Source organism: Ceratotherium simum, chromosome 16, assembly GCF_057802395.1.
Source record: "Ceratotherium simum simum isolate JZ-2026a chromosome 16, ASM5780239v1, whole genome shotgun sequence".
Classification (NCBI taxonomy): Eukaryota; Metazoa; Chordata; class Mammalia; order Perissodactyla; family Rhinocerotidae; genus Ceratotherium; species Ceratotherium simum.
In genome coordinates this window covers 40,384,990-40,457,078 of record NC_141915.1, presented here as the reverse complement: position 1 = coordinate 40,457,078, position 72,089 = coordinate 40,384,990, and the positions used below count along the sequence as shown (strand labels likewise).

Here is a 72,089-nt window from a genome sequence, read left to right as displayed (position 1 = left end):
ATTAGGATCCAGAGTATTATGTTAAGGTGTAGTAGGGGCTAAAGCACAGAGACTACACACTTCTGTGCTCTGAAGAAGATGCTGTTTTCTCAAATTGTAGCAGTGTGAGGCATTGTTCCAACGCTCATACAGAGGAGCAGTGCCAGAGAAAAGGAAGATAGAAATCATATCCACTAGGACATCATCAGAATGTTGGATGTAAAAGTATAGGATATTAATAATTTAAGGGACCATAGGCACAGGCTAGTCAAACTCTCCCATTTTACAGACAAATAAACTGAGGCCCAGAGCAATACAGGCATTTACCCTCTCACTCACTGGATTGTTGAGGCTGGATTTAGATCCGGCTCTCTTGGCTCCATTAACAGTTGTTAAACTAAAAGTGGTGTGATTTAGTTCCATTGTCATCTGACACATTGGCAATGCACTGGATATTTTTTGGCTCTGCGTTTTAATGCTCTCTTGGAAAGGACTGCTTTTGATATTTTCTGAATGGGGCATCTGTTAAAACTGGATTAGTCTTCCCTTTAAGGCAATAATTGGTGTTTCTGATTCTTAATGCCCAAAGAATAGAAAACTAACCCTTAACAATATGAAATTAGGCAAAAGGAACCCAAGATAATATCATCATTGCAAAAATGTGTTATTGGTTTAATTAAAACACATTAATTCTCTGGGGTAAAATTATAAATTTATCTTTACTGTGTGATTACTTCAAAGAATCTCAGAAATAACCAATATACTAACATCTTCAATGAGTTTTCTTTGTGCAATATTTATCTGTGGGAACTTCCGATGTTTTGAGGGGTGAAAATGGATCCATATTAGACTTCAATAGTTCTCTTTTTGTATTTCATTTTACTATGGGAACTTCTTTATGTAATAGGGTACTATAGTCTCAAAGCAGACCTAAAAATGAAATTGTTCTCTATTTTATCACAATTCAATCTGCTATTTTAGACATTATTATTTCTTTCTTGAAATCTAGAAATTATGCATAAATTTATACATATTTTCTCAAGGTGAAGTTTGAGCATTGCTAGCAAAATCTTTTGAAGAAAATTCAAAAAGAATGTGAAAAGCTGAAGGGAAAGTTATAATACTAGACCCAGAAAATAATCACTAACATTCCACTTACCATCATAGTTTATATATGATTTTGTAATAGTAAATCGTAACATATGGATAATTTTTTATTCAAGGAGCTAAAACATCCTTAGGGTCTTACTAATTTTCACTGTATCAATCACGGTGACCAACTCATCCCAGTTTGCCCAGGAAACCCCTCAGTCCCAGGCAAGCCAGGGTGGTTGGTCACTCTATCAATAAAGAACTGCTCTTGTCTTAGTCCGTTCAGGCTGCTGTGACAGAATACCACAGACTGGGTGGCTGATAAACAACAGAAACTTATTTCTCACGGTGCTGGAGACTGGGAAGCCCAAGATGAAGACACCAGCACAGTAGCGTTCTGGTGAAGGCCCACTTCCTGGCTCACAGCCTGTGTCCTCGCATGAGGCATGACAGAAGGGGCTTGGGAGCTCTGTGGGGTCTCTTTCACAAGAGCACTAATCCCGTTCATGAGGGCTCCACCCAAATGACTAAGCACCTCCCACAAGCCTCACCTCCTAAAGCCATCACCTTTGGGGGTTAGGATTTCAACATATGAATTTTTCAGATCCGTAGCATCTCTATTTCACTAAGGAGAGACGAGTAGAGAGAAATTAAACCATTTGCCTGAATAAAGAGACAACTGTATGAGCTTAGGCTCTAGGCAACATAGAATAACCTCTCTCCCACATCTAAATCAAAAATCTTTCAAAATACCCCTTCTAAATCAATTAGTGCCTATAGGTTCAGATGAATTACCAACCAAAGTTTTCATTTGTATTCGGTTTTGACCAACACACACCCAACCCACATAAAGGAGTGGGTAATAAATTCTATTGTTTTCATTACAGAAACACTTTGAGTAAATAGCACTTATTCCATTACTCAAAACCCAATTAAACAAATAGTTGGCTAATCCAGAGAGGTATAAAGTATTACTCAAATTTAATATTTATGTCAACATATTTTCCAACAGTATCATAACATAGTTGACTGGATAGATCCATTTAATATGTTTAAATCCAATCAAACACATGCCTTTACTAAATGTTCATTTTTCCGTTAATGTTTTTACACACCTACCCTATTAACAATGTGTGAAATTGGGAAGTAAACTTCTTAAAAATTCATTATTAAAGAATGTAGCAATTGTCTGTTGGGGGTAGAGGTCATAAAGCTGAGACGGGAGCAAGGACTCGAATTATGGTAGGAAAAGGTAAGAAAGAGAGATTCCAGAAAGTTCCTTTAGCACAGGGGTTCTCAAACTTGGTTGCCCCTCAGGATCACCTGGGTAGATTTAAAAATTCTAACGCTCAGGCCACATTACAGATCAATTAAATCAAGGATTTCGAAGGTTGGGACCCTGTCATCAACATATTTTAAGATTCCCAAGTAGTTACAACGTACAGCCAAGTTTGAGAACCTACTGCTTTAGTAGCTTCAGGTGAGTGCTTTTGTATTTGTTTGTATGCTCCCCATATGATTAATTTTTTAATACCCCCATAAGAGTTAATGATGACTAATAGAAAAATAAGGACCTCCTTCATGTCACTCCCAAATGTTTGTGAATAGAGTTTCATTTTACAGAATTGTAGAGAACTGCTTCCAGAAAGGACAGCTGAATAAAAACTAAGTAAGATAAATACTAAAAAGTATTTCACAAAAGTCTGCAAACTTACTTCCACCTAAGTCTAGTAAAATCTCTTTCAGGTGCTTAATCAAATATTTTCCAGAAGTGTTAGGCTCCTGTAATGAGTTTCTATGATGAAAATTTGCCATATTATTTTAGTCTCTTCATTTCCTTTACCTTTTAGATCTTTTTCACAGCAAAGTAAAATAGTAACATATGCAGATACGAGTCTCCTAGGGAAAACAGCTTTAAGCCAAGTGACTAAAAAATTTAATTGTGGAAACAACTAAGTAAATTTTTCCTTAAACAAGTATCAGAGTATTTTAGTATTTCCCAAATGCACATTTTATATTCCTCTAATAGTTAATCAGGCATCACATGTTAAGTTCAAATAAAAAAATATTAGCATTAGAAGAAAACATAGCAATCAACTTATTGAACCCTCTTGTTTAAGAGATGAGGAAGCTAAAGTCTAGAAACGTGAGCCAAGCCCTCCTGGGGCTCAGATCTCATACCCACTTATATGTAGCATCTCTGACACATGGAAACATCAGAACTGAAGAAAGAATCACATAATTTTTAAAACTCATAGCAAATTAAAAATAACAATTCTAAATGTATGAACTATTGAAAAGCCAAAATAATTAATGTATGAGCTCTTAAGCTGGAACCAATTTGTAAAAATGCCAATAATTGCCCGAAAAACGTAAGCCTGAGACAGGTACTAGCGGTTGAATATTTTTGTTTTTTTACAGATGGTTTTAAATAAATCACTTAACACAGACTATATGTAGCATGGAGATTTTAAAAAGTTTACACTGTGTCAAATAACATAACATACTATTTCTTTGGGATAAAAATAACATAAATCCAAAAATACATTTTATGGACATTAAGCAATATTGTACCATAGTACATATACACCTGTCTAGCCTTTCACAATTGCAAATGGATACTAGATAATAGTATTATTTTCTGAGTATGCAGTAGATATTGGTGGCCCCAATGAATCCCTACCACCAGGACCCATGTCTTTCTGTAGTCTCTCTCACATTTCCTCTGGGCCTCGCCATGTGACTTGATTGGGCCAATGAAACATCAGCATGACACAAATTGGGGTTTAATAAATGCTTACACATTGGGGCTTATCCTCCTGGAGTTCTCCCTCTAGGAAGCCAGCCACCACGTAAGAAGTTCATTTACCCTGAGACTACCGTGCTATGAGGACATCTAGCTGGCCTCATGGAAGACCACATGAAGGAAAACTCAGGCACCTGGCCAACAGCCCTAGCTGAAGCTCCAGACATATGACTCTGGTCAAGCCATTCCAGATAGTTCCCTGCCATTCAAGCCAACCCAGCTGAGGCCCCAGACATCATGGAGTGGAGATAAGCCATCCCCAGTATTCTGAATCTGAAATTCTGACCCACAGAATTATGAACAAATAAAATTGTTGTTGTTTAAGCCAGTAAGTTTTGGGGTAGTTTTTCATGTGGTGATGGATAAGCAAAACAGAGTATTTAAAATAGAAGTGTCTATTATTGGCTCAGTGGCAACAACTGATTTAAGGCTAGTCCATTAGGATCTCACCAAACCTTGACCAGAATTTTAGTCATTTTAACACTGAAATGGATCTCTACAGAAGTCCTGGTCCAATAACCACAGATGAGGCACCAAAGCTTCCAAAGGAAAAGCCCTCTTCCCTCTTCAGAGACGGCAGAGAGTAAAGCCACTGCCCACATATGTTCACAGCTCCTCTCTCTGCCTCTTCACAAATGGGGACCAAGCAATGTAACTCCAACCCGGAGGGGAAAACCATCTCCTGCTCTTCACTAGAGTATGCTGGGATGCCCAGGTAAATTCTTCCTACCTTTGAGTTTCAATTCCTTTTGACTCTGTCTTTAAGTTCCTCATTCCAGCGACATTAACAACTTCTGTATAAACATTTACGGTTACAATAAGCATCACACAGATCAAGAGTTTCACTGAAAGGTGATCAGTTTTCAACGCAGGTAAGCAATGTTCTCCTTCACCAAGGAACTATAAGGCCTTTACAATGATGGCCTCTAAGATGGTCATGATTATCAGGTAGCTCTTAGTTATAATGTTTACGTTTTTAAGTCATTAAGACCCTTGAATATATTGTCCATTCATTCTAGACATGTTTCTTCACAATGCCATACATTAAATGCTATACTCTTATATGGCCTTTAATCAATAAATACTTTTAAGATTTTTGGTGTTTATATATATCCCCTGAAGTGTCTTGTTGGATATTTGTGTATCACAACAATGTTGGTTTCTCCGACTTACTACATGCCTGAGATCATTCTCATATGTGTGACTCACTCCCCATCTCATTTATTCTATTACAACATCCGCATGTCACCATCTTTCTGAAGAGGATTAGAGCGTTTCTAAAATATATTTGCAGCGAAGTCATGCAAAAAGGAAAAGGAGACAGTGTCTCTGACATCCTTCACGATCTGATGACCTACCCATACTTAGGAGTTTTACTGAAGACCTCTGTGCATGCGTATGTGTGTGTGTTAGTCATACCAGTACACAGACTGTCCTACTCACCAAAACTTCTCTTTGAAATTTAAATTAGAAGCCATCTAATAAAATTATGAGTCATCTAATAAAAACTACAAGTCAATGTATGCTGATTTTTAAAATATGCATACACCTCATAACACTTATGCATGTGACATACATACACACACATACTAGAAGAAACTTTAACAACAGCTATTCCTGACTGAGCTTTGCATTCATAATCTCATCTAACACTTGTCACAACCCTTCAAGGCATTATTATCCTCATTTTACAGTTGAGGAAACTGGGGCTCAAATGGAGTGAATTAATTGACCTGTGGTCATATATATAGCTAAAAATGGTGGATCCACAATTTGTGGCCAATCTACTTGCTCTTCCTACTGTGTCACAAAAGTCAAAAATGGTTGCTAAAGAGTTATGTAAAATCTAAATACAGGCAACACATTCTGATGAACTCTTGCTGGTGTTTTTTATCTAAGGTGAGAGTCCAGAGATAAGAAATCTGAATGTACAAGGACTTAGAATAATACGCAAGAGTCAGACATATACACGCAGGACTAGGGAGGGACAGACTTTTACCTCTAAGAGCTACCTTCCCATTACCCAAACCTCAAAGCATTCAATCCTCTGTGCACAGAGGTGTTTTCTTAACTTGCCACTCCCTTAGCCTAAAACTCTACCAGTCAACACCAGGGAAGAGCTTAGCAAGTTCCAAAACCAGAGGACCTCACCCCTGAGTCTGTCCAGTTAGACCTCACACTCCCCGCTAGTTTCTATCAAAATTACCTCTCCCCATGCACTCAGAGAACAAGAAAGGAAGAGAAGATGGTAATGGATAGTGATGATGGATGGGCCACAGTTACACAAAATATGTTCAAGAGTCATCAGTTGAAAATATTTTATCCAGAGTTTCAACACAAAAACATATTATGAAGATTTCCATTTATCATTTCCAACATACTACTACTAGGAAGCAGTAATTTGGGGTCAATATCTAATATATATATATTATAATATATAATATACATATACTAGTGCTTCTCAAATTTTAATGTGCATACATATAACTTGGGGATCTTGTTAAAAACACAGATACTGGGTTTCTAGTAGGTCTGGGGTGGGGGCCCAAGATTCTGCATTTCTAAAAAGCTCCCAGATGTTGCTGAGGCTGTTGATCCATGGACCACACTTCAAGTAGCAGGATTATAGATGAGTTCAATCCATCAACCATTTAATATATCCCCTACACTAAATGTCTTATCTATAAGGCAGTCTCAACAGATTTAATACAGATTGAACTGGATGAAAAATACAGCAGGAAAGGTAACATCCTTAGAATCCCATTAGCACTATCTTGCTCAAAGCAAGTGAAGCGAGAGCGCTGATTAAGTAAGGCATTGAAAGAAAGTGTTTCTTGGTTCTGGTCAAAAGTGGAAAACAGAATGAAGCCTGGAAATTAAGGAAATCAGTCACCCTGTCCCAAATCATTCATTCCTGCCTCAATGCATTACATTAGTACAAGCCATGAAAAGTTCACCACTAATCAGACTCATTGGAAAGGATGAAAAATGCCCGTCCAATGTTGTCTATTATGTTAGCTAACACAGCACTAAAGTGTATGCCACTATTTACACACGAGTATTCACTTATAAAATTCTTCCTAAATTCTCTTCAAGGACCGTTTCTGTACTCAGTGAGCCAAACAATGGCTGAAGTTTTAAGAAAAATAACAATAACTCTGTGAAATTATATCCTATTCCACACTAAACTAAACCAGCTTGGACTGATTGCTTTCACTATTGTTACTGATGTTATCATTCTTTGTTTCCAAGAAATTCACATATGAGTTGGAATTAAGAATCCATGAAGAAGTATTTATTAAGCTCCCAACATTTGCCTACTATGAAGCCAGTCTCCATTAGGAAGACAAAGTGAGGAAGTTTGTGAAGTCAGAACTTCAGAGAAGGAAATTAAAATACACAAAACAGTCCCTTTGCCCAACTGCAGTTCCTGCCACCCATAATCATGGTAAGTAGTCATAATAATTATTATCTTTGGTGGTATTATGATAAGGAAATTGATTTGAGCCAAGAGACAAAAAAGAAGCATGTCTCTTCCGTAAAGTTCTTTCCCCCCTCTTAAAATTTTCTCCCACACTCAACAAAAACTTCATAAAGCCATCCGTGACGCTTTTGCCCAGTTCCACCAAGTCAGCCTCTATGACTGGCCTCACACCCTTCCCAAGCATCCAGGCATTACCACATGGCCTCCCCTAGTGAGGCCCCAGCTTGTTTTTCCAGAGGGCGGCAGTCATTACCTGAATGGCCGGTTTGCGGTTTGCGATGCAAGCTGCCTTAATGTGGGGCTTTGTAGACATCACGCCTGGGCTGTCATTAATGTCCTCTGAAAATAATAATCAGCTGGCTGACCAAAAAAGGGCATTCCAAGAAAACTCACTCATTCAAATGTTTGGGGAAGCCATGGAAAATCTAAATTTATTTACCTTTTAGTTATTCAAAGAAAGGTCTAACATACACACAAGGATAAGTCATCTACTAGAAGTTGATGAACTACACTTCTCACTCTGTCCCTTCTTCCCTCTACAGTGTTAAGTGGTTGGAAGGTTCTGGAAGAGATCTCTCTACAGAAGACAAAGAATCATCTGTCTTCCTCCTCTGCCCCTACCTCTGGTGTGAATGCACCTAAAGCCGATATGGCCCAAGGGAGAAGATGACAGCGCTCGTCTTCTCCCTTCCACCCCACTCACACTGTCCCTCAGCCAACCAGAGGTCAGAGTGACCAGAACCTGGCTCTGTGTCAGACCACACGGGGGCTGCCTTGGAATAGCAGGTGTCCAGAGTCAGTTCCCTTCCCCACCACAGGAAGCAGAAGGAAGAAACAGGCCTCAGACCCCCACCCAGGGACAAGCACAGGCCTGCTACCTATGTCTAGAGCAGGCAAAGGGTTAAAACCAGAGCCTCCAGAGAGGCGCCTATGGAGTCTTCAGACAGCTGGCAGAAGGAGGCTGGGAGCCTGCCCCTCTGGGCAAGCTGGCGACCCATCTAGGGGTCCAGACAGTGGGTGAGAGGGACCCACAGACACCCGAAGTGGGGGAACAATGGAGGGTGGAGCCCGGGGCTGGGAGCTCAGGGCTTTGATACACTAATATGCTTTTCCAGTATCTTCCTGGTAGTTCTTGGAATCGGATCTGCCCCACCAGGAGCATGTAAGGGGGAGAACTCAGAGCTGACTCCCATCCTTCTTTAGAAGTGAAACCGTCTGAGTGGTCTCGGCTACGCTTAAGGATCCGAATGAGGTCTGGAAGGCGCTCTTGTGCTTGTTTGAGTCCCACAGCAGGGGAGGCCGCGGAGCCTCTCGGATATTCGCTTCCTGCCCCCCACCTTTGTTTTGGTGCCTCCAAATAACCTCCGACATTTATATATTTATATAAAATTGTCTCGATATAAAAGCACCCCCAGTGCTTCTCCTTCTCTTGGTCACTTCCTCTCCTCTGTGGTCAGCCCCCGCTCAATGTTTCTTTGAGGGGAGGGAAAGGGGCATGTAACCTCTTGCTGTCAGAAGTGGCGAGAGGAAGGGGATGTTAAGAGGATGTGAAGAGGGACTAAAACCGCAGGCAGCAATCGTGTTACCTCAGTTTCCCCCAAACCCACTCAAACCTGGAAGAAACAGAATCCACTCACATAAAATGTGCATAAACGGGTTTAGGTCAGGCAGTAGACAAAACAGTTCCAGTTTACAATGTTCCCTGCTCTACCTGCTGGCTCCCTGCACAAGACAACTTGTCAGAGTCTATTTCCATACTGGCGTCTGTGTCTTCAAGGCATCCAAGTATATAGTGTATCTTTCAACAGATCAAAAGGCAAAAAGAAAAATGTTCTTGGATCAACTCCTAGAAAAACCTTGAACCAGATTTTCCTGGGCTGTTTCAGGCCTGTCGGTGCCTGTTACTTTGTACCGGGACATCTTTCTTTTAAAATATGGATTAAGCAATGTGATGAATGAAAAGATTAAAAGTTCACAATTCCAGCAGCACTGGTTTCTAAATTGCTGTGTTATCTACTTAAAAACTTCCGTGGACTCGTATCATCTTCTCTGCTCTCCGGGGCCGCTGGCTTTCTTACAAGGAAAACAGAGAACCTCAGCTTTCCAAGCAGAGGGCACTGACGCTTTCAGGAATGTTCTAAGGGGCACCAGGCGTCAATGCCAGATAGGAGTGGAACCAGACGGAGATTCGGATTTGATTATTTTCTTATTAATTGAAAAAGAGTTTGGGTTTATAAAGAATATAAAATAACAGATACATGGAAGATATTAACTGGGTTTTTAATATCTATAGATGCCTATAGGTTGGCCAAATTACACAGAAAGTTTCATTAGGACACAGCCACACCCACTTGTTTACATTTTTTCTGCTTTGGGTGACAACAGCAAGGGTGAGGAGCTACAACAGAGTCTCTCTGGCCCACAAAGCCTAAAATATTTACCATCTGGCCCTTACAGAAAAAATTTGCCAACCCCCTCTATAGATATTAGAGCAGGAGAAAGTGAGTTGAAACTACACAGGAACGGCCAGGCCCATCTATGTCAACATCTCTGCCAGGGAACAGGAACAGAATGTTAAAACTTCGCTAGAGCTGAGAGCACTTGCCCTTCGCACACTACTAAACATGAACATGGCTAATTTGAAGAACATCTGGATAGTCTGGGGCTGGTGTAATAATTTAAAAGATTGAAAAGTATCCGCTTCTCTCCCCTTCTCCCCCTGTAATTCATGCGTATGGTAAAAATAAGATAAAGGACAATTTTGGATAAAGGACAAAAGGATAACTTTTGCTTTTTACTTTTAAAATTGTAGTTTCCCAAATGCTTTTGAAGATCATCGGTCAACTGTTGCTCACCGAGAAGTAATGCTGTTCTTGGCAAAATGCCATACTCCCGGAACAGAGTAGGAAGGATGGTGGTGGTGACTCACAGACGGGTTTCCCCAAAGCCGCGTGGGGAGTGTGCTTTAAGCCTTCACTACATATGAAGGGCAAGTGCGCCCCCTGCTGACCAGAGAGGTAAAAAGGCCTGAACTCATCCCTTTTCCTGACCCCGGGCTCTCAGGTTGGACAAGGATCAATATTCCCTCGTGAGGGAATAAAGGAACACCAAACAGTCACAATTCATACCCAAGGCGTGGTGGCAGCTCTAAATCTCAGGAGTTTGTATAGCACGTGCAGTAACAAAGAACAACCACCCAAACGGAACCACCGGGTTCTCACCTCTCTCCCTAAGCCTCCCTGTCCGCTAAAAATAAAAATAAAACTACAGCCTTCTACAACAGCTCATTGAATACAAATTCCTTTAATAATTAACAAAGAACTTAATTCCTCATTTGAAATAGAATACTGGCCAACGATTTGGTTCGAAATAGATCGAACTATATGAAATTGCCGACATCCTACCTGTTTGGCTGACAAAAACGGCAATTTCATATGGTTCAACCTAAATAATTTTTGAGTCCATTGACGATTGACACAGAAATACAAGAGAGCCTGGAGGTGCGAAGTTAAGGGCAGGCTTCCCTTCTTGACTGACGGACACAGTGATTGGAGGCTGGGATACAGGATGTAAACCCTCTGGCCTCATGATTTTCCCCAGGACAGCCTCAAAATTCCTCTGACCAATGAAAGTAGAGGCTGAGATTTTAAAGTATATTCCTGTCATTTAGGCAACTCTGCTTCACGTGATATATAAACATTTTTTTTTTTTTACGATCATCAACGGCAGATGGCAGTTGTATAAAACAACACCAAGAGCCAGCTTCACGCTCAGGAGACAACGCTGCGCCTCCTCCTCGTGGTTTCGGGTGCTCTATACGTTCAGAGAAACCTCTCTAGTAACAAACTATAGAAATGATCCCTGAAAGTATAGTCTTTATAAACATTTTTTAAATTAGTTTTTTCTTTTTAACACAAGCATCCTAATAAAGGAGCTTGAGGGAAGAAGAGATTTAAAAATCATGATCTCACCATTGCCTCTCTGTCTGAGGTTCTACAGAAAAGGAAGATTTGCTAATTGGTGGAGTAGAACCCCCACTGACTAACTGTGAGACTGCAGGGGTGACTGCGCTACAGGGACCAGTGGCAGTGGAGGACTGGGTCCAGGATAGACACAGACAGTGTCAAAGACCAAGTGTTAAGAGTGCAGGGACTTCTGATTTGAAAATGGGAGAATCTGGGAAGCAAAACATTTAAAAGAGCTGAATACTAAGCAAATTAACATGTAGACTCGTTGATGCATCTGAGTTTTGCAGTAAAATCGATGTGAATCTAGATTTCATGATCACAGAGGCCTAGATAATAAGCACTCCTATGGGCCTGTTTTTCAGGAGTGTCAGCTACAAGAGTCACAAAAACCCTGAGTTATAGGAGGACTTTGAAGTAAAATAACAACGAGAAAAGAAGGGCAGGACAACAACTCAGTCACACAACAGTCTTAAAAGAACTTGGCAGGACCTTGAAGGAAAATTCAAAGTAGACTTATTTGAAGGGTCAAGTCAAGAGAGCGTATGGGTGCCCATACCCTGAGTTCGTCCAATACTTTGATACATTCCTTAAAATGTCCATGATGATTTAAGGCAAGAGTCTCTAGGTTAAAAACACAAAGAATCATGGCTTCTGATTTCTTGGATTTGAAAACACTGTGGGCAAACGCAGTCCTCCAGGCCATAAACATTGAATATAGTAAAAGCCTGAATTCTATCCTTAGCCTAGAACACCAAACACCCTAGGAGATTCCAATGTGCAACTTAACGATGGGGACCACTGGGTGAAGAGTTTCTCCTGTGTCTAATTATAATTCAAGGTAAGTTTGGGGATTTTAAATACAAAAAAGTATCCTACAGTTATACAATATATTCATTACAAGAACAAAGCAGAAAGCCAATCATCCAGCAGAGGGAGCAACAGGTAAATGAATATTTTTTTTACGTTATAACATGAAATCTTAAGACTTTAGAGCCCAAATGATTCATTTTATCTTCAATGATATTATTTCCTGAAGGGTAAAGAAACTTGGTCACGGTAACACAGAGAGTAAAACACGACATCTCTTGACTCTAGGTCCATGTTCTTTCCCAGGACGAAGCTGATATGGAATGACTCTTTTATATTCATTTACCTACAGAAACACGCGTTCAGATTCCTTATTTAGATTAAGAAATATGGCAAAATACACTTTAATTGGTAATAGACAGCATGAAGACAGGAAGGACTTTTAAGGAAATTACAAAGACATTTTTTCCTCTTTAAAATAGATAAATTGGACCTCTTATTTTCATTCATTCATTCACTCACTTATTAACTGCCAACTGTGTACTTACTATGTGAGACACTGTATCCAGACCTCACCTAACTTCACTGTATAGCCCTGTGTTGATATGGCCTCTTCTTCAGACAGCCCATTTCGTGGGATACAATACTGGGTATTATTGTGCTGTGTTCCCTTATGTGGCTGTCGGTGTACACTTGTACTTAGAGTGGGTAAGATGGACAGAATATTTCCGGATGAGCCTTCCAGAGTCACTGCACTTTATACTCTTACTTATTCAACACATATGTGTTGGCAAAGGTCCCGTCCTCAAACTTTAGGGTTCAGAAATTTGATTTTACCAGTCCACTCAGGGTTGATCAGGAGCTAAGGGAAAGGAATCATACAAACCTCATTAACAACTCTATTCGTTTACAATGGAAGTGTCATTGTTGCTGTTGTTTTACCGTTGTCTGGTGCACCTTTGTCTCACGATCAATTTGCCCACAAACTAAATTAGATATCAGAACATTGTTTGGTGATCCTGGAATAAAGGCAGAGGCTGTGAATAGGCTTGAAAGGTGTTTGTCTAAGGAATGTGAAAGCGGCTTCGCCACCAAATAGCAATCTGTTGTGATGAGAATACCGTCTCTGCCAGATGGCGTCTGTTGCACAACATTCTGTTGTCTGTTCCAGACCCCACCTATTTCCCTACGTTCACCAGGTGCTCCCATGGACACCCACCTACCAGCCCGAAGCTAGCCTCCCTGCCTAGACTGTGACTCCTCGGGGGGAGAACAGTCTTCCTCGTATTTGTACCTGAACAACGCTAGGCTCGCAGAACTTCTAACGATCAGATGGGTGGATGGAAGGATCGATGGACGGGTAGATGCATGAATGCAAAGCAACTCCAGTTTCCCAGACTCTGCCTGGGTGACCAGGGGCCTAAGCTTTGGACCCCATTTGGGAGGTCTTAGGGGTCTCACTCCGAATCATCACTAATTTGTTCTTTAGCTTTATTTTAATTTCTTTGCGTTCAAAACCATGTGTGTGTGTGTGTGTGTGTGATCACTGATACTACTTTCCCCTGTCAAATAATGATTGTAAAGAAAAAAGATGCATTTGAAAAAGTGGTATATTATTGATTCTGTTAATTTAACATCAGTATTTATAAAGCATGGTCTATCTGTATCTTTTTAAAGATATGAGGAACTACTCCATGGACAAAGTTCAATGGCTTCCCATATTACACAGAGTAAACCATTGCTATTTATCTTGGACCTCCTTTCCTATCACTCTCCCCTCCATCCCTCAGCAACAGCTCTGGGGCCCCTCTGGACCTTTGTACCTGGAAGGTGCCCCGCCCCACCACTTCTACACGGCTCTTCCCTGTCCCTCCAACTTCCAGTTTTCGTTGAAATATCACTCTCACAGTGAGGCCAATCCTAATTACTCTAGATACAAGTGCACCCTCCTCAACCCCAACCCCAACCCCAGGCCTCTTCATTTGTCTCCACAGCACGGATCATCCTCTGACATACTCTCCTCACCGCCAGTCTTCTCCCCGACTCTAAATTCCTCAAGGGCGTAAATTTTGGTGTTTTTTTCACTGCTGTATCCTCCATGCCTACAACAGGGTCTGGCACACATTTACAATATTTATAAATACTTGTGAATGAATGAATGAGTGAACGAATGAATGGAACATCAAATAGTCTACAAGGCTCACACTAAACAATACCAGTCCCTGGTCTCCCCACTCCTGAATCTTCCTCTCCAAAATCTTTTAACTATTTCTGGTATTAACCTGCATATTTCTAAAGAACATGTTTATACTGCTATTTCTTGATTATTCAATTTGTGACATTAAAGATCTAAATTCCTATTGTGGAAGATGACGATATGGGATTCTTATACCTCCTCATACCTCCAGTTCCCGTTTCTCCACCTTTCTAGTATAATTATATCACATTATTTTATAATTTACTTATATCTTGTTTTGTCTGTATCCCTCTGCAAGAATGAAGCTCCACAAACAGAAATTTTGTTTGGTTTGCTCACTGAAGTCTCCTCATGGCCTAGAACAGCGTTACACACATAGTACACGTGATATCGGCTCAGTACAAGCTAGACATAAGAGAAGCCATATTGGAGAAAAGAAACCATATTTTAACTTTGAATGACTTCTGATTCTTACTATCTTTAAACTAAATCAGGGTATAGGGCGTTGCTCCAGTCTCTGCATATCCAGTAAAAAAAAAATCAGGAACTAAGACCAGATGTCTGCCCCACCCGGAGACCAGATATGTGCCCCACCTGAAGACCAGATGCCTCCCCCACCCGGAGACCAGCTCCCTACATAACTGGCCTGTAGTCTTTGTTCGATAGGATGGTTCTTTTGGACATTAGTCAGCCATCTTCCCCCTTCCTAGCAAGCTGTAATAACACCCTTTCTCTCCTACCACCTTGCCTCTCAACTATTGGCATGTCTTACAACAGGCAGATGACCCCCTTGGGCAGTAACAGGCACTGAATAAGTATTTGTGGGTGAATGAATTCTCATATTTATAGTATGTGACTTACCCATGAGTCATTCATTATTGCATTCTCAGGATGCATTGGCCATCCCCCATGTCCCTTCTTGTGGTGGCCTGGCTGGTCTACTCTCCCCTGAATGCTGCACTGGTGTGTGACCACCTCCAGGCAACCTTCAACGACTCCCTTTCATCCAGTTTTACTCGGAAATCTCTCCTCTATATCCCCAAACTTTTCATTAACATTTACACTGATTCATAATTACTGATTTATTAATCAGCTTCTCCAACTAGGCTGCAGCCTCCTGGGCATCATGGAGTGTCTTGTTCGTCTCTGAACCACATCATCTATCACAGCATCAGACCTATTGTAATAGAGTCTCAAGAAGGTCTGAATGAAGAACAAGTGGCCCTGCTTGCCACTTTGAGAAATGACTCCTTCCTGTCCCACGTGAGCCCTCACGACAAGGCACTCTCACTATTTACAGAAATAAAGTAGGAATCAACTGTTTTTCCTTTCACTTTTCACTTCCCTGGGTAAATTAATTGCAGATTATTTCATTCACTTTATTTTTTCAACCATTTAGTTCTTTCTATCCACTTCCCTTGTTCACATCTCCCTCAAAAATAAAAATAAATTTCCACTGACAGAGTTAAATGTCAGAGCATCATGGCTTCTTTGAAAGTTAGAATTGTGGCCTTATGAAACATCTGATTTAATATTGCTTGACAAAATAAAGTGTTCAAAACTAAAACATACAACCAGTCGAAACATTTTCCTACATCACTACTACCATTACTTTCTAGCAGTGGTTCTCGAACTTTGCTGGGCATCAGAATCTCTGGAAGATTTAAGACACAGATTGCTGGGCTCCCATCCCTAGGGTCTCTGATTCAGAGGATCAGGGGCGGGGCCTGAGAACATGTATTTGTAACAAGTTCCCAGGTGATGCTGATGCTGCCCGCCTGGGGACCACTCTTTGAGGACCCTTGCTTCCCCATCACTCTCCAGGAGGTCTCAGGCACTAAGTTGATGCACCTGTGAATGGGTTAAGCTTCCCACTCCACAACCACCAGCCAAGCTAACCAGCTGTTGAGTGCATGATTACAGCACTTCTCAAACTTTAATAGGCACCTAAATCACCTGAGGATCTTTTGAAAATGCATATTCTTATTCAGCAGGTCTGAGATAGGCCCGAGATGTACATTTCTAACCAGCTCCCAGGCAATGTTGATGTTGTTGGTCCACGGACCAACCTTTGAGTTTAAGGCATTACAAATTGTACTAGGTAGATTAGTATAAAATTAAATGACTTTCTTAGGTCTCAAAGCTTTGAGTTGGTTCAAAGCATTTGATTTCGGTGCTGAGAACTAAAACTACCAATATACATTTACACTTTATTAAAAATTTTGACAAAATAGAAGCAGGTTAACACTTTAAGTTTCACCCATATAACACTTCCAATGTATGGGCCCAGCCGACTCACTGGCCTGCCCAGACGTACGGGGGCTCTGTTCAAACAGTGCAGATAATGATGAACTTGGTGGAGATGGTTGGGTGGGTGGGGCTGTCTATACAAGGCGATTTAGTAACTTGCTCTTTTTTTTTTTTTTTAATTTTTTGTTTATTGCAGTAACATTGGTTTACAACTTTACCCTGTGGTGAATGGTGTTTTGTTACATAGTTACAGCATTTAGCCTTCTTGGACATCTGGTTTAGAACACCATTATCTCATGCATTATTAAGTCCAATTCCCTAGAAGGTCCACATTATCTTTTTATTTCCCGGGCTATAAAAAGACTGTGGTGATGGGGAAGTGAAAGAAAACTCCTCCCAAAACCTACCTAATCCACGTACTTTCTCCTAGCTACAGTAAATATTAAGTTCACAGTGAGGAGAGCGCAGGGCCAGCTACAAAATTCGCAGGGCCCAGTGCCAAATGAAAATGCCGGACCCCTTGTTCAAAGATTACTAAGGATTTCGACACTGCAACAGCAGAGCATTAAACCAAGGGCCAGGCCTTTCTGAGGTCACATGCCCGTGAAGTCAACCCCAGGGGAGAGACTCTGACATAATGAAAAACTCACATATTAGGAAACTAACCAGACCCCCTTACACTCTTCCCTTCTTTCTCCTTCTCAAAACATATGGCAGAAAAGAACAGCTATAATGAGAACGGTAGTGTCATTCATTACGGCATCGAATGAAAACTGTCCCTGTCTCATCTTTGGCCTGCCTTTTCTTCATTTTTTGCTAAATATCTCAACCTTCTGGTTAAGAAAAACCTAACTAGATGCCACTGGTTCCAACAAGGACTAAATTGAACTCTACACCTTTGGTCTGATGATGATAATATAGTTTACCTAATCTATAACAAGGAAACATATAGCACAAATATGATTAGAGGCGACGGTGTATAATCTCAAATAACAAGCTTTCCAAGTCATCAGGCAGCACATCTCAAACTTAATGATTCACCAAAGACCTTGTTAAAATGCAGACTCTGATTCAGGAGGTGGGTACGAGACCCGGGAGTCATCTATATTTCGAAGCCAAGGACCACACTTTGAGTAGCTGAGCTCTAGAATTGCCCTATGCGTTAACGTAGCCACTAACCGCATGGGTTTCCTGAGCACTTGAATGTGGCTTGTCCAAATGGAGATGTGCTGTGAGTATAAAATGCACACCACATTATAAAGATGGTCCAAAAAAAAAAGTAAAATATCTAATTTATAATTTTATATTGATTATATGTTTTGGATATATTGGCTTTTATAAAATATATTAGAGTTAATTTCACCTGTTTCTTTTTACTTTTTTAATGTGGCTCCTAGAAAATTTGAACCTACATATGTGACCGACTGTGGGACAGCACTGTTCTAGGAGCTTAGTGGGAGCTTCGCTCACCATCCTCTCCATTTGATTATAAACTCCTCGGGGTGGGAGCGTGGGACCAGCCCTGGACATCACCCAGAGAGGGAACAACTTGATGTCTGAATTCATCTCTCAAGGTCTCACCATTCAAAGTTTACTTCTCTGGTTCCCTCCACCCCAACATACACACACACTCGCACACACACATTCGCACACAGACACACGTGGGAATGGGGTAGACTTGAGGACAGGACCTTGTCTTACGCATCATTATTCCTCAGTGTCCAGCACAGTCTATTACCTAAGTAACCCATGAGTATCTGATGTGCTCTATGTAAATCATTCATAGCTCCTCCCATTTATAATACCTCTGGGTCACAGTATATATTTCAAAGTTATCACGTGCTTTCTCAATTATAGTTTATGCAGAAGGTTGTCCTTCAGCTTATCTAGTGCTAGCTACATGGGCTCAATCAACATCAATGACACAATGCTACTAGCCTAGGGCATATTGAATGGCAAATGTCAGGGACCCTTTCCTCGTCACCATCACCAAGATTACAATTACTGCACCTCTATGATCACTGCTGCTACTAGTAGCTACAACTCACCGAATGCTTCCTCCACATCAAGTGTTGTGCTAAGCACTTCAAATATGTCACTTCATTTAACCCTTACCACAATGCTATGCTGGGCGTCATTACCATCCTCCACTTTATATATGAGGAAAGTGAGGCTCAGAGAGCTTAAGAACCTTGCCCACATTCACACAGCAAGCAAGTGGCAGAGACAGGATTCAAATCTAGATCTCCAAAGTCTGTGTTTTCAATCCTTGGTGTCTATAATACTAGCAGCGTGTTCAGGATCGTCAGTGCAGCAAAGAGGCAAAAGTGATGTCGGATGGTTTTGAACAGTGCTTTTTAATATCCACACCAAGACAAAGACATTCTTTAATTCTTTTTCTGAGTCTATTTTTTAAATGTATATATATCTCAATAAATAAGAAAATAGAAAAATGTCATCAATCTTTTTTCCTCCAAATCAGGGAACATGTAAATCCGACATTTCTTTTATACCAGAATGTTGTGAACACATGTGTATACACATCTACATGGGTTGTATACAAATATATGTATATACACATACACTGCATTTCAATTATTAACATGGGGCATATGGAGTAACACGGGCAAATAGGCTTATAAGAAAAAAATGGAAGAATAACTAAAAATCAATTACCAATGAACTGTTTATGATTAAAGCACAAATTTTGGAATGATCTTTGAAAGATGGATTTAAATATTTTGAGTCAGTTTCCGTTTTGAAGTCATTTTTTTCTAATGACTTTATTCTTTCTTATCAAAAGAGCTGGTTCATCCAAAAAGGAAGATTTTATGTTGGCAATTTTACTTTGGGGATTATCACCTGTGTATATAAATATCTTAATATAACATTAAAACACAAAGCTTTGAAATAATATGCAAGCTACTTGCTAAATCCATTTTGCTAGAACTGTGAAAAGGACAAAGTCTTAAAAGATTTTTCATGGTACTACCAAAAGAGATTTCATTCAAGTTTCCACATTAAAAATGTTGCATAAAATTCCTGGAATGCTAAGATGCAAAATGATGGAGACAAAATGGTCGTAATCATTGTGACAAAGCCGATTAAGGATCATGGTTTTAACACGAGAATGTGACAGTCCAGAATAATTGGTTTCCATTTTTACTCTTCAACTAATTAATCATTGCTGCTAGGGTCAATTTTTCTGTATAGATTTTCCATTTTGACAGTGCTCAGGCACTATGTCGGTGTAATCTAGGGGGAAAAAAGGATCTGAATTAGAGATTAAAAACCTGAACTCTAGTTGACTGTCATACTTATTCTGCTCAAAAAACATAACTGTTGACTGAACACACACCACAGTAAATACTGTGCTTTTAAAAAGCCACCAGGTAAATCTTTAACAAAGTCTCAAATGACTCAGGAACAAGATGAGTACTGCAGTAGGAAACAAAATGAATTATTGGTACAGATCAAATTGCTCAGGAACACCATGAGTCAACGTTAATGTCAGTTCCTCGGAACGAAGATTTTGCTCCTTAATTACTCCAGGCTTCCAAAACCTGTCGTCCTCCTGACAGCTCATTTCACAGAGATGCATTTCTCTTGAAAAAGGGTGTGTAGCTACCAGCCTGTCCACTCTATCAGTGTTAAGACTCAGCCATGAAATCCTGTTATATTTTGCCCTGGGCAGCAAGTATAAAGTATCCCTCAATGTACGTGTCAAACACAAAAGAAATTGTTCCAGGCTTTTCCTACCTTTTCATTGCCTAAAAAAGCAGAAAAGTGGGGCCAGCCCCGTGGCTTGGCTGTTAAGTGCGCACGCTCCACTACAGGCGGCCCGGGTTCGGATTCTGGGCCCGCACCGACGCACCGCTTCTCCGGCCATGCTGAGGCGGCGTCCCACACACAGCAACTAGAAGGATGTGCAACTATGACACACAGCTATCTAGTCGGGCTTTGGGGAAAAAAAGGGAAAAAAAAAGGGGGAGGATTGGCAATAGAGGTTAGCTCAGGGCCAGTCTTCCTCAGCAAAAAAAAAAAGAGGAGGATTGGCATGGATGTTAGCTCAGGGCTGATCTTCCTGACAAAAAAAAAAAGCAGAAAACCCCAAACAAAGAAGGCTTTGTGGAACACGAGGCATCAAAAATATTAGTTGCGTTGTGAGAGTCTAATGGTAGCAACTCATTCTTAAAAAAAATATTAATAAACCAAGTCTCCATTGATACCTCGTAAGTCCTCAGAAAGGTGTACAGCCCCTGGTGATGAGGCTAGGAAACACATCACAGGAACACAACACAAAACCGAAAAAAGCTCTACTATCTGCAGTCGTTATTGTCACTAGTGAGTCTTGTTGATGACAGTGCTTCTCTGCCTTCACTTTTCTAAATCAGGTTAAATGGGGCTCCTTATGGTGGGGTTGTTTCCTCCTGACTCTCTGAAGCCCAAGCTTCATTATCTAATCATTCTAATAATTATTATTCTAGTAAAATATTCTAATTATTACCTTATTATATGCTAGCATCCCAACTCTACAATTAACACATAACCTGGACCCCAGAGCCTACAGACTGACCACTCATCCAATGCTACCTTCAGGGTCCCTTGGGTCTCAGTGTTCTGCTCTCACCTCCCACACTTCCTCATCTTTCTCATCCACCCACAGTAAAATCCATGTCAGTATTTCCTCTGCCAGACCACAAGCTCCTTGAGAGCAGTGTCTGACCACCCAGTAAGCATTCAACAAATACTTGTTGAAGAATAAATGATTTGATTAATTTACCTGGTTATTTTTCTATTTTTAAAAGCCAGTTGTCAAAACTTCATTTCATGCTTTGCCAACTGCCTGGTTCAGAAAATGTTGATCTTTATAGGCAGTTGTCCTAAAACCTGTTCACAACTCCTCCTTCCAAAATTAGACATTAGGAAAAGCTTATCCTCTCTCAGTCTCTCTCTCTTGCCCTCTCTCTCTTTCTCTCTCCCTCGCCCTCATTTCAAGTTCTATCCTGCACCCTGCAACAAATTTTCAATATAAGCATCTGGAGCTTCTCTTTTAATCAATAGTCTGCTTTGTACAGTTTAACTTAAATGTGTGCACATTAAAAAGTAATGACATAACACCCAACCGAGCTGAAATGTGAACACCTCTGTCGTTTGTGTTCTGAAAGACTAATTAATAATACATCTCTTCATCTAGTTTGATGTATCTATATACACCATGCCTTGCTCTAAGAATATTCTGGGGCCAGTGATTACTGCCACACCGTAGAGCATCTATTTCAATTTTGTGCTATTAGGACCAAATGAAAGAAGATAGTGAAAGAATAGGTCTTTAGCCCTAGGGTGGAAACTAGAATGTGTGGGGCATATACCTTATATTAGCCTTTTAAGCAGTAATTTATTGGTGAGAGTTCTGTTTATAAAAACAGGGTGGTGTTTACGAGACAGCTTTCCTGGGTCAGGCAAACCTACTGAAAATCAATTTAGAGAGCAAACGTTATGTTGATTAACCTGAACTTTCCATATTTGCATTGTCGCTATAAGGAAGTCGTTTAATCTGTGAACACCTCAGCTTTCTTGTTTGTCAAATGAGCAAGGTGGCTGACGTGATTTTCAAGATCTCTCCCAGATATGAGAGCTTACAGTTCTTTGAGTTTAAAAATAAGCATCATGAAAAATAAGAAGACACGGTGAGTAACTGCCACTTGCTTGCTCTTTTTCAAAAATACTAAGTTTGGGTTGTTCAAGTAACATAAAAATACATCATAAAACTGAATCGCTGATTATTTCTTCCCTTAAAATATAGTCCAAAAAGTTCAATGTTAATTGGTTATTACCATTTAGTTAGCTACGTCTAGGCAAGATTTTCTAGATCCTTCACAAATTGCACTCAAGCACCATAAATACTACAGTTTATTTTTTTAAAGAATTATTTCTTGTTTTTTTTTTTTATTTTATTTATTTATTTATTTTTTCCCCCAAAGCCCCAGTAGATAGTTGTATGTCATGGCTGCACATCCTCCTAGTTGCTGTATGTGGGACACGGCCTCAGCATGGCCGGAGAAGCGGTGCGTCAGTGTGCGCCCGGGATCCGAACCCAGGCCGCCAGCAGCGGAGCACACGCACTTAACCACTAAGCCACGGGGCCGGCCCAATACTACAGTTTTAGGTTAACACAATAAATGAAATACTCAATTATATGGTAATGCAGCAGCACAGCAGTCTAGAGAAAGAGAAAACCTCTAGGCAGCATGAGGTCCATGCGAGGTGGCACCTCTCCCAGTCCCTGTGGTCTGTCCCTGCAGAGGTCTGACTCTGGAGTTTTGAAAGACAGAGTGAACTGGAATTATGGTGGTCATTTATATATAAGAGATAATGTGAGAGCCAACGAGGACAGAGGAAACCTTTCCTGCCTACCTGTTATACACCCCCAGCCCAGTTCTCTCCACATCATTCAACAGTCATCTTCACACAGACCTTCACTTGGGTCTAATGCAGGCACTGCAAACTTGGCACGTCCACAAATGAACACGTCATGTGCCCCTTTGCAACCCCTCCCCAGACCCTCTCCCAGCCCTGTCCCAGTGCCCCCTCAGTAAAATGCACCACCATCACTACCCAGTCACCCAAGTCAGAACCCTGGGAGCTATCCTTATCTCATCCTATTCCTCACACCCACACCCATTCATTCAACAAAGGGGTCACGGCCAAAGAGTGTACACACGCCGTACCCAAGAGACAGAAGTGCACAGGAGAGATGAACAGGGTGACCAACTGCTCCAGTTTGCCTGGGACTGTCCCAATTTTAACACTCATAGTCTCATGTCATGGAAAACTTCTCAGTCTCAGACAAACCAAGACAGTTGGTCACCCTGGAAAGGAGGGAATTTGGGAGCACAGGGACAGCTTTCTGGAAGAAATGACACCCAGAAGAAGAGAAGGGGACAGTGTGTGCAAGGGCATGGAATGGAGGAATATCAGTGGCACATGTTACCCAAGTGTAGAGTTTGAGGCATGGAGGGGTGAGAAGGGGACTCCGGAAGGTTAGGCAGGGGCTAGATCTTAGAGAGCTGTGTGCTGGACTTGACCACATAAGTGTCAGGAGAGGTGAGGTGAGATAGATTTGCATTTGTGGGGAGATGTTTTGAGACTGGACCTCAAGATTTATGAACATTGATGGCTAGAAGCAGGAGCTAAGCTGTTATTTTTAAGTTGTCAATAATTTCTTAACCGTGATTTTAAGGAAAGAAGCTAGAATTTGTCTTGGAGACAAATCATTCCCCTGTTTTGGGAGGAATTTGGTTGGACTCTCTCTTAGTCAAGCTGATATAAAATAAGTACCCACTTGTTGTCCTTGGTGAAACCTCAAACTTACGTGAAATAATCCAGACACAGGGCCAATCACAGGGGTGAGGAGGGACACTGTGCCTGTCAGGCTGCCCAGACAGAGACTTTGGATGTCACATTCAGAAGTGGTAGTATCTGGTTTCAGTGATCCTTTCTAGGATTGAAAGAAGATATTCATCCCATCCGTCAAAACCGCATCCCAGCACTGGACCACACAGCCTATAGTGCACTAAAACATGTTAGTATTTTTTATAAATCTTGTGATTGGTACAAATATATTGTATTATGATATTTTTGTGTTGAAAATGGTAATGTGTAGGAAATAAAAACACTTTAAACATGATAATTCTGGTTGCCCCATTTTGGATTTTTTTCATTTAATATATCAGGAGCCTAGAAAAATGGAAATGGTCTAGATGCCCCTCAAACTCTGAGAGAACTTGCAGTCAGATGTGCTTACAGTGTGAATCTGTGACCATTGTTTGCAATCTACCACACTATCTGTATGTATATCTCTTAATCATATATTATGTCGTTTTGCCTGTTTTTGTACTTTGTATCAATTGAATTGCCCTGGATACACTCTTTGGTGTCTTGTCTCTTTCACCTGACATAATTCTTTTTAAGATTCATCCATGTCAAGAAAGTAGTTTATCCATTTTTAACTGCTGCATGGCATTCCATTGTATGAATATATGTTGCCGTATTTATTCATTCTACTGTTGATGAACATTTGGGTTGTTTCCAGTGTGTGTACATGTATGTGTTTTAGTATTATGAACAATTCTTCTATGAATATTCTTGTACATGTCTTCAGGTAAATATGTGAAAGAGTTTCTCTGGGATATATACCTAGGAATGGAACTACTGGATGATAGGAATGTACATGTTCACCTTTTTGAGATAATGTCAAACTGTTTTCCAAAGTAATTGTACATATTTACACAGCCACTATCAGTGGATGAGAATTCCTCTAGACAACAATTGGTATTGTTCCACTTTTTAATTTATTCCAGTTGGTAGGTCTGAAATGAGCTATTCAGCTTACCTCTTCTGTGCAAATCTATTCACATTTTTGCCCACTTTCTCACTGGGTTATTTTTCTTTTTCTTATTGATTTGTAGGCATTCTTTTCATATTCTGGAAAGTAACTCCTTGTCAGTTACATGTATTATAAATATCTGCTCCCTGTGTGGGGCATTTTCTGTTATAATTATAGTATCATTTAATAAAAAAAATTGTTAAATTAGTATCAATTTTGTACGTCATTGTTTGCACTTTTTGTGTCTTTTTAAAGAAATACTCCTTTACCCTGATTCCTGGAGATATTATGCTGTATTTTCTTCTAAACATTGTATACTTTTTACCTTTTACATTTACATCTTCAATGAATCTGAAATTTATTTTTGTATGTTATATGTATATCTCACCTGAGCTGGGAATACAATTTCCATTTTTTAAATATGGAAACACTCCATTACCTTCCACACTGATTCATAATGCCAAACCAGTTGAAAATTAAGTTTCCACAAACAGTAGATCTGTTTCTGAGCTCTCTGTGCTGATTCATTGGTTTATTTGTAGATCAGTGTAGAAGCCATTACTCATCATGTGAAGGGCAAAACTGCAAAGTTAGAAAGTGTAATATGCATTTCAACTTGTCAATGTCTAAAGTTAATCTTTATCTTTACCCTTTTCCTGAAGAGTCAAGGACCTTAGAACAATTTAATACCTCTCACCCCCTTCCAGCTCTCATCTACTTTAATTCTATGTTGTTTTTCCTTCACAATACATATATTATTTTATAGCCAATATTCATTTAGATTTGTCACATATTTAGTGGTTTATTTGTTCATCATTCTTTTTTCATCTCAGATCTTTCATCTGGGATCATCTTCCTCCTGCTTAAAATACATTCTTTCAGATTACTTTTAGTGAAAGTCTGCTGACAGCAAACTCAGTTTTTCTTGCCCTAAAATGTCTTTATACCCTCATTCTTCGAAGATAATGTCACTGAGTAGGAAAATTCCAGAATGGCAGCGATTTTCTCTCAGCCCATTGAAGATATTGTTCCATTTCCAGTGTCCATTGTTGCTGTAGAGGAGTCAGCCATCGGTCTAATCACCATTCCTTTGTTGCTTGTCTTTCTTTTCTCTCTACCTGCTTGTAAGATCTTCTCTTTATTATTTAGTTTTCTGCTCTGATGTGTACAGATGTGATTTATTTCTATTCATTTTGCCTGGAATTCATTAAGTTCCCTTAATCTAAAGACTTGTTTCTTTAAACAATTCTGGAAAACTTCACTTGTTATCTCATTGAATGTTGTCTTTTCTCATTCTCCCTTGTCTCCTTCTGGAACTCCGATTGGAAATATTTAGACCTCCTTACTCCAGCCCTCATGTCTCTTGATTCCTCTGTGTCACTTAGCTGCCTTCTGGATAATGTCTTCAGAGCTATCTTTTGTTCAATAATTTTCCCTTTAGCCTTGCTTAACCCATTGTTGGACCCATCCAGTGAACTTTTAATTTTAGTTATAGTATTCATTTCTTCTGCATTATTTTTCAAATCTTCTTGGTAAGTTTTTATAATCTCTTAGTACTTGCTCCAATTTTCAATTTTATCTTTTATTAGTAAAACACTTTAATATGAGTATATTATATTTTCCTTCCAATAATTCAACAGCTAAAGTCCTTGTAGGTCTAATCCCACCGTTTGTTGGTGTGTTCACATTACATACAACTTTATCTGTAGGCATTCTTTGAGCCTAGATTGAAGTTGCATTATTTTAGAGAGGATTTGAGCTTCCTGTGCCAGCTGGCTGAGGGCATCACTGATCAGAAACCACTCTAAATTAAATTCTACACTTAAGATTTTCAGATTACACACAGACACAGGTAAATACAGACAACAAATTTGTGTCAGGCCAGCTGTGGTTATAAATTCTCAGGGAAGTTTTATTTTTCCTCTGCACCAAGCACCAAAGTTGAGACAGAATTTTTTCCTTACTGTACCCTTCTGCATGATAGCTTTATTTACCATGTACCCTTACTCTGAAGGCACAGTTCTTTGAGATACTAGGTTTATGTGAATGTTCCCTGTTAGTTTTCCCACTTTAGTCAGACCCTAAACTCTATATCTTATCTCCTGTGCCCTTACAGACATCATAAGAGAAGCTCAAGATTCTCCATGATTAAAACCCACAGAGTACAAGACAGCCTTCTCACTTACTTGTCTCTTACGGGTCCTGTTTTCATTTCCTTTTTGATCTCTGAGAAATCTTTCCTTTCATAATAGGTCTGCAATAAGTTTGAAAAGATAGATAGATAGATAGACAGATAGATAGATAGATAGATAGATAGATAGATAGATAGATAGATAGATAGATAGATAAAGGAAGGACAGGAGGGAGAGAGGGGGGAAGGCAGGGAGGCAGGAGAGCAGGGAGGCAGGAAGGCAGGAAGGTGGGAAGAAAGGCAGGAAGGAAAGAAGGAAGGAAATAGACAACAATGCACTTTAGTTGTTTCCCTTGGAAACATTTGGGATAGGGACATTAGGGGCATCTAGTCTGCCATACTCCATGAAATTGAACTCCTGGGTTGCAACTCTTTTACTTCTTAACATGACTAGCAGAAACAGCAGTCAATGGGCATGAAGAAACTCCCCACACTGGCAAATGCTTCTTCTCTCCTTGAAGTTGGGCCTCACACTTTTATTTATTCACTCATTCATCACTAATATGGCAAGTCAATAGTGAGTGCCTACTATGTTTGAGCCACTATGAGACAACAAATCTGCCAACTTATTGAAGCACAGCAGGGCGTAATTACCAAATAAATACAAAGCAAAACCTAAATACGCCAGATTGTGAAAATAGAATAATGTAAGTTTACTACATCAGCATCTTAAAACGTTTCATTATATAAATTTTCAAACAAATACTAGAGTAGTTAAAATAGTATAATGAATCCCCACAAACCCAGTGCCCAGCTTCAACAAATAACTCATGGCTGATCTTCCCTTATCTATATTCCCACCCTCCTTCTCCACCTCATATTATTTTGAAGCAAATTGAAGACATCATATCATTTCACTTGTAACTATTTGAGTAAGTACACTAATTTTTAAAGCACAGAGGCCATGATTTTTTCTGACTTAACTTTGTGTGGTATCTAGAACCACAATGCCTACAAATAACCACAGTTCCTATATGCCATCCTTCTCAACCAATGGAAGCAACATATCCTAACTGAGATGCCTGGGGAAGACAACCCCCCCAGAGACTGTAGATTCCATATGTATCATATCTGGGCTGCAATAGCTTGTCCTTAATGGGAAAAAAAAGTTGAAAGTCCTCTGAAAACTATAGTGTTTATGACAACTCTCCAAATTACTGGCCATGCTTAATACTAATCATTAATGCCCTCAGCAGAGTCTGCCTTGGAGGTCAAAATGCACCTCCTAGTAGCCACAAGGAAGTTGAGATCTAATAAATATTTATTTACAGATGCAATCATCCAACAGCCTGGAATATCAAGGGCTCTAAATTTATGACTTGTGCACGAACAAGAGTCAATAGGATCTGTATCTAATCCTCAGGTGTAATTCAGAAAAATTAATTGCTATGAAATACTAGCCTCATTTCTCGTGGTCACATTATAAGATATAATAATCTACCTAAGCGTAAAACTCAGTGTGACAGAGGAGCCAGCAAATTCTCCTGCCCTTACATAAGCATGTGGAAGTGTTCACAGTAAAAATTTTCCTACTCCAACAAATGAGTAGTTTGGATGACTGAACCCTACCATGATAGCCCTACTGTATTATATTTTACTTTAAATTTGGAATCTCAAAAAGCTACAAATACTAGCCAAAAAATGGTGTAATAACACATAGTTATTTCTCCAAAAAATTTCTCCAAAAAAAAGTTATTTCTCCAAAAATATTAAAAATGATTTTAATCATTTTTTTTCTTTTTGGTGAGGAAGATTGGCTCTGAGCTAACATCTGTGCCCATCTTCCTCTATTTTGTATGTGGGATGCTGCCACAGCATGGCTTGATGAGTGGTGCATCGGTCTGTGCCCAGGATTCAAACCTGCAAACCCTGGGTGCTAACTTAACCACTACGCCACCAGGCCAGCCTCCTGATTTTAATCATTTTAATGAGAGTTTAACTCTGTCACTTAAGTGTCATTGGGTTCAGCCATAAGGAAGAACTGTGCTAAACAGAACAAAAATTATCATGCTTAGTAACTACACTTATATTCCTTTCTAGTTATAAAGCTAATTCTTGATTTAAATAATGCTTCTACACACTGTGGTCATATGTGTTAGTGTATGAAATTCTTAGCTGAAACTAACTCACTGTAAAACTTGTGTAATTTAAACAATACAATTTTCCAATGACTTTAATCAAACAACCTGCTTCTCCTCCACTAAATGACAACAAAAAATACATTAATTTTGTAAATACACACATATAGAATAACACAGTTCATGGGCTTGTAAAAAGCTCTTCACTGCAGATTTTAGCTGTTACATCTATTTGCAAAGTAATTTACAGCTCTGTGACAAATGGCAAGATCTGCTAATGACATGTTCAGTCACTGGTGGTGTGGGCTGATGCATATAGGAGTGGATAAAAATATAAGTAAGAGCTGTCCACACATATACCACACAGTGCGTGAAGTAGGATTAACGCTCTCTGGCAATTTTTTCTTTCGTAATATAACTGAAGCAAAGTCTAATACAAAGTATTATTTAAAAGCATACTATTTATAAGAGGGAAATAATATAGTCTTACCTTATTTTAGAAGAGGGATATTGGGGGAAAAAAAGAAAAAAAAAACAACTCAGTCAAAAGTAAAAAAGCCATTGGTTTCCAGTGGAAGAAAAACGACGACGACAAAAATAGGCCACGAAATCAAGTAAATTGCCAGTTCTTCAGAATGTGTAGGGAGTTTGGATATGCCTTTTTTAGGTTTTTTGTTTTATTTTCCTTTTTTGTCTTTTTGTTTGCTTGCTTGCTTTAATCATATACAAACCTCAATTGAATTAAAGTATCAGGATGAGAATTAGTGAGATGTTTTCTGTGCCTTTCCCAATCCCTTCCATTTAACTTGATTAAGGAAACAATTTAAATGTTTCAGGGGAGGTGTAAAATTTTGGGCCAGGGAGTTTGAATGAGGGGGAGCAAATGAAAAAATTCTATTCAGCTGAACAGTGTTCATCAGATGCCCACTGGTGAGATCACACCCAGAGCTCAGCAAGTATCCGGAGGTTGACACACTTGCAGGGGCTTCAGTCCAACCATGGAGGCTGGATGGAGCCCCAAGGTACTGCACACTCCCACTGCCCATGGAACTGCTCTGCTCACGCTGTGAGTGTGGGGACCTGTGGGGAAGATCAGGCTACAGTGGAAGCTTCTGCCAGTGAAATCCATTGGGGATTCTAGTGGGGAGCAGCTATAGCTTCAGGATGGATGGAGCAGGGTCCGTCTCACGGTGGGTGTTGAGCTGACCTTATACAGAGGGGAGAGACTCCCCCACACACCAGGTCAGGTGCAAATCACTATGCTATTTATTCTAAGTTTCTAGAGAATGAGACCTAATGCCAGGCAGTGACTGAGAAGTTAAATGCATTATCTAATCTTAGAACATTCGAACTAGGAAAAATCTTCAAAATCATCTATCCACCACTCACCTAAATTCACTTAATTCACTTCCCCAAACTAAGTCTCCAAATGTATAAATGTTTCATTCCTGTTTTACATATTCAAGGTTTTATGCTTATACAAAATATTTTTATAGTCTTATAAAATATAATCTCTAAACAGGGATAAACTTAAAAGCCAAAAAAAAAAGCATAAAACAGAGATTCAGAAGAGTGATTTATCAATACATATAAACCCTTGTTCTTATGCAAATCAAAACCACAATGTGATATCATCTCACAACTTTTAGGATGGCTATCATGAAAAAGACAAGAGATAATAAATGCTGGTGAGGATGTGGAGAAAAGGGAACCCTGGTGCACTGTTGATGGGAATGTAAGTTGGTGCAGCCACTCTCCAAAACAGTATGGAGGATCCTCAAAAAATTAAAAATAGAACTACCACGGCCAGCCCCATGGCCTAGTGGTTAAGATTGGTGCACTCCACTTTGGCGCCCAGGTTCGGTTCCCAGGCACAGACCTACACCACTCATTGGTAGCCATGCTGTGGCGGCAACCCACATACAAAATAGAGGAAGATTGGCACAGATGTTAGCTCAAGGTGAATCTTCCTCAGCAAAAAAAAAAAAGAAAAAAAAAATAGAATTACCACATGATTCAGCAATCCCACTTCTGGGTATATATCTAAAGGACAAGAAATCATTATCTCAAAGTGATATCTGCACTCCTATGTTCACTGCAGCATTATTCACAAGAGCCAAGGTAGGGAAACAACCTAAGTGTCCATCAATGGATGGATGGATAAAGAAGATGTTTTATATACAATCATGTCCCACGTAATGACATTTCAGTCATCGACGGACCACATAGACAAGGATTAGTACCATATAGCCTAGGTGTATAGTAGGCCATACTATGGCCTACTATAGGTTTGTGTAAGTACACTCTATCATGTTTGCACAATGATGAAATCGCCTAATGACACATTTCTCAGAACATATCCGTGTTAAGTGACACATGACTGTATTGCATATATAATGAAACATTATTCAGTCATAAAAAAAGAAGGAAATGCTGCCATTTGCAACAACATAAATGGACCTTTAGGGCATTTTGCTAAGTGAAATAAGCCAGACAGAAAAAGACAAATACTGCATGGTATGACTTATATGTGGAATCTTAAGAAAAAGTCAAGCTCATAGAAACAGTGGTTTCCAGGGGCTGGGGGTGGGGAAAATAGGGAGAGGTTGGTAAAAGGATACAAACTTTCAGCTGTAAGATGAATAAGGTCTGAGAATCTAATTTAAACATGGTGACTAATAGCCAAGACTTAGAAGCAACCTGGGTGCCCATCAAGGGAAGAATGGATAAAGAAGATGTGGTACATATACACAATGGAATACTACTTACCCATTAAAAAGGATGAAACCTTGCCATTTTCGACCACAGAGATGGACCTTGAGGGCATTATGCCAAGCGAAACAAGTCAGAGGAAGAAAGTCAAATACCGTATAAACTCACTCATAAATAGAAGATAAAAACAACAACAAACAAACACATCGAGACAGAGATTGGATTGGTGGTTACCGGAGGGGAAGGGGGGAGGGAGGAGGGCAAAAGGGGTGATTAGGGACATGTGTATGGTGATGGATTGTGATTAGTCTTTGGGTGGTGAACATGATGTAATCTACACAGAAATTGAAATGTAATTATGTACACTTGAAATTTATATAACGTTATAAACCAATGTTACCTCAATAAAAAACAAAAAAGAAGGATCTGAGTAGCCACAGTAAACAAGCAGAACAGAATTCCTCAGAATACTTTTTCATGTGATGTTCAGGGAACACTTCCAAGAATGCAGTTCTAGTCACAACAGGTGGAAGACTAGATCCAGCAGGAATTATGCAGAGAACTGGGGCTGTTTCACCTAAAAAAGGGAAAAGTGGAGCAACCTCAGTCCTCAAGCCTATGACAGATTATTGTAAATAAGATGGAAACCGGGTGGTTTCTATACACACTAATAAAACAAGAAGAAAACGACTACACTAAAAAAACAATAAAAATAAACATGGTGACTATAGTCGAAAATATTGTATTGTATAATCGAAATTTACTAAGAGAACAGAACTTAAATGTTCTCACCAAAAAAAGAAAGATAAAAAACAAATTTTTTTTAAACGTTCTTTATTGCCAGTGTGACTTACTACTTTGCACCCACATCTGTCTTTTTAGGTACCTAAATTATTCATAAAGATTGCAAATATTCATTATGTGTATATTAGGATAAAAAAAATCTGCCAAGGCAGGTGCACAGGCTAAAAGAATACACCTTCCTGTTTCCTTTTTTTACCTCTGTTTAAAAAAAGAAATCACCCCTGAGCAAAGCTTCTAAGAAATGCCTCTAGTGGTAATTTCTGGAATGGAATTAAACAGATCGCTGTATAAAGGGGAAAAAAAAGAGCAAAGTAAGATGGACTGTGATGTCAACCCTAAGGTGAAAGGTCAACGGAGGAGGAGTTTCTTTCCTGTGAACTCTATAAAAGGTCAGCTCATCCACTGCAGAGAGACAGACCCGGCTCCATCCATCCTGAGGCTACAGCTTCTCCCTCCTAGAATCCCCAATGGAATTCAGCGCCAAAAGCTTCCAAAGAAGCCTGAGTTCCTCCTCGCAGGGCCCTGCACTCAGCATAAGGAGCTCCATGTATAGGAGGGGGGGCACACAGCACCTCGGGGTTGCACCCAGTGTCTATGGGGGAGCTGGAGGCCATGGCACCCGCATCTCGACCTCCAAAGGCACAGTGAGCTATGGGAGCGACCTCTCCCGAGGGGACCCATTTTTTGGCAATGAGAAGATGGCCATGCAGAACCTAAATGACCGGCTAGCAAGCTACCTAGAACAAGTGCGGTCCCTGGAGCAGTCCAACTTCAACCTTGAAAGGCAGATCAAGCAGTGGTATGAAACAAACGCGCCTACAACCAGTCGGGACTACAGTGCGTATTACAAACAAATCGAAGACCTGCAAAATCAGGTGAGAGAGGATGCCTGTGTTGTCTACTCCACTGTTTAGGTGCGTAATATATCAAGAGGGCATATACGTTAGGTGGTCCAAATGGACGTTGTAAATCAAATTGGGCTGAAATGCTACATCTATAAAAGTGGTATATTCTATCATCTACCCTTAGTGCTGGAGTACCTGACTACACAGTGGGATGACTTGTAAATCATACTGTCTTAAAATTTTTTAAATCTAATTACATAGGAAATATGAAAATTTTATCCTCCAATCTTATAATCTCTATTTTTTTCGCAGTTTACCAGCTCAGGGCTAAGTGGATAGTAAATATTTTTTCTGAAAAGAGCTAAAATTTTTTGTATGTGATAATGTCTTTTTAAATTTTTTCACCTAGTTCCAAAGAACTTTTGAAACCCCAGCCAATTTAGAGATTTTCCTCCTTTTATTTATGTAAATGTCGTAGTACAAGTATTAGAATACTGTGTCGTATTCCACGATAAAGTGATTCAGGGAGGAAATGGGGGGAAGGGGTTTAGGTCCTAACGATACCCAGATCTTTAAATGTCCTGTTTAATAACCTGATCATCACCACCAAGCAGTTGGGAAACCACTTCTACAGTAATAAAATGTTCAATTACCCCAATTCAAATTTATTGCAATCATATCAGAACCTGCTCCCATGTCATCCAAGAAAGGTGGAGTTCTCTGTTTTATCACTTATCTGGAATAAAAGAAGAAGACTTTGTTCCTCATTGAGGATTTCAGATATGACACTGAGCACATGCTCTGCTTTAAAATTCTTATCTAATCAAGAAAAAGTGTCCCTTTCATTTTCATTTCTATTTTAACATTCGTATTCCTTTAGAGCAAAGGCCACTCACTTACCAGCAAGTCTCTTTTTCTGGCATTGTAATGGACATCAGTATGATTTCATTCAGATTCTACAGGAAGTTACTTTGGGGTTTCAGGCACTTACAGATGTGTGAGGCAAAGGTGTTTAAATCGCCCTTTCTGCCAACAGGTCCTTCTTCTCAGACTCCCACTAAAAACATTCAGAATCAGCCAACCATTCTCCCCCACCTATCTCATGATTCACGTTTCTGCAGCTACTTTGGATCACCCCAAACACATAGGCACAGCCATCCGTTCCATTTAGCTGGGCAGATCCAGTATATGAAGGAAGGCAACCCTCTCCAGAACCGGATCTGCTGAAAGAGATACGTCATTGTAACATGTTCTACAAGCAGACTTCTGATCCACATGCATCTTAGAGAATTCACCCAGTTGAAAACCACTTCTTAAGATCAGGGGCTTATCCATCCTGATAGCCTCAGTGCCCAGCACAACTCCCACCACATAGCCAGTTCCCATTCATTCAGCCAATATTTAGCAGACACTAACTAGGTATTGGCACCACGCTGGCACTGGAGCATATGGTGGTGGACATAATATGATTTAGGGGGAAACAGGCATGGACAAAGGCAACATTTATCCCACACAGAGGGAAAATGCTAGCATGGAGGGCTGTGTGGGGCAATGAGAGCACAGGCAGTTATGTTTTGAGGAAACCAGTGACGGCTTCCTCAAGGCAATGATGTCTAAGCTGAGACATGGAGGAGGAGGGGGAGGAGGAGGAGGGGGAGGAGGAGGAGGGGGAGGAGGAGGAGGGGGAGGACGAGGAGGGGGAGGACGAGGAGGGGAGGAGGAGGACTTCACCAGGTGAGAGGGGCTCAGAGGAATGGTCTAAGCAGGAACAACATCAAAGGCAGGGCACTCAGTAAGGTTGATGGCTCAAGTTGAATTAAATTCTCCTTTTGTAAAATCACAAGAAAGCTGACCAACCCTGGGGACTAGAGTTGCATTTTACGACTCTATTGTGCTAAATACCCATATCATTATTTCTCCTTTCTACTCTCATGTGGAAATTCTTGAACACCATCTTTCATATAATAGTGGTTGGAGCTGAGGATAAACTCAATCATTTTAAGCTCTATCCAGTTGAAACTGTCGTTTTTTTCTCATGTATTTTCCAGATTAAAGATGCTCGACTGCAAAATGCTCAACGTGTCCTGCAAATTGATAATGCTAAACTGGCCGCCGAAGACTTCAGGCTGAAGTAGGTTCTTTAATATCATGGTAGAACTTCCTGAAAAGGAACTCTTTTTAGTAGTCCTTCATGACACTCAGCTTTCCATATTATTGTTGGTAAAGGAGCTACCATTAAATATTTTCAGAATCTTGGAATTTAAAGGTGTTAGAAGATATCTGGTCTAACCCAGCACTCAGGGCTGGACTTCTCTCTCCCACAATCCTAAAATCCGGTCACCCTGCATGTAACTGAACACCAGTAACTACTACTGTTTTCCTTGATTAGGTCTGGTTGCTAGAACTTTCTTTTTTAGTAACCTGGCATCTACCTTTTCACTCACTGAAGCTAACTCTGCCCTTTGAAGTAATAACAAAGCAGTTTACAACTCCCCGTCTGCATAAGTGCCCTTCTACTACCTAAAGGAGCCATCTCTCTACCCTTAGTGATTCTCCAAGTGAGCCATCCATGTTCCTTCGAGTGCCTACAAGTGCATGACCCAAGTTCCAGGGATGCTTTCGAGTTTGCCAGAGTTTTACAGTACACTCTAACTGATCAAAGAACTAGGACTAGGATCAAAGCAGTTCAAAATGCGTTCACTCTCTTGTAGTCATTTCACACTACCTGTGACCAGAGCTGTTCCTCATAAAGTGCTTCTACACTAGGGCTTCCTCATCCTGAATTTGTACAATGCATCAGCACTAAAAAGTCTGTTGTGATTTAGAAGCTTAGCATTTTAATGCTACAAGGAATCAAAAAGAAGGAAATGGGAAAGGAGATCTGAAGATTAAAGCAATAAATGTTCATTAATTTCAATTTTGCTAAGTCAGCATCTGAGTGTTCCATTGCATTATCATTTTTTTAAAGTGTGCTACTATAATAAAAATGGGAGTTTATGAGATTATAGAGGAGAATGTGTGAATTTTTAAGATAATTCACTTTGGATGCATCTGTTTACAAAATACTAAAAATAAATTGATCATGTACCTTCATTAAGTAGATCTAACTAGCCATTACTTAATATCAATAATGAAAACCCTTTGATAACACAGTAATTAAAGGAAAAAATTTTTTTATTTCTTTTAAAATATATTCTAGAATTTAGGAACTTTTAGAAGTTATTTCAGGTTGCTTTTTTGCCAATCACTCCAAATCACAGAGATTACATTATGGAGCAAATTATCAGATTCCCAGGTTCTCATGAATATTTTTGGAATGTATAAAGGGGGACACAATAATGTAATGAAATTGATCTCCTTGTATACCACATAAAACTCTATCTCATTATATTAATATTATCACTTCCCTAATGGCTTCAGAAGAACTCAATGATCTCTGCATACTTATTAATTCACAGGTATGAGACTGAGAGAGCGATTCGCCTAACAGTGGAGGCTGATCTCCAAGGCCTGAATAAGGTCGTGGATGATCTAACCCTACGAAAAACAGACTTGGAGATTCAAATTGAAGAATTAACTAAGGAACTGATTCTCCTCAAAAAAGAACATCAGGAGGTGAGGAAATATTCAGAAGTGGTATTGGGAATGATAGAATGGCTCTAATAATAGAAAGGAGGAGAAGGAGGAGGAAGAGTTGGTGGTGGTGGTGATGGTGAAGACGATGACAACAATAATGACATAAGCCCTAACTTCTTTTCCTAAGGTTGCTGTCAGGGTTAATGACTTAGGGCAGTACCTGGACTACAACAAGCCCTACCTAAGTTATTATTTTCTTTCTTTTTGACTCATTCCCAATCAAAGAAGCCATAAAACTTATTGTGTCTTTTCTGCTCAGCCTTATCTGAGAATGTGCTTCAGACTACAACCAATCAGGATTTTTCTGTCTCGTAGGAAGTGGACAGCCTACGCAGACAGCTGGGCAATACTGTCAGTGTAGAGGTGGATGCTGCTCCAGGCCTGAACCTCGGCACCATCATGAATGAAATGAGGCAGAAATATGAAGCCATGGCCCAGGAGAACCTTCGGAAGGCCAAAGAACAGTTTGACGTACAGGTAATAGCATAATTCTAAAGGGTAAGTAAGTGTGTAGAAGCCATCCTACAAAAAGAGATAACTCATTTTCTTTCTTTCTTCATTCCTTGCTTCCTTTTTTCCCTTCCTTATCTAATTTTTCATTTTTGGAACGTGTCTAGATTGAAACTCTGCAGCAACAAGTCACAGTGAGCACTGAAGAGTTAAAAGGAACTGAGGTTCAAACAAAGGAGCTGAGACGCACCTACCAGAACCTGGAGATAGACCTCCAGTCCCATCTCAGGATGGTAAAGCACATCTAACTTCCCACTCTCAATGTAGTGTGTGTTTACTAAGTGCCTGTGTTAGGAACTCTGGAAATGCAAAGACCTATAAGAAATAACCCCCATTTTGCAGAGCTGGCAGGGAAACAGGCCAAACAATAGATTATAATTAAAAGACAAAAAGAAATCAAGGAAAAGGGCAATGTACTGCAAGGATGCAGAGGAAAAAGTAGATCTAGAAGACTTCACAGGGAAAGGGGGATTTAAACTAGATCTGAAAACTTGAGATGAATTTTTAAGCTGGAGAATAGGGGTAAAGACATTCCAGGCTAAGCGAATCAGTCAGCTCACGATAAATTATGCTGTGGTAACAACCACAAAATCACAATGGCTTACAACACTACATCCAACATGGGTTGGCTACAGCTCTGCTCCACGACATTTCTGCTCCATGGGGTAAGCCTAAAGGAGTAGATGCTAGCTGGGACATGCCAGTGTTGCAGCAGAAAGCAAAGAGCTATGGCCAGACCATGCGATAGCTCTTAAAGCTTCTCCTCCGAAAAGGCACTTGTCAGTTTCACCTGCATTTCATTAGCTAAAGAAAGTCACATGACCAAGCCTGGTGTCAAGGGGATGAGGAAATCTAATCCTCCATGTGGAGGGGAACCGCAAAGGGCAGGAAGGGGAAGCAATAATACAGAAAAATAATACAGTGCCACAGTAAGAGAACAGTGAGCCCAGTGCTAAAAACAAATACAGAAAAACCCCAAGAGCTAGTGATCCTAGCTGGCTGGCTGAGGTTGCCAAGATGGAAAGAGTGGGCGATAAAGCTAGAAATATATGTGATGCACACAATAACCAGCCGCAGAAAATCTTCCCAAAAGACATTAAAATTGAGTCACCTCTTAAATCAAGTCCTCAAACAAGAAATATCCATTTTTTCTTGTGCTCATAGAAAGAATCTTTGGAGCATACACTAGAGGAGACCAAAGCCCGTTATGGTGACCAGTTGGCCGCCATCCAGGCACTGCTAAGCTCCCTAGAGTTCCAGCTGATGCAGATTCGGACTGATGCAGAACGCCAGAACAATGAGTACAATATTCTCCTTGACATAAAGACCCGGCTTGAGCAGGAAATTGCTACTTACCGCCGCCTTCTGGAGGGAGAAGATGTAAAGTAAGGCTCTTAGAATCAAGGGATATGTGTCAATGTCTCTATGCTGTGCTATTTTAACGTTTACACATTAAACTCTGTCACTCATTCCCCAGCATCAATGCAATCCCTAGCACAAAAGCAACTACACACACACATACCCCAACAACAACAAAACAAAAATATACCACAAAGTATACACACCCCAAAAATACCAAGTATAGCCTTTGTACTTGAGGTTGTGTCATAGGACTGAGTTAGAAAATGGTTATACAGATAACACAGATTATGCTTATGGTAATTTTTATGATTAATACACAATTGAAAACACAATAACTTTTTAAAATTCTCATTGAGAGGTCATGAATTCAACAGGCCACAGAGGTCTGTAGGAACCAGTCTGAGAATCGTCAGTGTTGCAGAAGCCACTGTCTTCAAATATCACACCCAAGAAAGTCAACAAGAGAACACAAGATTTAAAATTCCATTGTAATTGTGTTATTTTAATTACAAAAACTTCTAGCATATGTTAAACAGGTCAGTTTTGAAGTCTATATATTTTTCAAGTTAAAAAATAAGGCTCTCAAGTTTCAAGTAACAAGCATTATAAAGGGGCAAAAATACAAACACAGCATTAAAACACACATCACTTAGACTTTATTTTGAGACAAAAAAGGTAGGGCAGTGCTTCGCTTTCAAAATGGCAATAACACTTTTTTCTGTTTTTCTTCTTCTTTTCTTAAAAAAACATAGCACTACAGAATTCCAGTTAAGCAACCTGGAGGAGAGAGGTAAGTGTTCTAATTTTGACACATTTCCTGTAAGACTGAATGCTCACTTCGTAACTTACCACTTCTTATCTGCCATTGGTGAAAAGTACAGGGAGACCAGCTCTCAAGTGAGAGGATATTACCCTAGGGATTCTGAAAATCAGGCACGTCAAATAAAGACACCCCCATACAGGGAACTGTCACACTCCCTGTGACAGGGTAATTTTTTTTTTGGCCCGTTCTATTTCAGTCCTGAGACATTCTGAGATCCTGAAAACGAAAGATAAGATGAAAATGTGCATTTTGCTTAATACAATATTGTATATTTCTCTTTGGGGGTGGGGAGAGTTGAAACTTTGTAAATTTGGGGAGACTGGCACATTTTCTGCATTTTTTTATAAAATGGACTTAAGATCATTTAAGAAAGAGAATGGGTTCAACTTTTTCTAAAAGGAAATAGGTACAAAATAATAATAATTTAGAGTTGAATATTATAAAGCAGGAGAGTCATGTGTCTGAGTTAACATTTTATATTTAAATCTAAATTCAGATGTAAAGAAAACCAGGAAGATCAAGACAGTAGTGCAAGAAGTAGTGGACGGCAAGGTGGTGTCTTCTGAAGTCAAAGAGGTGGAGGAAACCATATAAACAGCTGCCAGAAGGAGATGCTGCTGAAGTTTTGAAAGAAATGTAGCTATAAGTTTTGCTCCCTACAAGAAAGTGGTCATCAGAAAGTACCATTAATGCTTTGTAGTGATTAGAAGGGAAAAAAAAAAAAAGCCCATTTATCAGTCTCTGTAATTGAATATGAACGTTTTACTCAGAGGAGCTGCAAATTGCCTGCAAAAATGAAATCCAATGAGCACTAGGATATCTAAAACACCATTACTGCCATCCTTGCCTCGAAGCACATTAATTACAAGCCATAGACCCCCTAATATCAATTCGTTAATGTTCCTGAAAATTACAGCACATTTCAATTATACTAAACTTCACAAAGCAGAGGAGTCTATCGAAATTGCAAATAAATCTCTCTCTCTAAATTTTTCTGTTTCTGAGTTGCCAACTCGCCTCTCAGGGATCCCTGGATAATTGAGTCATTTCTTGATTAATTTCATTGAATTTTCAGTATCAGTACAATTCTGCTAGCTTTGAGTTATAGCTGCTTTTTTCCATTGTCGCCACTGCCTTTTAAACCTCAACTCCGCTCTTTGAATAATTTGAGAGTCAAATTCCAATCATAAATGCTGAGCAGAATAAGAATAAGCACATTATCCTTGAAATGGGAGTAGATTGAAAGCAAAATTAGTCAAACCCTCCTCACGGCAGAATGCTTCTCCTTATGATAATAAACTGCATAAATCATTGAGTGCTCTCCTTTTTTTATGTGGTGAACGTATGTAGGAAATGTTTCTCACTATTTTTTTTAAAAACAGCTTTAATGAGACATAATTCACACACCATAAAATTCATCCTTGCAAAGTGTACAAGTCAGTGGTCTTCAGTATGTTCATAGGTTTGTGCAACCATCACCACTATCTAATTTGAGAGCATTTCATTACCCCAAAAAGAACCCCATTAGTAGTCACCCCCATCTACCTTCCCCCTAACCCCTGACAACCACTAATCCACTTCCTCTCTCTATGGATTTGCTTAATCTGAACATTTCATATAAATGAAATCATACAATGTGTTCTTTTGTACACAAATGTTCATAGCAGCATTATTAATAATATTCCCAAAGTGAAAACAACTCAAACATCCATCAACTGATGACTGGATAAACAAAATGTCATATCCATACAATAGAATGTTATTCGGCAATAAAAAGAAATGAGGTACTGATACATGCTACAACATGGATGAACCTTGAACACATTATGCTAAGAAGCCAGATAAAATAGAGGTATATTGTATTCTCACCCGTTTTGCATTTTTTTTTATAATTTTATTTATTTATTTATTTTTCCCCCAAAGCCCCAGTAGATAGTTGCATGTCATAGCTGCACATCCTTCTAGTTGCTGTATGTGGGACGCGGCCTCAGCATGGCCGGAGAAGCGATGCGTCCATGTGCGCCCGGGATCCGAACCCGGGCTGCCAGCAGGGGAGCGAGTGCACTTAACCACTAAGCCATGGGGCCGGCCCCTTTTTTGCATTTTAGTGAGCAATAACTGCCTTGCAAATGTTTACAGGAAAAATAAATTTGCCTTCTATTATTGTATTCCAGTAAATGGATAGCTTGGATTTAAATCTTGAGACTGTGTAAGTTGATAAATAAATAGGATTTTGAGTGTGATTATTATATTGAAAATAATAATGTGATTCACTAAAGAATAATAATATCTACCATTTATTGAGCACTTACTATGAGCTAAACAGTGTGCCACGCATTTTACATGCATTTCTCATTTAATCTTCACAATAACTCCATGAGATAGAAGCTATTAGATTGAATCATATAAACTCGCCAATATGTGATCATTTTTGAACTTCAAAAATAGCAATTTCATACAGTTTGACCATATTATATTATCCACATTTTACATATGAAGACACTGAGGATTACATATGAGGACATGAAATACGTACTTTCTCAAACCCATAGTTACCAAGTAACGGAGCAAGACTGAGCCTCAGGGCTGTCTGTCTGAAGTCATGATACCCTTTTAAGTAACATGACAAACAATTACTGGGTCACACTTGAAATGAGCATTTGCCTATTCTTAGTTGTTTTTTTGTTTTATAATTGTCACTTTCACTAGCCAGACACTTACAACACCCAATTGTCACAAATGTCCAACTAACATCACACACAAGACTTGATTCCGCACAACTTTTGTCAGAAAAGATATTATTCTGACCGACTCTCATTCCTTTGCTTTTAAAAGAAGTGAAGAGGTTCACTCTCATTTTTTTCTTAATTTCCTTCCAAGTCACTCTGGTTAGTAAATTGCTTTTAAAGACAAATTGCTTTTAAAGACATTAAGAACTTTTGGAAGTGAATTCTTTTTCACCTACCAAGACACATTCCAGAATAGTCTGAAACTTTGACATGCAAATACCAGAGACCATGAGTCTGATTAATAAAAAACCTACAGAAGATGAGTTTGAAATTCACTAGGTGAGGCCACTGTCAGACGGCAATAATGACCTTTTGTTAAAAGAGGTAGGACTATTACTTTTAACTCAATTTTCTATCATTAAAATGAAGACTAACCCTTGCCTTTTGGCCTATCGCTAGTTTCTTCCAAGTAATCTTTCAAAGAAAGTAGATGAGACCATACATACATGTGGAACCAGATGACTCCACCTCCGGTTCAACTAGTGCTTACTGTGTGAAAGCGAAGCATTAATCTCCGTATCTATCTATACTTTTTGTAGGAGCTAAGAAACAGAACAGCACGATCCTACTTCTGACAGGCATACAGATCCGGAGAAGATTCCTAGTCCTTAAATATAGGTCTCTTCATCACACATTAGAATCGTCATCAATGTATTTCATGACTTTATGTGAAATCATCAGTGCAGAAGTGGAGCTATCAAACTCAGAGAGATCACCTAGAGGTGAGGTTGGGACAGAGAGAAGTATTTTTTTCTGGGCTTTGGGAATTACTCCTACACAGAGCCTTACAACATCTAAAAAGAAGAATGACGTGGAATGGTATAAAATTAAACCCTGACCAGTGGTCACCCTCTGCTCTCACCCTTACCTCGCTCGGGGCAGTCTCGGGTACCCGAGTACACCTTCAAATAACAATTTCAACTTAAAGCATTGGTTAGTGATTTCTATTTTTTAATTTCACTTCAAACGTCTGTTTTCTCTCCCCTAGACTCACTTCCAAGATCCCCCTTACCGGAGTACTATTTTATCTTCCTCCCCCTCTCTTTCACCACGTATGATCCTCCCCAGCTTTTGAGAACCATTGAGGTCTAAAGTCCAGACCGCATCCTCAAGCGTGACCCCAGGGTCCTTGTTCTTCCTCATCTCACTAGCACGGCATAAAACATCAGTAACCCAATATTCTTTCACTCACTCACAGGATCTTAAAATGTTATTCAAAGCAAAAGCAAAAAGTGTTATGAACCAAGTGATCAGTGAACTGCAGAAAGCGGAAAGTCTGTCTGTAAGGGAAAGAACTCAGGTGGAAAATCCTGCAATCAAAGATGGGGAAACTAACCAATCTGGCATGAAAAGATAAGCACACATTTTACTTTCTAAAAATCTAAAGATTTACAAATACCACGTAAATAATTGTCTCTATTTTGCATATTCCCTAAACTGTACAAAAATGGAAGATGTAATTCTTTTGAACAGTTCACCCTGGTTGTAGGCATTTTCCTTTGTCTCAACTTATGTAATCACTTTGCCAACAAGCACAAGATTGTTTCCGCTTTATACATTCCCACCTTCCTTATTTTTACAGCTGTCAAAGAAAATTATTTTCACTTCTAAAAACTCTCAAAAAGAGGCTTGACTGTTTAACTTGGCCCTCCCTGCCCGCCCCCAAAAAGCCACTGAAGAAGAAATATTTCTCTTTTCAACTTCTGAAGTTGCTCCTCATTCATAATTGGATTCAGAATAAATCTTCAGAGTAAATTACAGCAAAGTCATTTTTAAATGAAATGAATTTTAAATGACACATTCAAACATATTAAGGATTAAGTTCTTTCAAGTGAAATAACTCCAGGATTGCAAGGATAAAGTTTAGCCAAACACTAGGCTAAGACTCAGGATAAAAAATGAATTAGACATAGTCCCTACCTGAGAAGCTTACAGTCTAGGATAATATATACAGTCACGCATCGCATAACAACAATGGACTGCATATACGACGGTGGTCCCATAAGATTAGTACCATATAGCCTAGGTATGCACTAGGCTATACCATCTAGGTTTCCGTGAGTACTGTAGAGGAGGAAGAAATTTTCCTCTACCCTTCTAGGTTCTTTTGCCTGGTCTAAGAATTAAAGTGACATGAGACAGATTAACAGGAGAAAAACAAACAAAAGTTTAATAACATGCATACATGGGAGAAACCCAGGGAAACCGAGTAGTTCACTAAAATGGCCCAAGCCCTCACCTTAAATACTATTCTCAGCTAAAGACAAAAAATGTTGGGGATGGGGAGAGCCAGGAACTTCAAAGACAATTCACAGATAGGTGAAAAGGAGCAAATGTTTGGAAAACAAGCATTTGTTTGGCCACACAGAAACAGAACACAGAGGCGAGCCCAATAAACAGGCTTTCTAGATTCCTCCCTGTCTACCACCTAGTTCGTGTTATGCTAGGGTGAGAGCTGCTTCCTGAGACAGGTTTTCTTATCTGAATTCTTTTAGGCAGTTAAGGGGGAGTAACAAAAAAACTTTCTGAGTCTCTTGTTTCTTAAAAAAAATCAGCTTAGGGCCGGCCCTGTGGCTTGGTGGTTAAGTGCGCGCGCTGCGATGCTGGTGGCCCGGGTTCGGATCCCGGGTGCGCATCGGGGCACCGCTTCTCCGTTCATCCTGAGGCCGAGTCCCACATACAGCAACTAGAAGGATGTGCAGCTATGACATACAACTATCCACTGGGGCTTTGGGGGGAAAAAATAAAATAAATAAAATCTTAAAAAAAAAAAAATCAGCTTACAATAATCCTCATGTTAAGGAGATACATTTTGGGGTGGCAAATTTTGTTCACCTTCGGTACACTCAATGATGTTGGGCACAACTGTGAAATCACCTAATGCATTTCACAGAATGTATCCCCGTCATTAAGCGACACATGACTGTAATGTGTGTAGAAACATAAAGCTGTAACATGTATATATAATGTATAGATATTGAGCAAAAGTATTTAAAATTTACATATAGGCATTAGAATCGGAAAGTACACATTTCAGCACAAAATTGTTTCCAAATTTAAAAATTCAAGTTATTCATATGCCTATATTATGTGATCATATCACTAAGTTACAATTCTGAATTTGGCACATTCTCTCTGGCCTGTAAGCAAGTAATAGCTTGTTTTCATTACTATGGCAATAAAATGGAGTCACTGTGTCTTCGGGGGATGCTGCTTGTGAGTGACTAATAATTAACAACCATAACATCAAGTTCCTGTGTGGGAAGTGCAAGTTTAATTAGTACTTTATAAGATCTCTGGAGATGCAGTTACACGTCAAAAGTAAAACCAAAAACACGTTTGCCTATATGCTTGCAGGATTTCATGTGTGGTGTCACTTCTTATAAACCGTGAAGAGTAGATTTCTAGGTCTCACCCTGTACACTGAGAAATGAAATTCAAGGAGAAAGCTTTCGTGAAAAGGAAAGAGCTATAAAGTTCCTGGTTGACGTGCAGGACGGAAGCCCAGGCTCACGACTGGAGGGTCCGAGTGACCCTTTGTCCTTTGCTTTCACTGTAAGCAGCAGGGTTGTGTTGTCCAAAAAGGCACTGCAGACCCGAATCCTATCTTTGCGACCTCCTGGCTGTGTGGCCTTGAATAAGTCACTTAACATCCTGACCCTCAGATTGCTCGTCTGTAAAACGGATTAAAAGTATCCACCTTAAGAGATTGCCACGAAGGTTAAAAATAATGCCTGTAGTTCATGAGGCCCAGCGTCTAGAACATAGTAAGTATGCAATAACTATTAACGATTCAAACAAGAATAAGCTCAGACAAAACGCCTGTAATATAGACTAAAGGAATCCTTGGTTAAAATCTCCATAGGAGGCTGAGGCCCCTGCCATTTCCACTTAACAGGTTTCCGTTCTCTGGAGAAATGAAACAAATGGATTATGGCCTCTTTCATCAAGCTGAGTCTGCATCAGATTGCTGCATCCTTTCTATAGCTGTTGTGAACGAGAATATGTAATTTCTGCCAATCTCTTGCTTCAAATCCCTTTATTTAGGAATCCCCCGTGCTTGCTCTTTGTGACGGGTATAGGTTGGAGCAAAATGTGTCCCTTTGCATATGTTCCTTCTATAATAAAGTAAAAGGAAGTTGTAATTGGATTTCACCACGGGTTCATCATTCCTGCCCTGGGAAAGTGATAAAAATGTCACGTAGTCCTCCTATTTGCCAGAAGTGACACTGGGTATTCCCCATAGAGGTCTGACATGGGCTTCAGGTATAACCCCTCTGCATTTGCCCCCAAATCACCAGTGCGCACAGCTGGCTCTGGCTCAGGACTGTTCACAGGACTGAAGAACCTCACCTTCAGGGAGGCTGGAGTTGGGGCAGAAAATATCTGGATATTTAGGGGGCAGGGGTTGAGGGTGCAAGCACTGATACAATATCAATACACAAAAATCACTGGTATTTTGATACACTAGTGATGCTGGGGGTAGGGTAGCGAACAATCAGATAAGGCTCCTGGTTTCATGGAGTTTACTAAGAAGGTTAATCCTTATGGAAAGGAAGATCTGCTGAAAATACTATCATATTCTGCTCAAAACTAGCATTTTTCCATGTTTAAGAGGTCTTCTTCCCAAATCAGAAAAAAAGACTACACAACATCCTAATGACAAGGTTTTAAAATTCTTGAAAATTCAAATTCCAGTATCAATCTGGAAAATGCATTTATTTCCTGCCTTCCACCAGTGGTTTTCACAACTGCTTCTGAAACTACATTTCACTAGAAGATAGACTAGATCATGATTGGATGATTTATATTGCATTTTCTAAAGGAAACAAATAAGACATGTAAGTGAAGAACTTCAAGAAGCTTAAGGCCCAGGAAGAAGTATTCATTCATTTATCCATTCAACAATCTCGCGCAGCTTTCCTAGTGTATATAAGATACTGGGCAGTGCTGAGAATATGGGCAATAGAATAATTTGGAGAAAAAAATTCTTTATGACAACCTATCTCTACTCCACCCAGGTTTCTTTTTTGTATAACAAATATGTAATGGGCACAAGTATTCAATTATTTCTATACCAATGAATTTTCAATATGTATAAATCATTTACTGTTGAGCTGGTCAAGAAGGGGGAGGACACCATATCTGGAATGGAGAGAGTGAACTTTTCAACCGCAACACCCACCTCATGTCCTATAAAAGGTTAACCTCTCCATCTTGCTGACACCGCTTCCTCCCAGGCTGTTGCCACCTTCCCCTGGCTGTGGATCTCTCCAGCAACACCATGTCACTCTCAGTGCGCACCTCTGGGCTGCCCCGGGGGCTGTCTTCCCAGAGCGGCACGTCGGGCAGAGCCTGGGGCATGTCTGCTTCCAGTGCTGGAAGTGGCTATGGGGGAAGTGGCTATGGGGGAAGCACCTTTGGCTTGGGAGGCAGCTGTGGGGGAGGCTTTTCTGCTGCTTCCATGTTTGGCTCTAGTTCTGGCTTTGGTGGTGGCTCTGGAAGTTCCTGTGCAGGAGGACTGGGCGCTGCTTACGGGGGAGCCCTGGGAGGTGGCTTTGGAAGCCTGGCGATGGGACTTGGGGGAAGCCCAGGAGGTGGCTCTCTAGGTGTTCTCTCTGGCAATGATGGAGGCCTTCTGTCCCGATCAGAAAAGGAAACTATGCAAAATCTTAATGACAGATTAGCCTCCTACCTGGATAAGGTTCGAGCTCTAGAAGAGGCTAATACTGAGCTGGAAAACAAAATTCGAGAATGGTATGAAACACGAGGATCTGGGACTGGAGACCCCGGGTCACAGAATGATTACAGTAAATATTATCCATTGATTGAAGACCTCAGGAATAAGGTAAGAATATGGTTCTTTGGAAGGGCTTTGGGAATTATTTTTTACTTTTTTTTTTTTGCCATTACAATATTTTACAGCGATAAATCACCTAAAACTTAAATGTTTTTCAATTTGACTGTATTTGGAGAAATTTCTCAACTCAAGATATTTAGTTTCATTTTATCATTTACCATAAAGTGACTCTATTTTTACTACCTTTCTGTAGGATATGTGTTTCTTAATTTTTAAATAATATTTATAAATATATTTTCTTTAAAAAAAGTTAAACTGCCTTACTCATAAATAGCATTTTAACATCACCTAAAAGTTTCCTGTCAAAAATATATTTGTATAATACTGGTATTTTAGGACCTTATTTTGAGTGTCTTCCCCTGTTTTGCCAGATCATTTCTGCCAGCATTGGGAATGCCCAGCTCATCTTGCAGATTGACAACGCAAGACTGGCTGCTGAAGACTTCAGAATGAAGTGAGTAGAACAAAAGAAAGACTAACGGTAACTGACGTGTCCCACCATTTCTCCTTATTCCCTATTTTCCTGCCTTCGTTGATGGCAAATATTTCAAACCTTCTGCAATTCACATGCTCCACACATTTAGTGTTTTGGGAAATTCACATTGGGCAGTCTAGAAAGTAACTAGATTCAAACACGATTCACATTATATGTCCTTAATTATACATTGCTTAAACCTAGGGCTATAGATCACCATATTTGTAATTTGCTATGGACTCATGATATAACATGATAATTCCACCAATGTCCTAAACCTCAACCTTCCATGTATGAAAATGAATCAACAATGTTTTTGGCTGCAAGTTAAATGAAATGATCTTTTTCCTCAGGACACATACAACTAAAATATTAACTATGCACTTATTTTTATATTGCCCCCTCCTTTCCCATACTCCACCCTCCCAGACATAAGGAAGAAACACTAATGTCCTTTTTGCTCCACAAAATTCCCACACGGGATGTTGCAGTGGTGAAGATCTTGCACCTGTAAATCTTGGTAAAAGTTATTAAAGAAGTATCAATGTTTTAAATTAAATCATGAATAAAAGTTAAGCAAAAAGACTAATTATTATTTTATTTTCAACTGCTTTTAGGATTCCATCAGAAATTCCACCTAGAGAGCGGCTCCTACTGTTCACAGCCAGGGCCGCCAGCCAAAGGGGAAATTGTTCCCTGGCGTGAAATGATATTGGGATTTCTTGCTGGTAGAAAAATATCACCTCATAATTTTTTCACTTCTCTCCAACTGAGCAGTAAACGATCACGAAAACAAGGAAAGGAAAACGTTATAAAAGCAGAAACAGCATTAGCATTATACATTGCAACGCTGCCATTTTTGAATAGTCGTACAGATTTATGCACAAAATAGCCCTGAAGATGGCAGGGGCCTTATTCCAATGGGTCTGTTAATTCCCTATACTGTTTGGTACTTGGCTTTCAGATATGAGAATGAGCTGGCCCTGCGCCAGAACGTGGAGGCCGACATCAACGGCCTGCGCAGGGTGCTGGATGAGCTGACCCTGGCCAGAGCCGACCTGGAGATGCAGATCGAGAACCTCAAGGAGGAGCTGATCTACCTGAAAAAGAACCACGAAGAGGTCAGCCAGACAGGCCAGCTCTCTAAGCTGCTTTTTCCTCCCAGACCCCAAAATTACAATTTTAAATTTACAAATTCAGAGTTAGAACAGATATAGATGATACATGATCCCCCTGTTAAAATGGCCATTTGTTTTGAATTTCTCTGTGTGTGTGTGTGTGTGTGTGTGTGTGTGTGTGTGGTGGTCCTGTTAAAGTTGAACAGATCAGAGGCACTATCTGATTTCATCATCTTCATCATTAGATAAGGACAAACAATTTTAATTGTCCCGATTTAGTGATTTTTAAAAATATGATAATTTTAAAGTTCAAAAACAAAAGTCTACCAATAATATATATTGTTACATATGTTAGAGAAACTGGTTACACCCAGTGTAATACACACCTGGAACTCTGACATGCCGCGGTGTATATCAGAGACTGGTGTATAGAATGGACACTAATCACGACCCTGGCAATGGGCTTCTAAAGAGCTTTCTACTGGAAATCGGTGACTATAGCACCATCAGTGGGCAAGCCTAGGTCCTGTCTGCAGCCCTGGGTTTCGCAGCTGTAGTTTAAACTGCCCAGTGCACTGTTTTCACCGGGCCTTCCCTTCTTGTAAAGGCCCTGGATCCCCAAGGAGCAGGGCCAACTCATCCATTAGGCATGGCAGGCACAGCGCTTAGGGCCTGTGGTAAGTTTAGGGGCCCATGGAAATGTCTTATGTTCTTTTAAAATCAGAAGAAAAATATTAATTTGTAGGTTAAAAAAATGTTTTAATATAATAACATGCTTGTCTGCATATCAACTCAGTCATAAAATAACATGTAATATTTTTTGTGGAGGAAGAGGCCCGCAAAAGCCATAATGGGCCCCTGCGCCCCTCTCTCTCACTCGCTGTCCCCAGGAGCTCCAAAGCTTCCGAGCAGACGGCCCAGGCCAGGTCAGCGTAGAAATGGACGCTGCCCCCGGAGTGGACCTCACCAGGCTCCTCAACGACATGAGGGCGCAGTATGAAGCCATCGCTGAGCAGAATCGTAAGGACGCGGAAGCCTGGTTCATTGAAAAGGTACCACTAACAAAAACAAAAGGCTTCGATAGGTTCGCAGAGAAGACCACTGAGAGCAGCGCTCACGTGCGTCCCCTTCCCCTCTTTGCCGTTGCAGAGCGGGGAGCTCAGGAAGGAGATCAGCACCAACACCGAGCAGCTCCAGTCCAGCAAGAGCGAGGTCACCGACCTGAGGCGCGCATTTCAAAACCTGGAGATCGAGCTCCAGTCCCAGCTCGCCATGGTAGGGCGCGCGCAGAAAGACGCGGCTTCATTCGATTCCCAAAGGAAATGCTGCACCCAAATTAGTAAGACCGTTGGCTGCCCTCCTTGTTTCAGTCCCCTCCATTGTTATGTCTGTGCCATTTGCCTCCCACGTGCAGAAGAAATCCCTGGAGGACTCGTTGGCCGAAACTGAGGGCGACTACTGCGGCCAGCTGTCGCAGGTGCAGCAGCTCATCGGCAGCCTTGAGGAGCAGCTGCTCCAGGTGCGCGCGGACGCCGAGCGCCAGAACGCCGACCACCGGCGGCTGCTGGACGTCAAGGCCCGCCTGGAGCTGGAGATCGAGACCTACCGCCGCCTGCTGGACGGCGAGGCCCAGGGGTGAATATAGATACCTGGGGCTGAAAATAACCCGAGTGGCTGACCAGCAGTGGACACCTGATGCAGTCTAGGGGGCAACAGAAGGAAGGGTTCTTTTTTTTTTTTTTTGTGAGGAAGATCAGCCCTGAGCTAACACCCATGCTAATCCTCCTCTTTTTTTTTTGCTGAGAAAGACCGGCTCTGAGCTAACATCTATTGCCAATCCCCCTCCTTTCCACCCCCCACAAAGCCCCAGTAGATAGTTGTATGTCATAGTTGCACATCCTTCCAGTTGCTGTATGTGGGACGCCGCCTCAGCATGGCCTGAAAAGCGGTTCCGCTGTGCACGCCCGGGGTTCCGAACCCAGGCCGCCAGTAGTGGAGCCCGCGCACTTAACGCTAAGCCATGGGCCGGCCTGGAAGGGTTCTTTAGTTGACAGAAAATAACAAATCTAGTAAAGACAGCCTTGGATTTATGAAATGCTCTACACTTTGCAAAGGGTTGTCACCCATTATCTTATTTGATAATAATTCATAAAATGCTGGGATGACCGATGGCACCACAGAGGCATACTGCAAAGCTCTGATACCAATGCCCCACGCTAAGAATGACACGTCAAATAACGGCCACCCCAACCCCCTCAGACCTACTGTAGTGACTTTCCAAAAGTAACAGCAACGTGGACTAGTGGGAAGAACTCAGGACCGGAACTCTGGAAATCTAATTTCTCAGACCACATCTTCCATTTGCCAGTTTGCTTCGCTTTGAGAGCTCATTATAGGCAGGTTTGAAAATACAAGGGCACTGCACCAATTGATTACTCTCAGGGTGCATCATTCAACTGCTCTTACTCAAGAAATTTGGAATACCTTCTCTACTTGCCCATAGTTTTATGTACATTTCTAATTTTTAGCTCAAATAGCAAACTCTTTATTGCTCCTCATTCCAGAAGGCACCGTGTGATATCACCTCCCTTGTTTTCTTTACAGTGATGGTTTGGATCAAATTTCTTCTGTGACAGATTCCAAATCTCAAGCACAGTCAACCGATTCCTCCAAAGGTATGCAGATTCCCTAAGAACCACTGAGAATAAGTCAGAATCATATTTACTAACAACTAAAACTGTCAGATCTCATTGAATATTGCAGTATTATTAATAATTTAAAGTATATTTGTATTCTGAGCCAAGGAAAAACATTTACGCATTTCTGCAGAAAAACGAGTAGTCTGTACTGTATTAAAACTTCTGGCAAGCCCAGGAAGGAAAAAATCTACTCTACAAAGAGGTATTATGAGCATCATAACCACTTTTTAAATGCTTAAAGAGAAAAATATTTTCATTTGTGCACCAGATAACACTGAATACATTTCATTTTCATTGAATAAAATGCATTTTTTCAGAATGCAAAAGTCATTTTTGGAAGTTTAAATTTGATAGATCAAATCAGCCAATACCTAATTTAGAAGCTTAAGTTAAACCACAACCAATTTTAGATGAATATTTGAAACACTAACTTTTGCCCCCTTTATTCCATTTTTATCTTTAGACCCAACCAAAAGCCGAAAAATCAAGACAATTGTGCAGGAAGTGCTGAACGGTGAGGTGGTCTCCTCTCAAGTTCAGGAAATTGAAGAACTAATGTAAACTGTCACAAGATCTGCCCCATAGTTGATTCCTTAGGAACAAGAAATTTACAAGTAGAAATTATCCCTTTCAGAGTAAGATGCTATATTAGTTCAATCTCTGTTTTTGTCTGTTTCATCTTCTTTGGATTCCCTATTCACTCTGAGTCCTTTTTGCCCTTCTGAAACAATATTCAATTACAAGTCATTGTGGCTATGTTGGTCTTTCAACAAATCAAAATTGCCTTACATCTTTCTGGACCTGGAGTAGTCTTTTAATCAACTTTCTTCTAGTGACCTGGAACATGTTTTTAATCACAGGACTTTGATCAAGTAGCATTGTTTTAATAAAGCTAATTTTAATGAAATATGAATGGTAATAATGTGAAATGTGTACCTTCTTGATTCCAACAATAATGTCAAGGGCATAGAGAGAGGTTTGTGAAATACTAATAATAAAGTAGATAAACACTGGGATAAAGGTTTCAAGGTTGGAGATTAAATTAAGAAGATTCTTTAGAAGTTCTGTCCTTTTTACATCAGTCCATTAATGTCACAGCAAAATTATATTGTCCGCTACAGGGTATAACAGTTGTCCTGTTCATTTTCTAGGCTCTTCTTTCATTCAGTCAAGAAACACTTATTGAGCCCTTACAGTGTGCCAGCCTAGAGACTCAAAGATGAATAAGATACAGTCCTCACCTGGAGGAGCTCACAACTGAGGGCAGAGATAGGCCTCTACCGGAACGGTGATACAGTGAGACAGGGCAAACAGAAGTTCAAAAGACACACAGAGGAAGAAGTGAACAATTTGTCAGGGGGCAACTTAACTGCTTCCTACAGAAACCAACCAGGCAGAGAAGGGAGAAGGGGAACAGAGGAAACACACGTGAAAGGACACAGGGGCATGAACAAACATTGCTTTGACGTCCTTTCTCCTATCTGGCACCAGTGAGGCCCAGGGTGAGGTGTCTATTGGGTGGGTCAGACCCACAAGTCAACAACAGATGTCACAGTCTGGGTTGGGGCAGAAGGTGGCCGAAGTCTAAACCTGAGTAGATGGTGGTTCAATCTGGGTTGCCAAATTCAAAACCCTAAAAGGAAAACAAGAGCAGGATTTAATGATTAAGAGTCTGGGCTCTGAAGCCAGACTGGGTTCAAATCCTGGCTCTGCTACTTTATAGCAAGTAACTTAACCTCTGTGTGCCTCACTTTCCTGATCTTTCAAGTGGGGTGGGTTTTGTGAAGATTAAATGAGGGTAACATACATAAAACACTAGGAACAGGCCCTGACACCTAGAAGTACTCAATATTTGTGTCCTGTTATTATTTACTGGATGGAACCAAAAGTGGTATGGAGAATCCAGGGAAACTGATGAGCAGGAAGTGTCAAAGGGAGCAGAGGGGAGAGGGAGGAGTCGTGCCAGCCCGGAGGAATCCTAGCGCTGAGTGCCAAAGCCCAAGGAAGGTTATTATGCCATTTTAAGCTGACTTGCTTCAGTACGCAGATTTCTGAAGTCACACTTTGTTTTAATATTTCCTAGTGTTTTCAGATGCTCCATTCATCTCACTTTATTGTGCATAGCAGTTCAACTCTGTCTAGCCCTCACCTTCCAGAACATGTCCTAGGAGAACCTGACCTTTCACACCCAAAGAGATTATCAAGGTCTTTTCCTGAACAAGGTCCACAGCCCCCAAGTAGCAAATGATGCCACTTCCTTGGTCCTGAAAAAGGACTGCAAATAGTTACTGTTTTAAACAACATCTGTTTTCCTTACAACTACATCTGAACTGTGTGAGACACAAAGGAAAAGGGGGTTTTGCACAAGTATAAATCCAGTGGTCATTTCTCTGCTATTATCTTAGTTTCTCAGCAGTCCCTTCTTTTGGAAATATTTTCTCCACTGGGTTCCCAGAGATATCGTCTCACTGGACTCTTCTTTGTGACTTGTGAATGTTGGCTCAATCCTCTTGGCTTCTTTCTCTATGCTTGCTCCCTACGTGATCTCAACTAATCTCATGGCTCTAAAGTAACCATCTATGGATGGGATGGGTGTTAACTACTTAGTGTGGTGATCATTTTGCAATAGACACAGATATCAAATCATTATGCTATAACCTGAAACTAATATTATTTTATATGTCAATTACACCTCAATAAAGTAACCATCTATGCATTGATTACTTCTTGTGGTAGCCTCCAACATGGCCCCAATAATTCTCACCTTCTGTTACTCATGCTCCTGTGTATAGTCCCATTCCACAATAAATACAGTAGACCTATTGAAGAAGTGACAGTGTGTGACTTCCAAGGTTAGGTCACAAAAACATTTCAGCTCTGGCTTGATCTCTTGGATTTCTCACTCTGGGGGAAGTCAGCTGCCCTTAAGATTATACTATGGGGGGAAAATCTACCTGAAAAAAAATCAGTGATTTCACAGAATTCCCACTGAAGATCCTATGGCTAGGATCTCATGGAACAGCCAGCAAGTCCAAAATCACAGTCCTATTCTGATAATATCTGAGCCAGAATATTCTATAGTCTTCAGTTGGCAAAGGAAGCATTAGATTTCTTATTATTTAAGTTTACTTTGCCCTACTCTCACTGCCAAGAAATGCTATTAGCACAGCATCCTTATCATGAGATTCCAGCTCTCCTTCACTAGACCACAAGCCCTAATTCAACACAGATGTGAAAGCTCCTTTTGGACTCAGCAATTAAAGAATTGCAGAAGTGAGAGGTCTGTCTTTAAGAAAAATAACTCATAAGAAAAAACCCAAGTACAAGATCAGACAACAAAAGACAAGCATGTTGTTTATGATTATTTTACAAGCTAAAGCTTTACTAATTTAAATTTTTACTTTTATATGTATTTGCTGTGTGTGTAGGCTAGAGAAAGGTCTGGAAAATATTGTATGGTTATCTCTTGGGGATTAGCAAGGGGTTTGAAGATTGTTTTGTTTTTATTTTGTGCATTTTTAAAAATGCTTAACAAACAGCATTCATAACTCTGATAATTAGGGGAAAAAATGAATTTTAGTTATCCAGAACAAATGAGTTTGCAAGTAGGTCACAGTAAGAAGGGAACCACCTAGAAAACAACCATAGGTTGCCAAAGAAGTCACTTCTTTAGGCTTTGTAAGAATGCCACCTACTGGAATTTTAGGAATAAACTTTTAAAAAACTGCTTTTCAAGCCATTTGGGGTATGTTTGATATTAAAAATTTATTTTTTAAAAAAAGAGAGAAAGAAAAGAGAAGATAAAAAAGCAAACCTTTTTAAAGGCCTTAACTTAATAAAACTTTCTTATTTAAATAGTAAGCGGGAGGGGGAGGAGGGGGGGCTGGCCCAGTGGCGTAGCGGTTTTATGCGCATGCTCCGATGCTGGCAGCCTGGGGTTCGGATCCTGGCACGCTCTGATGCACTGTTTGTCAGGCCGCTGTGGCAGCATCCATATAAAGTGGAGGAAGATGGGCATGGACGTTAGCCCAGGGCCAGTCTTCCTCATAAATAAATAAATAAATAAATAAATAAATAAATAAATAAATAGTAAGTGGTATTAGCTTCCAGAAAGTCCACCAGTAAGGAAGCATAAAGTAAAGAAGAAGGTTAGTAATTGTTTGAAGTTTATAGAACCAGACAGCCAATCTGAACTACTCAGGCTCTTAAAAATATACTCAAACATCAAAGGAAAAATTTGTTCATATAGCTGAGTAAACAGCTTTTTATGGGGTAGTATATGTTTCTTAAATCTTGGAACTGGAAATAAGATTTAAATGTCATTGTTTAATATTAGTATCATAAACTCAAAATCAAACTAAAAAACATCAGTGTCCTAATTGAATGTATCCTCTTCATCACTACAGCTTTTTAATAAAAGCTATGGTTGCAATATTCAGCAACATATTTATAAGAGAATTTGTTAAGACCAGAATTCATGGTTGAAAAATAATCACCTGTTGAAACAGATAAATTATGGTGCGTCCATACAATAGAATACAACCCACCAATAAAAGGACGGAACCACTAACACGAAAGCACAGTGGATGAATTTCAAGACCATTATGCTGAACAGAAGAAGCCAGACACAAAAGAATACATACCATATGATTCCCTGTATACAAAATTGCAGGAAAAACAAACCTACTCTATAGTGACAGAAAGCAAATCAGTGGTTGCCTGGGCTGAAATGAGTGAAGGAGCGGGGATTAACTGGTTATCTGGGAAGGGTCACAAGAGAACCTTTAGGATTGATGAAAATGTTCTATATCTTGATTATGGTGATGGTTACGTGGGTATATCCATATGTCAAAACTCTTCAAACTGTACACTTAAAACGGGCACATTTTATTGAATGTAAATCATACCTCGATAAAGTTGATTTTAAAACAAAAATAATAACTTAATCCGTCTTCATGATGTTGCTGTGTTGAAAGCACGAAGAGGCCATGTAGGGTAATCAACAGTGTGCTAGGGTGGGATTGCACCTGCTGATTGATAAATAGTCAGGAATTTTTCAAGCTGGCTATTAAACCACTGGTAACTTGAAAATGGCCATGATGGAAATACTTACACTATAGAACTAGGGCTCTATTTATGTACTCCCTTGGGGAGCCGGTTTACACCAGCACACCACTGAGCACAGGAGTTATAACGAACACAGATGCAGAGGCTGATTGCCTGGGTTTGAGTTGCAGCTCTGCGACTTTCTAGTGGTTTTATCTACCCCTCTGTTCATCAGCTCTTTGGTCTGTAAAATCAGGGCCATAGTAGTACCTACCTCACACCATCGTTACGAGGATCCAATGAGTTAATTTACATGTTGCAAATAATAAGCACTAACTAAATGTTAGCTGTTATTATTGCAGAAAGAAAAAACAAAGTTACTCTACAACTAAAGAAATAAATTAATTTATAGATTTCTTCCCAGACCTCTACACTTATTTATTCTTTTCCTTCTCTTCATGCAAATCCCAAACAATTCCAATTTTGAAAAAGAAATGTGCAATTTTCTTTTTCACCTGAAATATTTCTCCTTAGCTGACTGCTAAGGGGTCAAATTTTCTCACCTGACATACTGGAGGCAATAATATTTGTCCTCCCTACAACACAAGCTGTTGTGAGCATCAAAAAGCCAATTTTTGTGAAAGAGCTTTGTAAACTGTAAAGCATGTCAGAATTGTAAGATGCTACTGTTCATGGAGCTGCTCAGATTGAAGGGGAGGGTTCTTCTAGAAGTAAATAGAGAGTACAGAAAACAGACTGAGGAAAATCTTAGCCCTTTTGGGGATTATCACTCACAATTTTAGGGGTTTTTTCCTTTAGCGAGCATAGTATAACTTTTAGCAAAATCCTGAATAAATACAATGCTTTACACACATGCAATAGATTGCAAAATTTAGAGTAGATATTTAAACTTTATAGAATGTAAACACGTGACATCAAACCTTTTAGAAACAATTTCTGAACTCTGGTATTCCTTCAAAATTAAATTGATTGTGAATTTTAGCTGCTAAAAGATGTCATTGTTGGGGGCCAGCCCGGTGGCGCAAGCGGTTAAGTGTGTGCGCTCAGCTTCGGCGGCCTGGGGTTCCCAGGTTCAGATCCCAGGTGCTCACCGACGCACTGACGCACAGATTGTCAAGCCATGCTGTGGCGGCATCCCATATAAGGTAGAGGAAGATGGGCACGGATGTTAGCCCAGGGCCAGTCTTCCTCAGCAAAAAAGAGGAGGATTGGCATTGGTCCTCAGGGCTGGTCCTCCTCACAAAAAAAAAAAAAGATGTCATTGTTAATGTTTCATTATGCATATATTCCTAAAGAAATGCAATTTTTCTTCACTATCATGGAAACAGACCTTAGAAGCAGACCTTTAAACAAACCATACTAATAAAACAGTCCACAGAGAGGCAGTGGGGTCTCGTAGATAGAAACTAGATGGTATTTTAGGCTTCGCTCAGTGAGTCATTATTTTACTCACAACAAGTGACTCAACTTGAGATGATTCACCCTTTACAAAAAGACAATAGTAATATCACATATAATCACATTCGCCCAGCATTTTGGAATTCTCATGAAAATACCATAAACACAGGGTGTTATGAACTTGGCTGGTCAGAATACGTTCATTTTAGTTATCAGCTTGGAGCCCAACTCCTAAAGTTATATATGCATGAAGTTTCTGCTGAGAAAAGTGTAACCATTTTGAAATATTTCATTTATTTGCAAATACCATGGGATTTTTTTAAAAAATCACTTAAGGCTGCAATTTCACATTTCAAATGAACAGAGCAATACAACTTGTTTTGACCAGATCAAGTGTAATTTTTATTTTTTTAAACAACGTTCAGTTGGTATATTTATGTATATATGTGGAACATCACATATTCATTTATTTTTGTATTCATTCATTCAACAAACATTTACTTAGCACCAACTATATATAAGTTTTTACCTAATCTATTGAAAATAGCCTCAGTTTTTATGAACTGAAAGTAAATATATGATAAAGTTTCACAGATTATTTTTCTTTGTTGCATTGGTGCAAATGAAATAAGGTTAGTCATCATTATTTTTAATTGGCAAAAGTGTCATTGCTCCACACACGGTATACACTGATTAACAAAAGTGTGAGGATTTTTGGAAGATGTGACACCTCCTTGTTCATTTTTATGTGTTTTATAGTTTTAAAAAGGAGAAAGTTGTACTGTTAAACAGATATTTTCCAGGCATATTTCTAAATTATGATACTCTTAAATATTTAATTACATTTTGTATTACATTTTTCATTATATAAAAGTACCTCCAAGGTACATTAGGATGTTTTCACTGGACACCCATTTTAAACAACCTATGTGCTGATTCTGGATGACAGAGTAATTTTAATGTTAAACTTCTTTATCTTATTTAATAAGTGACCGAGTAGGCTGATAAATAATAAGATAAATTTTCATCACTGTTTTAAAAAACCAAACATATACAATAAGCATCTAATCAAGAGATAATCCTGGAACAAAAATTGCAGAATTAGACCCAGACTAGTACATAATTTATTCGCCAGTGGTGTTATAGATAAAGCAGAACAATGAAGTCTAGTTTCCTTAATCAGAAGGAACGAGTCCAGTCTTATTAATCAGAGGCTGGGGGTACAGAAAAGTCCTCCAGGGGGTGACTCAAAGGTGGGAGAGTTTGACTCAATTCCCCTCGGGAGTCTTCAGTGGAAGATCTTCCTCCCCTATGTGACTCTGGAAGGTGTTTTTACAGCTTGTAGAGCTGGAAGGAGCAAGGAGAACTGCAGGTGAACCAGTGGGAAGAGGAGAATCACTCTAGGGGAAGGTAGGTCTCAGCAGGGAGGAGAACCCACTGAACGTTTTAGTCATCATTATCATCATTATCAGTCACCCCCAGGGTACACAGCGAACAGCTGCGTGACAGAAGAGATGATTTCTGAGGAGTGAAGGGACAATATAATATTGTAATTCCCAAGATACAAAGCTGAAGTGGCAGGTTACACAATTTTTTGCTGATTAACCCAGAGGGAGATTTTTAACCTGCATTTTCCAAAGTACTGGCACTCTGAAAACCTAACCACATAAAACTACATTTCAAAAATGCATGACATGCATCATAAAACACTTGCTATATACAGATATATCCAGACATCTTATATCATCACGATAACTTCTCACTGTTTAGGATGTCATTTAATTTATGTTTGGTGTCATCAAAAAAATCACTAAATAAAAAGGTATTATTTTAACAAATATATACATTTCAGTCAAATTGAACTTCAGCTAAACAATCCAAGAAAAGTTATTCTACCATGACTCTTGGTCTAAAAATCCTTCAATTATAGCTTTTTAATTAGGTCAAGCTCTATGTCTTGAATCCATCGATTTACTTATTCATTCAGTCAACAAATATTCTAAGCACATCCCAGCCATAGCTGGCACTTTGCCTCCTAAATATCTGTGACCCAATTACTTCTCTCCATCTCCACCACCATCACCACCCTGGTCCAAGCTTCCATTCATCATCTCTCACCTGGACGACCACACAGCTTCCACTTGCACCCTCACCATTCCGTTCACCCCACCACAGCCAGGGAGAGATCACTTTGAAAACACAAACCTGATCCTGTCACCACTGCTTAAACTTTTCAAAGGCTTCCTATGGTCTTTGGAATAAAGAGCAAAATCTAGTAAGGTCTGGATTACCTTCTCTGGGGTCCCTTTCCCCTCTCTCCATTTGTGTGCTTCTCCTCCCTCTATACTTCACCAACCCTACTGGCCTAGTTCAACTTTTCTACACCCTGCTCCTTCCCACTGGCTTTCCCCCTTTGCCTAGAATGTGTTTCCTCTCCTCCTTGGCCTGCCTAACTCCTACTCACAGTCAGGTTTGAATTCAAATGTCACCTCCCCTGAAAGCCTTGACTAGCCTCTGCTCCACCTCCACCCACCACCACTAATCAAGTCAGGTTCTCCTATTACACACTCACAGTACACTGCTGCCTTCCTTCACAGCTCTTAGCAAAATTTGCAATTATGTATTTATTTATAGGACTATTGAGTTAACATCTGCTTCTCCCACTGTAAGATCTCTAAGGTTTCTACTGTTTTGCCTTCCACTGTAGCACTGGTGTCCAGCGCAATGCATAAAACAGCACATCTAGCCTACTGCATGGGAAACAATCAATATTTGTGTACATATGTGCATGGAACTGTGCACAAGTGCTAGACTATTTACCCCATAAAAGCTGGAACAATAGTACTGTGGTATCCTCAGTACTTAGCATAGGGCTACCACATAAGAGGCACTCAATAAACACTTGTTGCATGAATATTGTATTGTTAGATATATTTCTCCTATTATTTTCTTGAAACATTCATCAGATTTTTATCTATTTATTTATTAACTCTAAATTTTTCACCACTCATCTTTGGTAAACTGAACGAACAAACCCCAGCTTACTAATGCACAGCAGCTAAGCAGTGTCCATAAAATAGGAGGCACTGAGAGGATGTTTTGAATAGAGTTAATTTTAATGTATTTATTTTGGTTACTTTATTTTTCTGTTGTTGTTTCTTTTTTATGAGGAAGATCCGCCCTGAGCTAACATCCATGCAAATCCTCCTCTTTTTGCTGAGGAAGACCAGCTCTGAGCTAATATCTATTGCCAATCCTCCTCCTTTTTTCCCCCAAAGCCCCAGTAGATAGTTGTATGCCATAGCTGCACATCCTTCTAGTTGCTGTATGTGGGACGCAGCCTCAGCATGGCCGGAGAAGCAGTGCTTCGGTGCGTGCCCGGGATCCGAACCCGGGTCGCCAGCAGCGGAGCACGCACACTTAACCACTAAGCCACGGGGCTGGCCCCAGTTACTTTATTTTTAAAAATGCATGAGTCACACAGAAATGAATTCCACTTACTTTATTCTCCTTAAATCTTAATAAACAAATTATGCTATCAAGGACTAAAACACCACTAAGAAATTGTTTGCATTTTACTGAGAAATTCGTTGAATTCAATTAGCATTTTCAGAAAACCTTCAAGATACTTGACACTGTGGAGACATAAATTTTATTTAAAATATACAAATCCTAATTTGGCAATTTCACAAGACACATTGAAATAAATAGTATTGCTCAATATACTGTATCCGATGACTCAGCAGAAAGTGATCTTCAGTTTCAATAAGCAGTCTTTTAATTCATGGCACCTTTTTTTTTTTTAGGAAAGTAACCTGAGAACTTTTTCCCATACATCTAAAGAGTCCTAAGAGTTGTTTTCACAAAATAGAGTAACTTGGTTTCTATGAAGTCTTTATAAAGAAAAATAAAATGTGTCCATTAATGTTTACTTATAGAATCCTCTTACTCATCATTAGAGTGTGCTTCATATACAGGCAATCAACTAACTATGGATACAAAACTGAATTCTCTTAAAGCAACTGATGGAAGAAAGACTAGCTTTCTATGAAAAAACTGAGTCTGAAACCTTAATACTCCTGGCAATCCAGACAAAATAGAACTTATTCCCTCTTAGTTAACCAAGGCATTCTTTCTAAAATAGACTTTTCTTTCAATCAAACTAATATTTACTGGGCATTACGGAAGCACCTGTGAGCAAACACAGACATGTATGCAAATATGCATTACCGTGATGTAGAAAGAGATCTCCCCATGAGAGAAAGTGCAGATGAGGTACTTATAGAAGACTAGAAGAGAAGAGAATATACAGGGCTGGGGCACGAGGACTGGGGCTGCTTTTATGACAGAAGAAGCATTTGAGCAGAGCCTTGATGAGTATAGAAAATCTCAATGTATGGTGTTAAATGGAACTGGGGAGGCAGGAACAGGACCAAAGAGTATCTCCCCTGGAATGCTTTCCCACAAGACTAGGTGACCTTCTTCTGAGAACCCCATGTTCTTTGACCATGGTGGCCTGAACTTTATTTTTAGAAGATAAGTTTGTGCGTCTGATTCCTCTTCAAAGGCAGGGCCATATATTATGGCCATCCAGAAATAAATTCCCAGCACTTAATGCAGCATCTGGCAGAATGTAGGTATGCCAAATACATGTTGGTTGAAATGATGTTTAGAAACATCACGTTGTTTTACATATTGTCAAAATTACTGAAAAATTCAGAGGAAAAGATTGGCTGAAATCCAATGAAAACTATTAATCAAGCCCATCATTTGACACAGTTTTTAAATTAAAAGCATATGTTGATTAAATATTTCATTTTGGCACCAATTATGCCGTCACTGTGGTATGGCTCTAGTTTATGAGTTGCTCAAAATTCTGTAATCTCAGAATAATAATATAGTGTGTTTTAATCACTATATTGCAGCAAGTGAGGACACAGGAAAACAGAACCAACAATATTGCAAAGTGCCCACTAATCAATCTTTGTTAGGAAGAATGTCCTACTCAGCAGTGGTATAACTGCAGCAACACCTAACAGCTGAACAACCTAGAAGAAAAAATATGAATTGTCACGGAAAGCTTGCTTAGAGGGAAACAAAAGTCTAATGCGTATGATTAGATTTTGCAACAGCTCATGCTGTAATATAGAAATGTGATTTTAATTGAAGGAGGAGGATAATTATAGCTTAGGAGCCAACTGGTTAATCAACACCACAATCAGAAATGTCTGAGTAACAAGCCTTGGCCACCACCCAAGAAAAGAGGGTGAACCCAAAAAGTGAGTAAAATAAGTTTCCATTACAAAATGTGTTCAAGGACCTGAGCCATCCTGAAACCAAGGGGGACACAGATATTATGTTACTAATGATTTCTTACTAAATTTAAATAATTTCTATAGATTTAATAGGAAAACAAGAAATTCTGTGCTATATTATATCTCTAGAAGTAATATTATGCTGGAGATTGATGCAATGCAATAAAAAACAATTAGCATGCATTCCTTAAAAATATCTTCCTTGAACTAATACCAGAGACAGAAAAAAAGAAGTTAGATCAATCCTACAGATGTAGAAGTGATCCAAGTAATGGTAACCTAGATGATAATAGAAGAGAAAACCACGTCATCTAGGGAGCAATTGGATGAACTGGTGACCCCTTAGCTTAGAAAATAAAAGACTTAGAGGGTAGAGTAACCCTCTTCAAACACCCAAAAGACTCCAAAGCTAAGTTGTATGTGGCAGAATTCTGGCTACATTGTGTGTGGTGGATTTCAGTTCAAGGTAAAGACAAAGTTTTTAGTAATTAGAGCAGCTCAAAAATGGAACATCTTGTAAGACAATGAGCTTCCCTTCACTAGAAATATTCAATTAGAGACTGGAGATATTTGATTAAGGGAGTTCTGCTCAGTGTTGAATATTTTTAACAAGGGAAGCAAGAAGGGAACTAACATTTGTGAGTACCTACCATTTGCAAGATGCTTTGTATACATAATCTAAATTGGTAGTCTCAAACTTACGAATTCGATATTATATCTCATCTGAGGACACTAAGGCTCAGAGAGGTTAAGTAACTTACCACACACCCAGTGACAGGCAGAGCTAGAATTTGAAATCTGGTAATGACCTCTAGGGTCCCTCGCAAATTCTGTCCTGGTTGACGCCATGACAGTCATCGTGTTAGTAGTGTAGATAATTCTATTCTGATAATTTCTGTCAATTTATCTAGTTTGGCATTATTTCTGTCAGAATATCCAGAGACTCTTGGACAAAGAGCATATTAGCTTTCCCCTTGACATCAAACTCAAAAGATAAATCATCCTTTAGGTCCTTTCCAGCTGAATTCTGTAATTTTGATGACCAGAATCCCTAACAATCCATCTAAACTAGAAAGGGCAGAGAGTTCTAGCTCACATGGATCCAATCTAGGCAACTGGTTGTGGCTTCCTGAATTAATGTTATTTATAAGAGATATACAGCCAGTCTAGGTTCAGCAGGAAAGTGTGTCATTATCAATTAGAAATGTCCACCATAAGTACAGGATAGAAGAGCGGCAGCAAGAACGTTTTGTGTTTGTCATCTCTAATCTACACATTTCCTAAAACTATTTTTCATCATCAGTTCCCGAGTGTATACAACATCCATATTATTTTACCACCTAATTATTAAAAGTAATGCTTACTCTTATTATTCCCAAAACCACTAATGGAGGGTATGGGAATACATAGTAAGGCAGACAGAAGGCAGACCACAAAACTGATTATTAAGAGGGTTTTTTAAAATATAAGTTAGAATTAAATTTGGAATATTTACCTTGGTCCAGAATCTGTTCCTCTCAGCCTTTCAAGTCCAGAAACTGGACTTGACCAGTATACCCAGAGGTGACCTGACACTTGATGGCACACTTACAATGATTGTATTCATACAATACTAATGTATAGATTAGAATGCCAGTTTATTGACTAACAGTAAGGGACATTTCTTTACAAATGTTCAAGATCTCTTTCCCAATCACTCACTTTCCTGCTATAGGTGTACTTGGTAGGATGAATTAGGAATCAGCAAGTTGCTGCATAAGCACAGAGTTTGAGCTTCCCTGCATCCCCCTTTTGATATTCCCTGCTGACCACACTCCTTACCCAGTTGTTAGCTCCAAGAGATAGATTATATTTTTGTTTTATTAGTTCAGTTAAGAAGGCAACTGTATTTCCTTTGCTCCCAAGTTCATGGGGATACATCACTGTCACATCCATATTTATAACTGTAACTACTTCTTTCAAGTATCAGAGGGCAGCCCCTGGGTTCACAGTACATAAGAATGAAGTCTTTCATTTTAAAAGTGCAAAGGAGAATGATGTACACCTTCCAGACTCAATGCACATTCACCACAGTGACTCTCCTAAAGTGTAGAATTTATTTCAGTCATTTTTCTAATGACACCACATATCTGTTCTTTTTAAGTTCCCTATGATGAAGTTTAAATCAATCATCCAACAGGTGGTTTCCTACATCACTGAGGATTTACTGCATCTTGGATCACTATTATTTCTGATTAATCTTTCCTTCTGGGTACCTAAGTGCTATCTCACTTGTTGGCTCCCTCAGTGTTCTCCTTTTCTCTGTTTCCCAGAAGCTCTAAAGGGCTCCAAAATTCTACTTGCTTCTGTTTTCAAGTGCATTCCACACTCAACAATCTTGTCCTCACTCCTCCCTTGCTTCCTTCTCCACCATTCTTTTGTCTTCCACGCCCACTCAGGATGCTGCAGCAATACAAGACACAAGCGGCTTCATTCCATCCCCATCCTTTCCTTCCATAATGACAAATGGCCTGGCTTCTGTGCCCTAAATTGTTCAGAAAAGTCTTGCTTTCAGATCTTCAAGGATCTTGTGGCAACATCATGGATATTTTTCTAGCTTTCATTCTCCCTGATCTCTCTGCAGAATTTGAAACTCAAGACCTGGAAGGGTCTCTGGGAGGTTCTGGAAACTCTATCAGGTGAATCATCCATTCTTCAATCCATATTGTGATGTCCTGAGGCTTTTCCAGCCTTTCAGATCCCTCCTTATTCACTCTCTTTACTGGGTACTTATGTTTCCTCAGTGCTAAGCCTGATTTTGAGGGTTTCCTCAGCCTCCAGTCTTACCCTTCGGCTCTTCTCTCCATTAAAAAGCTGAGGCGCTCTCAAGGCTTCAACTCTCACCCCAATACAGATGATCTCTGTAGACCATCTGCAGCCTCTGTAGCCTCAAGCTCTCTCCTAAATTCTCATATCAATTTCCTTTTTAAAAGAAATTGAAATTTTCTCTTAATTTGCCCAAATGGTCATGTTATGTGATCCACAAACTACAAAGACTGAGAATAGGTATGTATTTTGGTTAGCAGCTTTGAAAGAATTCACTCTCTAGTACTTACATGGTCTTTACAGAACCCAAAACAGCCAAATTGAAAAGTGACTTTGCAGTCCTAGTCCTACTTGACATCTCTGAACTGTTGATATCTTCAATATTGTTGACCATTCCATCTTCTTGAAAGTTTCCTCTCCCTCGGCTCTCTTAAAACTTCTGTCTCCCGGTTCTCTCTTTTTCCTTTGAATGTTATCTTTTGTTTCTCCTTAAATGTTACAATTCCTCGAGGTTTTGTCCTTGGTCTTCATCTCAACCCATTCTCCCTGGGAAATCTCATCCAGTTTCATGGTTGTTTTTTGCCAATAACTTCCAAATCTAGCCACAATGTCTGAATCCCAGACCCACACTGCAACTGCCTATGGAATATCTATACCGCGATGTTGACAGGTGCTTTATCCTAATCGTCCATGTCCTAAACTCACTACCTTTCCTACAAAACCTGCTCCTCCTTTGCATTCCCATATTAGTTAATGGCACTCCCCAAAGTCCAAAACTGGAAACCTCTTGTCATTTAAGACTCCATCCCTCTCCTTCATCAACCTGAAACTAGTCAACAGTCAAACCTACCATTTCTATCTTCTATCTCCCCCTTCTTACCATCCCATTGCTACTTTCTTGAAGTTCTCATTATCTCTTCCCCTCCCCCCAGACTCTTACAAATCCTCCTATCTCATCTCCCTGCCTCCAGTTTCCCTTCAATCCACCAATACACTTCCAACAATGTTATCTTTCTATAAATTAAGATCGTGTTCATCCCCTGCTTAGCAACCTTCAATGGTCCACCCCTTGAGAATGAGATCAAGCCCAAATTCCTTAGAATGGGTATTAAAGGCCCTTCCCCATCTGGCCCCAACCTATTTTTCCAGTCTTATCTCTTGGCAGTCACTAACACAAACTTTATGCCCCAGCCAAACCAAAGTCTTCACAGTTCTTCAAATATGTCATGCGTGTTTATACCTCCTTTCCCCAGCTGGTCCCTCTGCCTAGAATTTTTTTCCCTCACTCATTTTTTAAGACACCATTCAAATGGCATCTCCCTAAGTTCTCTAGAGACTGGTTTCTATTTCTTGGTGCTTCATATGCTTTATACAAATCTGTATTATTAAACTCTTCATCCTATTTTGTAATTATTTGCCTTATCCCCTACCCTCCACACCCCAAGATATGGCTTCCTTGAGAGCAAGGACCACATCTTACTTATCTTTGCATCTTTCAGGCCTCGTAAAATTTCTGGTGTATGATATATAATCAGTGAATGACTATTGCACAAAAATGGGGAAATCAGAGCCAGAAGGTGAGGGGAAAAGGCCTAGAGACAAAAAAAGAACCTTCTTTACCCTCTTTCCTGCTTCAGCTGATCTAACAGTCAAGTTGTATTAATTGGAAGAATACAGAAAAGTACTTTCTCCAAAATTTCTATCACCACAGAGCCTGAAATTCCACTTAGGTAAAAGGTACTTTTTTTATGCAAATAGTTTTGGTGACTATCTCTCCACCCCCACCCACCTTTGTCAGCAAGTCACACCTTAGACTGAATTAGACTAACCAGATGGTTATCCTCCTAATTCCTATTCCCACAGCAGGCTAAAAAGTTTCAGATGAGAATGAGGAGAAATTAGGGCAATGGAGCCCATCAGAGGAGGACAAACTAAACTGGGATGTGGCTTTAGGGTATTAGGGAGCAACTTCAGAGCACAGGATAGCTGAAGAAGGGGAGTGCTGCAGAGAGGGAGGAAGCAGCAAAACAAAGATCCAAATTCAATGATGGAAACTTTGATAGGGACTGGTTCTTCTACTCCTCCCCAGAGATGGGCGAAACACCCTCTCTCACACTCAGCAAAAGCAGCCCCACCTCTGCACACAGGCTTGGCTCTTCAGGGGAAGAACTCATCTTCCACTGTCACTGAACTCCTACTACCTCTTGTGACCTAATTCTTGTTCCCACCTACTGCCCCCATTAGCCTGCCTTTCATCTAGTGAGGAGGTGAGGGAGAGAAGGGTGAGCTGGTTTCTGTAATCCCAAGACATAGGCTGCCACACAGGATTAGATCTCATCTTTTTTTTTTTTTTTAATTTTTTGTTTATTGCAGTAACATTGGTTTATAACATTGTAAAAATTTCAGGTGTACATCATTGTACTTCTATTTCTGCATGGACTACATCATGTTCACCACCAAAATACTAATTACAACCCATCACCACACACATGTACCGAATTATCCCCTTCACCCTCCTCCCTCCCCCCTTCCCCTCTGGTAACCACCAATCCAATCTCTGTCCCTATGTGTTTGTTTATTGTTGTTATTATCTACTACTTATCTTATCCTGTTACCTGATCCCATCTGAGACCTCTTTCCTCCTATCTTACCCGCAGCAGTGAACAGGCTCTCTGAGAGAAAGATTGGAAGGAAGAAGCCCAGAGAGTTTGCATACAGCAAACATAACATGTATCCAGGAATGTTTTCTGTCCTATGAAACTTGTATCAACATACCTTAAAGAAACTGAAGCCAAGGGCTGTCCATGAGGATGTCCCACTTATACTGAATGTGTGACTTGTGACGGTTTCTGAAAACCAGCCCTCCAGAGCACCCGAGATCCTGTCTATCTTACAAACCCTGTTTTCCTGCCTTCCTTTGATTCTAGAAGTCATTGATATTCTTCCAGTAAATTCCTTTGTTTAATGCAACAAGTCTGTTTCTGACTGCCATAATTAGCTACACTGTGAAGCCTACCTGGATCCTCCTGGAACAGTTGCTCAACTCGATCCTCCATTTTCCCCACCCTTTCTACATACCTCTACCATTCCACACTGGTAAGCCCCTGCTCTATACCTAGCACTATGCTAAGGGTCAAGAAAGAAACGTGAAAAATACGCGGTCTCTACCTTCAAAGAGCTTACACTTTGATAAGCATTTATTAACCTTTATTTCATGGTACTGCAATTATTCATTTCCTATTAACCTCCTGGAGGGTAAGGACTTTGTACAAGTCCTACCATACAGTAGAGTCCGAGCAGGAAATAACTGGCACATTAGAATTAGGAAAAATCAAGGAGAGTTTACTAAAAGGACTATTTGCCAAAGGTATGGGCATGGTGTAGGGAAACCACCAGGGGTAGCTATTATCACCCCCATGCCCAAAGGGACAAAGGAAGTTGACTCAGAAAAGGAAAATCATATAAAGAGGGTCATCTTGAGAGGAGCTGTGGCTTTTAATGAAAGGCCACACCCAACCTGTAGAGGAGGCCAGGGGAATAAACACCCCAAATTCATTTTCCTCCCTAAATTTCCTGATTGGATCCCCAGTAGGCAAATGTAACGAAAGCCAGAGGGCAGCTATCCCCCTGGAGCAGAAAGCAGGGTGGAGAAATGTGGAAAGTGGATCTGGAGGGGCAAATGGCTTTGCAGGGTCAGCACTCAATATACATTTGTTGAATTAGATTATTACTTCCACATGTATGCAGACAATTTCTAGTTTCTCTTTACTCATTTTTATTAGTTCTCAAGTAGCTATTATATATTAGTGTTTTCATTGACAGTTTTCCTGATACATGCAAGTTTAATTCTCTTCTTCCTCTCTGCTACAGAAATACATATAATAACATTAAAAAGACAATTGTCCTGAACCTAACTTCCCAATAATCAGTGTCTACTCTTGAAACTGTGATGAAAGCTGAGACTCTTCTGCCTTTCCATTCATTTTCACCCCCTCCATCCTGTGCACCCAAGTGTAACAAAATCATGGAAAGCTGACATAGAAAAGGCAGAACAATCCTCATGCTATGGGGATGGAGTGCAGTAGACTGAGGTGGAGATCACGGCACAAGGGAATGGGGTGGCACAGAACTTCCACTTGCAGGCATTTTGAATTCTTAGCATAAACTGGGAGTTAAGAAAGGAAGAAGCAGTGGCAGAGAGAAAGTCTGAAGAAGAGGCAACTTCCTGAAATTCAAAGTAGGGTCCAACTCTGAGAAACTGGCAATGGAGCAGGACAAGATCTGTGTATACAATAAGGAATAAGAAAATTTGTGCCTTCTGTTTAGTCTACTCCCCCACACGCATTCTAAAAGATTATATTACATTTTTGTTTAAGGCTACCCTTTTAGTGGGCAACTCTGATTTCAACAAACTTTGGCCCAAAATAACCTCCCTTCTCCTTACCAAGAACTGAAATTCCTATCGCAAGGAACAATCTCTCATTTCATAACTGAAGAAAAAAATCCAAAATGCAAATGCTTGGGTGCCTGGAACAACACACAGTGAATAAGGCTACATTTCCATTAGTGTAAATGAACAATACCATATCTTTTCCTTAGACAGAAAAAAAGGGAGCTAAAACACAAGAAA

The 72,089-nt window shown here is 39.9% G+C and overlaps 2 protein-coding genes and 1 non-coding gene across 4 annotated transcripts; 2 read left to right on the top strand and 1 right to left on the bottom strand.

Moving 5' to 3' along the window:
- Nucleotides 1-11,031: 11,031 nt before the first annotated feature.
- Nucleotides 11,032-11,238, bottom strand: LOC147915018 (small nucleolar RNA U3). Its single transcript, XR_015554859.1, has one exon. It is a non-coding gene; the product is annotated as a small nucleolar RNA U3 (small nucleolar RNA).
- A 21,986-nt stretch (nt 11,239-33,224) lies between these two features.
- On the top strand, nt 33,225-41,246 carry KRT20 (keratin 20). Of its 2 annotated transcripts, XM_087440214.1 has the most exons (9): nt 33,225-33,632; nt 35,651-35,733; nt 37,061-37,217; nt 37,554-37,715; nt 37,856-37,981; nt 38,913-39,133; nt 39,467-39,468; nt 39,871-39,900; nt 40,430-41,246. In XM_087440214.1, exons 1-9 carry the CDS (start codon nt 33,225-33,227, stop codon nt 40,525-40,527), a joined length of 1,287 nt encoding a protein of 428 aa, XP_087296340.1. In that variant the 3' UTR covers nt 40,528-41,246. The 2 variants fall into 2 exon arrangements, with proteins under 2 accessions (XP_087296340.1, XP_087296339.1); XM_087440213.1 differs by lacking the exon at nt 39,467-39,468 and having other exon boundaries at nt 39,863-39,900.
- A 6,760-nt stretch (nt 41,247-48,006) lies between these two features.
- LOC101391186 (keratin, type I cytoskeletal 12) lies at nt 48,007-53,435 on the top strand. Its single transcript, XM_004434515.3, has 8 exons — nt 48,007-48,570; nt 48,954-49,036; nt 50,022-50,178; nt 51,066-51,227; nt 51,325-51,450; nt 51,590-51,810; nt 52,780-52,850; nt 53,338-53,435. The coding sequence occupies exons 1-8, from the start codon at nt 48,007-48,009 to the stop codon at nt 53,433-53,435; spliced, it is 1,482 nt and encodes a 493-aa protein (XP_004434572.1).
- Nucleotides 53,436-72,089: the final 18,654 nt, after the last annotated feature.

Excerpts from the sequence above, each read along its gene's own strand:
- KRT20 (XM_087440213.1), top strand. The coding sequence starts at position 33,225 with ATGGAATTCAGCGCCAAAAGCTTCCAAAGAAGCCTGAGTTCCTCCTCG. Across the intron at positions 39,134-39,862 it reads CTGGAGGGAGAAGATGTAAA|CACTACAGAATTCCAGTTAA; the intron begins GTAAGGCTCTTA and ends AAAAAAACATAG. Across the intron at positions 39,901-40,429 it reads AAGCAACCTGGAGGAGAGAG|ATGTAAAGAAAACCAGGAAG; the intron begins GTAAGTGTTCTA and ends ATCTAAATTCAG.
- LOC101391186 (XM_004434515.3), top strand. The coding sequence starts at position 48,007 with ATGTCACTCTCAGTGCGCACCTCTGGGCTGCCCCGGGGGCTGTCTTCC. Across the intron at positions 50,179-51,065 it reads TGAAAAAGAACCACGAAGAG|GAGCTCCAAAGCTTCCGAGC; the intron begins GTCAGCCAGACA and ends CGCTGTCCCCAG. Across the intron at positions 51,228-51,324 it reads AAGCCTGGTTCATTGAAAAG|AGCGGGGAGCTCAGGAAGGA; the intron begins GTACCACTAACA and ends TTGCCGTTGCAG.